Raw genomic sequence first — 72,089 nt, forward strand, 5'->3', positions numbered from 1 at the left:
TTGAAAGATCATACCAGCAAAACATATCTTTGATTGTGGTAGATAAATATGCTTTCAAAATGGCCTAAAAATGCATCTCTTTCTTTCTTTTTTTTTTTTTTTTTCTGTTCACCATTCTGGCTTTATTTTTTTTTTAATTTTTTTTATTATATTATGTTAGTCACCATACAGTACATCCCCGGTTTCCGATGTAAAGTTCGATGATTCATTAGTTGTGTATAACACCCAGTGCACCATGCAATACGTGCCCTCCTTACTACCCATCACCGGTCTATCCCATTCCCCCAACCCCCTCCCCTCTGAGGCCCTCAGTTTGTTTCTCAGAGTCCATAGTCTCTCATGTTTCATTCCCCCTTCTGATTACCCCCTCTTTCTTTATCCCTTTCTTCCCCTACCGATCTTCCTAGTTCTTATGTTCCATAGATGAGAGAAATCATATGATAATTATCTTTCTCTGCATCTCTTTCTAATACAAAATGTACTTTGACAATCACTGTTCTTGTCCAGCTATTGCTACACTTGGGTTACATTGCTCTATTGTTTTGGACAGTGCATTTTTTTTGCATTCGCATCAGTTAGGTTTGTGAAATTTATGAATTTCATATTTACTGAACTTTTTAAACTTCTCGTCATTTTTGAATAACTGGCTAGGCTAAAGTTGCTGCAGACTACAAAAGGATCTGTGCAGTACAATGCTGGCAGAGGTCTACTAAATGGACATGCCTGATAAATTTCATCACTGTATCCCATGATCTACCACAGGAGTCAGACTTGCTGGATTATAAATGGAGTAACATTTCTCATTTGCTTCTGTCTCTTCCCTCACTTAGATGAAGGATTTACAAATAAAAGCACCTTCTGGGCACCGTTTCCTGCACGAGCTCTACCCATTTTAATCGCAAGGGTTACCCAGTTTTTAGAATCAAGAGCTGGATTCTTATGGGTTCTTTTCACCCTAATGGGTTTTGGGTCTTAAAAGTTTCAGAGCTGACAGAGTCAGAATGTAAAAAGCACTAAGTCATTACTGGACATAATGTTATTCCTCAAGTATTTCTACACCCACTTGTACTCCAGGCAAGCTCCCGCCAAGTGCCTTTTTGACCCAGTAAGATAAAGAAGTGGGTACAGTACGTATTATTAATTTTGATCTTTGGATTATTGTATCATCCTCTTATAATTGCTTCTCTACTATTTCTGCACATCTATGTCGCATCACCTGGTGCACAGTTAGCTCAGATTAGTTTTTGTGAAAATAAAGAGCTGTTTAGTGAGGGTCTGTTGGCTTTTGCTTGTTTTATTACTGCCAGCAGCACAGCATTAAAAAGGACTATTTAACAAAGTAGCCAAGGTCTTTATTTTTTTTAATTAAATATTTTATTTATTTATGTGACAGAGCGACAACCAGCGAGAGAAGGAACACAGCAGGGGAGTGGGAGAGGAAGAAGCAGGCTCCCAGCAGAGGAGCCCGATGTGGGGCTCGATCCCAGAACGCCGGGATCACGCCCTGAGCCGAAGGCAGAAGCTTAACGACTGCGCCACCCAGGCGCTCCTAGCCAAGGTCTTTAAATGATTGCTCAACAACTATTCAAGTTGATCTAACAGAGCCTCACAGAGTAAACTATCTTTGCATGATCCCTTCTTTATTATTTGTTGGTCATTAAAAAAGGAACAGCTGCACAGACAAGCCCCCAATAGCAGCAGCTATAAAATGATAAAAGTGGAAAAATAGTAACTGTATAGGGGAGAAATCTGGCAGACACCTCTTTAATCAAGAGATCAAAGTAAATCCAATAATGGAACAAATCAACAGCCTGTGCCTCTTGATATGCTACACTGAGAACACAACACCATTTTTGAGGTATTGCTGCCCCATACGCACAACGTGAATTTCCTTGTGAGGAAACACCAAACAAACCCAAATTGAAGGACATCCTACAAAAACACCTGGCCCATTCTTCAAAAATGTCAAGATCATAAAAATCAAGCAAAGACTAAGGAACCAACTATTGTAGATTAAAGAAGACTACAAGGACAGACAACGGAATATAATACACGATCTGAAATTTTCTTTTGTCGTAAAGCACGACATTGGGACAATTTGCAAAATAGGAAAGTCTGTAGATTAGAATGGATGATAAAATGGCACCAGTGTTACCTTGTTAATTGTAATATTTGTCCTGAAGTTATATAAAAGAATGTCTTTGTTTTACCTTTCCTTATAGCTATAAGGAAAAATGGAAAATTCAGCATATATGCAAGTATAAATGGGCTGGTTAAGAATCAGGGTTCTACTCTGCAAGAAGAGGGAGAGAATAGGTACTAGAATAAAACTAGTGGTCTTAGTCATAAAGAACATGTTCTTGGGAAAGTTGCTTGTAAAAAAGACAAGGTCACAGAAAAGGACGACTTACTTTAAGACTATTACAGGTGATCTCACGGATGAGAATGAAACTATACCCTGGTGTGGCCTCATGTAGTGTGCAATGGAAGGATCAAGGGTTGAGCTTCCTCACTATCCTGCTCTCTCATGGGTCACACAATCTCCTTCACCTCCACTTTCACTTTCCTTTTCCCCCACCTACCTGCCTCACATATGATTCCAAATGGCATTCCCAATTCCCAAGTCTATATTACATGGCAGGTCCAGCTTTTACTACCAACTGTCGGTGCCCATTATACCCCATTCACATCTGATTGGTCCCACTCATACTTTTGTGAAAGGACAGAAGTTGGCCATAATGTGCATGAAGTGCTTTAGGACAGGTGTTCATCCCAATCTAATCATAGGTAGCTTAAGAGAAAAGAGATAATGTCACACGGTCTCCTGGACTCTCAGATAGGGTCACAGTCAGAGAGTCCCCGAGAAGAATAAATAGTCTGGGGGAGAAATGATTGTGACCTCTCTTATAGTACTTTAGATGGACAGGCCGCAAACTGGAATGTACTTCCGAATACTGCCCACCCAGAAAAAAAAAAAAAAAAAAAAAGGCCAAAATGGAGATGAAGTAGCCCATTTATTTCCAGAAGTAAAAAAACCTGCTAGGATCCATCTTGAGAACAGCAAATCAAGTAGCCAAAGTGGAAATGTACAGTAAACATGATGACAGAAAATTACTCTCAATAAAAACCGTTATTGGCCTTTTTCAAAGACCCTTCCCCAAGAGCATATGCCTAGATTGGACTGGGCACAGGAGGGGCACCAGGCAGTAAATCCAGGCAATCTGCAGTCAGATGAAAAGAGAACTGAAACCTAAGAGCACCCCCACCCACCCCCAGTAAGCTTTCTGCCTTTACTTGAATCTTTTTCCTAGGCCCAGAAGGTCTTGGCAAATCTGGCAGCTGTCACGAAATACCATCTGTCCTAAGAAAAGGGGTGCAGAGGTGGCTGTAACCCAGGGGATTTTCCAAGCGCTGTCAGCATGCATTTTTGCTGGTAGAGGAGTACAGTCAAGTCCCTGACAAGACAGTAAAAACCCTACAAAGCAAATCCCGGAAGTTGTGCTCACACAGGACTGGATGCAGGTTTGGGTATATGGGGTGGAGGCCACCCGCTCGTGGAAGAAGGGGGAAGTGAGGAGGAGTCCACTGAAGACTGCACACATTCAAGAGAGGCTGAGAGAGAAGGTGGGAATGGCATGGGGACTATATAAAGTGGGTAAAGGGCTGGCCCTCTGAGAATCCCTCAGTATCTGGTAAGTGCATGGATTCATCAGTATTTCCTGTAACTGCAGCCTACAGTGTAGAGCTGGCTCCTAACTGGAGGCCATGTTGACATTTCAATGCCGTAAGCTCATCAGCTGACAGATTCAAAACCGTCCCCATGAGCTCTCTTTAAGAAAATTAGCCACGCATTTGAAAGGGAACTCTTTGGGTCCTGCGCTGCCAACATTGATAAGAGGAGGTTTTCTCCAAGTCGCTGGGGAAACCACCTCCCTACATTTAGGACAACCCCCCGGGGTGCTGGTTCTTTCAGGTGGGGAGGCACGTATTTGGTTCTGGCACTGCGATTTTCCAGGAGGCTCAGAGCACTGCAATTGTTATCTATCTCCCAGTAAAGCTGTGGCTGTGGGTCCTGTTTGCTTTGCGACCACCCCCTAATGATTTTTAACTAAGTTCCTGGCCATTGTTCTGAGCCAGTGCTAAGAGGAGAGCAGACTCTCAGAGGAATACTTCAAAGCCTGCTATGCGTGCAGTGCAGGGGAGTTTCTCCAAACATGCAGCAATGGTCTGACTGGACCAGATGTTTGAGAGGAATCTGGGAGATGCCTCTGAAAACTAGAACTTCAGCTAGGCAAGAGCCAGATGCAGGCAGATGAGAAAAGCACAGAAATACGTGCAAAGGAAACACACACACACACACACACACACACACACACGCACGCACACTTTTCAATTCCACAGTAAACCCCAAGCAGCAGTTTGTCAATACTTCTTTCTCACTCATACGAGACAGCATGAAATACATTTCTGGAAAGATGTCTGAGCCATGGGTGGAGTATCGATTTCCCCATTAATGATGAAAGGATTTGCAGACTCCTTAAGTGTCAGGGTCTCAGGGCTTTCCTGCATGGAGGGTGCTGCTGTGACCTCTGGGGGTGGGAGCATGGCCCTTTACAGAAGTTGCAGAAGCTGTTCATTTGCCTGGAAAGAAAGACAAAGGCTAAGCCGCAGCCTGGTGTTTACTGTGAACGGTACACCTGAGACCCAGCAGGTATGTGCCAGCCTGCGAGGGAGGTTGGCCGTGCCCTGCCTGTGGCATAAGCTTACGTTCGACCATAGTTTGAGGCATTTAGGCTTCACGTCTAGGTAGGTGCTTTGCCCTTCTGGCAATTTTTCCTTACCTTTGTCTGTGTCTACAGTTAGAGGGGTTTCTTTTATAGGCGTTCCAAAAGCCAAAATGCATAGGAATACAGGAATCTCCCTTGTGACACTGGGTTCTGGGTCTCATTAAAACAATTTATAATATATATATACATACTGTATACTGTATATACATACATGTTTATATTGTTTATTTAACTAACACTTATACACCAGTTCCTACCTACACTTATATACCGGCTACCATGTTTAAAACACTCTTTCAAGACCTTCACAAATGAGAATTCATTTAATCTTCAAAACAACTCCAGCACTACAGCTCCTTTTCTTTTTTTTTTTTTTTTTTAAAGATTTTTATTTATTTATTTGACATAGAGACAGCCAGCGAGAGAGGGAACACAAGCAGGGGAGTGGGAGAGGAAGCAGCAGGCTCCCAGCGGAGGAGTCTGATGCGGGGCTCGAACCCATAACGCCGGGATCACGCCCTGAGCCGAAGGCAGACGCTTAACGACTGAGCCACCCAGGCACCCCTACAGCCCCTTTTCTTACCCCCACTGTATAGCTGGGGAAACTGAGGCATGAGTAGGTTAAGTTCCATGTCCAAGGTTGCACAACTTGCATGTGATGAATCCTGTGTTCAAAGAGACCCTCCGACCCCAGAATCTTGGCATTACTGTTATATTCCACCAACTTGTCCCGCACTAGCTCTGCATTCTCTCTGCTGGTCAAAGACCTGTGAGGGAGAGTTTGATAACACCTAGTTACTTGGGCAGTCTGGTGGTAATAGGATTTTTACATGGCTATTTTTTCCAGGCTACAAACTCTCTAGGATGATTTGGGGGTGTGTGTGCATCTACACTTCTGATCATTCAAATTCAGCTTTGCAAAGACTTAGACGTTGTATAAAGAGAGTTCTAGATGATGAATTTGTTCACACTGCAAACAATTGTTAATTGTGGTGCAATTCATAGTAAAGCATGTAAAACGAGGCAAAGTCGGCTTTAACAAAATATCAGTTAAACTATATGTTTATTTATCTCAGAAAAAAATAGGAATAGTCTAAATGCAGTTAAAATAAAACATGCTACGAAATGGTGCAAAGAACAAAATGGAACTATTATAAGCGAAAATGTCTGGCTATTTACCCATTGTAAAATCCTGGACCTTCATTTTATTAGTCCCATTAATTGGTTATTACTAATTGCCACTGGCTTTTTACACTGTTTATAATTGCTTTTATTTTATTCTCATTTTTAGTGAGTTTTACTCATACCTTCAGTTCTACATTGAAACTGTTTCTTAACATTTTTTGAATGTAATCATTGCTTGAACGTAGAAGGTAATCAGAGATATTCAAGCATTAAAGTATTTTTTCATAGCAATAACGGTTGCTTGGGGAGTGTCTTAAGGACATTCTGAGATAAGTAAGAATATGATTTTGAAACTGAAGACAGGAATTTAGACCCAGTGCTCCTATCACCTTCCCTCAGAGCAAAAATGCCAGTGTGAATCAGATGGCACACTGTGCTAAAGGCTTTTAAAGATTACAAACCCCCTCATCCATATAGTGCCTATCACAGACCCCAGAAAAGCCACTAGCCTAATAATGTCTACTATTTCCCTGAAAGATATCAGGAGAACAGACACCAATGTCCAAAGTAGCCCAGGGGCAGGCAGAGTCCAGAACCCCGTGGAGTAGTGTTGCCCAATTGGCAAATAAAAATATAGGAAGGCCAGTTTCTATGAATTCAAATTTTAGATAAACAACATATAAATTATTTATGGTAAGTGTATCTCAAATATGGCATGGGACATACTATACTAAAAAAAGTCATTCAAATTTAACTGGGCATCCTGTATTTTATCAGGTAACTCTACCAGGGGGGGCAGTGAGACCATAGATGCATCGAGACCATTTACCTCTATCAACAGATGATTGCAATAATCTTTGCATCTGCTTTGCCCAGATGAGTAGTATAAACTGTTTCTGGGCAATCAGGATATGAGTCTAGTTGGGGGAGTCTCTTCCCAGCCACGAATGAGAAGGAAATGTTAGCAGCAAGTGGATAACACCAGAAGTCAGAGGCACTGAACTCACACCCTTCCTCTGGCACTCTGTGTGTGCCCTCGGACAAGCCAGGGAATCTGTAGGGAAGAGAGAAGGAAGTAAGAAGTTTTTAAGTACAAACTATGGTTCAGCTTCATCTATCAATTGGGATGATATCTACTAACTGGTTATGGTTTGGGGGAGGCTTAAATAATATCACCAACCATAAAAGTGCTTTTTGGACACAAAAATTGTACAGCTAAATATTACACAAAGATGAGATATCATGAGCACATTTACCAACTTTACCTGTTTGGAGAAAAAGAAGGGAGGAGAAGGGGGAGGAGAAACCCTCTTCCTCCTCTAGTCTCTGTCTCCGTCATCTAGAGCCTCTGATGGGTCTTTCATATATTAAGGGTTGTAAAATCATATGACCACCCCAACTCCTAGAAAGTGATTCAATTCAAGCTGTCACCACGGCAATGACTCAGCAAAATTTGGTATTTGTTAAACTTCTTAGCTGAGAGCAGCCAGGCTATTTCACAACTAACCAAATACATGTCAAAAGAGTTAAGGCCTTCCATGCCACAGATCTAGCACAGGTTTCTTGACAAAATAAAGATGTAGGATCCATTGTCACGGAAGCAAAAGGCTGACATACAGAAATCGCTATCTGGTATGAAGCGTGGTTATCCTGGCGAACATTCTTGGGAGTCCAAAGATCTGGATTTGAGGACAAACTGCTTCATACTGTGTGATCTAGGGCCATTTAACCTCTCTGAGCCTCGATGTTGTTATTTATACCATAAAAATAGTAACTATGTCCTATAGTTACTGTGAGGATTAAGTGAGGCTTACATATGTATGTAACACTTTGGGAAGTGCATTATGTAATAAAATGCAAGTCATAATTCTTATCTATCTGTGTTGTGTTTGTGTTATCCTAACTGAAATAGAAGTAAAACCTTCTGAAAACACTGCAAAGTGTCAAAATCCTGGCATTATTTTTGTCATCTAGCTCCTCCATTGATTTTTTTGGACTATATACCTCTCTGAAATAAAATTGTCCTTGGTTTCTTTCAACTAAAATTTGAAGTATTTGGGAAACTTATACACAATTTAGTTCAGCAGTTTGGAAGGATGTTGAATATTTAAAATGTGTCTTCTTAATCTGAGGCTATGAGAACCTCAAGATCATTTTGGTGTCTGCAGATATGCCCTCTGACAACTCAAAGTCAGCTTTATAAAGCTCTCCACCTTTCATACCCAGACAAACTTGTTAACGGTGCCAACAAATGAGAATTACAGTGCAATTCAGACAAAGGGGTGTAATAAGTCAGAGGAAATCTGCTCTGGCAAGAATCATAGTGAATGCAGTGCAGATAGCTCTGAGCTGTAAATGTCACTCCCTACTATGTATAGGTCTCAGCTGAGCAGGTAGGGGTCCGCCTTACCTCGAACCACTGAGCAATTGGGAGCCTGACTAATAGTTATTATTCATAAGAAATGGAGCCAGTGCATTTCAGACATTTGCAAAACGTTGCAGCTGTTAATGAGGTGGGGGAAGCGATCTGTTCCCCAGTGGCCCCCAACTGTGTTTATTTGAATGTGTGATCATTAGATTGCACAAGTCTCTCTGGGGCTCAATGCCCAGAGTGCATTACACCCTGGAGAATGGGAAAATACTTTAATTAACAACAGGAGTGGGCAGGCCTGCTGGGCTCCTTCTGTTCCCATCCTCAGGACCTGAAAAGTCAGCACTCAGTCCTCACCTCCACCATTTTCATTACCAACATAAAACATTAAGCAACAATTTCATTTTGATTTGGAAAGACCACTAAAGATATTTCTCCTTCTTCCTTCCTCTGATTCGATGTTATTAGTAACCAACATACCAACACACCAACGCATATACACATCCACTAGCATTCTCATACACACACACACACACACACACACACACGCATGCATGCATGCACAAGGCATGAACTTGATATTCCTGGATATTCCATATGCTCTGCGAACCGTACGGTACCCCAGGGTGCATAGATGGATAACGTGCCAAATTGGCTTTGAGTACACATTCATTTGAACGTTCAAATTTGTGTTAGTCAATTACTCAGATAAATGATTTGGTTCATTAATTTAAATAAAAGCGTGGCAAATTCCTAACACATTATCTAGCTGAGAGATGATATGTGTTTGTTTGTTTGTTTGTTTGTTTGTTTGTTTTTTAAATGTTGAATCAGTGATTTCTCCAGGGTGCCTGGGTGGCTCAGTTGGTTAAGCATCTGCCTTCGGCTCAGGGCATGATCCCAGGGTCCTAGGATCAAACCCCACATTGGGTTCTCTGCTTAGTGGGGAGCCTGGTTCACCTTCTCCCTCTGCCTGCTGCTCCCCCTGCTTGTGCTGTCAAATAAATAAATAAAATCTTTAAGAAAAAAAAAAAAAGAATAGTGATTTCTGCCTGAACTGGTTATATCTAAAACCATGTTATACCAAACCAAAATTTGTAGGAAAGAAGCTGCCATGTTCACTGTTTAAAGACAAACTCTCATAATTGAATCTTGTGCTCTATGTCCCAGGCTGATTTCTCACCACATGTGATTATGAGTGTGAGCACAGCTACGCTGACCACTCATGTTGCCCACATGGCTCAGTCTGTGGGCTGACTTCCTGCAGAATAGTTATTTTATGGCAGGAACTCTAGGTTGACCAGAACTCAGAATTCACTTAATGAAGACTCACTCTATCTCAATTGATAAGTATTGATTGAGCAATCATTGGTGTGCCTCATTTATACAGGCCCAAAAAACAGTGGGTAATCCAGGTGGAGAGGCATCAGTGTCTGACACATATTTGGAGAATATTAAATGTTGGTGTATCCAGGTTGGGCTTTTAGCCTTCTGGAAAGCATGCTATTTTCCCCAGGCATGTTAAGGAAGTTTGATCGCTTTTTAGGGTAGTAAGCAGGAATGGAATGGACGGCAATCCAAGGAAACTTAAAAAAAAATAAGCTTACTATTTTAGAATAATTTTAAATATACAGAAAAATTGGGAAAGCAATGAAGAGAATTCCTATATATCTTACAATAGTTTTCCCTATTATTAACATTTTACATTGGCTTAGTACATGTGTTACAATTAATGAATCAATAATGATACATTATTATTAATTAAAGTTCATACTTTATTTCAATTTCTTTCCTTTTTGCCTTAGGTCCCCATTTCTCTTCAAGGCTCAAGAGACTATGTTTCACTACAAGATACTGCTTTCAGTCTTCATGTCTCCTGAGGCTTCTCTGGGATGTGACAGTTCCTCAGACTTTATTTTTGATGACCTTGCATGTTTGAGGAGATGATTTTGTAGAATTGGGATTTGTCTAAAGCTGTTCTCATGATTAGATAGAGGTTGTGTTTTTTTCGGGGGAGGGCCACAGAGATAAAGTGCCCCCTTCATCACATGATACCAAGAGTACATGCTATCAACGTGACTTCTTGCAGACGCCATTATCTCCTCCCCCAATAGACTAGTGCCTAAAAATATTTAAGACTCTTCTTGCAAAAGTGGCCCTACAAGGAATCTATCATATCCACAGGCTCCCTGGTCCACTTCCTGGATCATGACTGGCCTCTTATTTCACTTACATGGGTTATAGACCCTCATATTTATCATGCAGCATGTTCGTTCCCACCATCATCTTCAACATTGACATTAAATATTTAAGATGCACAGAGGCTGTTAACTCTTACATAGAAAATATTGTTTTAATTTCATTCTAGAAAATCAAGTAAATCTTGTATACTTATGCGTGAAAAATTGAGTGTTTGGCAATTGAGTGTTTGGCAATTGAATGTTTCAAGAAAAAGCTGAGCCTTTACATTTATTGACTTGTTGGTGATCTTTTTATTTTAAATGTTCCTATCACAGCCGAGTATTTTTGGTATAATTTTTCTTTAACAAAGCTTATGGAGTTAGGAACATGAGTATTTACTAATTATCTACTCTGCATAAGTATTTTACATATTGTACCTAATTTAATATCGCAATAGCCCTATAAGTCAGGTATAATCATGTTCATTTTACAAATGAAGAAGTGGCTCTGGGAGACCAGGTCACATGATTGAAAATTATGAGCCAGAATGTCTGAATGACCTAGGTTCTTTCTATGATACACAACATTCCTGCTGGAGCTGATAATGGTGTGTGTTGAGAGAGGACAAAGTGGCCTCTCTTACATACCTGAAATGTTCCCATTAGAGTTGTAAGACTTTCTGTCTTGGAGAATTTCCATACTGCGAGAAACTTCTGGGAAAGTGCAAGTTTTTATTCTTATAGACATTTTCACATCCTTTGCATGCTTGCTAAAAAATAGTCTTTATACTTCATTTATTCTATATTTAGGCAATCGTTCTTGTTCCTTTTTGATCTTAATGCAAAAATAAATGTGTTTATTATAACTTCTTATAAAAATTTGGAGGAGTTTCCCAGAAAGTCAAGCAAGGGTGACTTTAATAATAGAGAAGAACAGATAAATACTTCATTGTAACCAATAATTGATCACTATGAAAATAGTTGCAACAATGTAACAAAGCACACTTTCTATGATGTATAAGGAACCCAAATAACTTAATGAGCAAAAGAGCAAGCCAATGGAACTGTGAACAAAACTCATGAAGAGGCAGTTTTCAAACAGATGCAGATTTAAACAATATGTTTTTTCTTTTTTAAAGATTTTATTTATTTATTTGACAGAGATAGAGACAGCCAGCGAGAGAGGGAACACAAGCAGGGGGAGTGGGACAGGAAGAAGCAGGCTCATAGCGGAAGAGTCTGATGTGGGGCTCGATCCCAGAACGCCGGGATCACGCCCTGAGCCGACGTCAGACACTTAACCGCTGTGCCACCCAGGCGCCCCTAAACAATATGGTTTTGACACATCAAACTGGCAAAGATTAAAAATGCTAATACCTAAGAGTTGGCAAGAATGTTAAAAGGAATGATTTTTTTAACAATCATAGCGTTAATGTATGGTTCCTTTGAGCCAAAGATTATAATTATAGAAATTTATCCTATAGAAACATTTGTTCAACTATGCAAACATTCATTTCCCAGTACATTAACTGCATCATTGTTTGCAAATTACAAGAAAGAGGAAACAACTCAAATGTCAATTAATGGGAGAATGTTGAAATAAATTATAGCACATTGGAAAGCTATGCTGTCATTAAAAAGGATGAGATAGAGCTCTGTATATCCACTTTATGTTTGCAAGTGAAAAAAATCAGGTTGCTGAAGAGTTTGTATTTCTTACCCATTTATGTCAACATAGATGGCTTTACCATATATGTTACGTACATTTTCACACGTCTTTTGAATGTTGTAGTGACGGGGCTTTACAAAAAAAGAGAATCCAAAGCTCAGCATGCTCTTAGTCCTTGGAATGGGACTGTATCTGCGTCTGCCAACAAAACAGCAATTTAAGAAAACATCTGTAAGTAGAGTGAGGATGTTGTAAGCAGGAAGCTCATAAATTCATTGAAAACATGTTAGATTGAAGTCATTGTATATTATTAACAGAGTCTATGGTGACTAGGAAATAGCTAAATCATGGAAGTTATATAAAGTGACTCTTTAAACATGCAGATTGCATTAATTGAATGGTCACAAATTTAATTAACATTTTCTCTGATTTCCTTATCATGCTATTATAAAATGAAAAAATAAACATGAATATAACATAAAATATTCCTATATTCTTCAACTTTATGTATTTGCTATTCAACTCTAATTAACCCATTTAAGAAAAAAACAAAACAAAAAACATTAGTCTGAAATGTCTACTGCCTTTTTCCCCTCTGCTTAGGGAGAGTCCATTTAAGGAGAGGCTTATCATAGCAATACTCAAATATTTTGATCCCCTAAAATATTTTACTTACGTTACACCAGTGAAGGTAATGAGCTGAATGCAATAACAGCGCCCAGCCCAAGAGGTAAATACACCATCCAGAAAAACATTAATTGACAAAGAAGTAAGAATTCACCCTGCCATGTATAGGCAGACCCACTGGGGGCTTCTGAGGCTTTCAGTGGAAAATGAAGCTTCTTATGGCAAAGGTGGAAGCCACCTGCTTGATGTCTGCAAAACCTAGATAAACTTGCCATGTCTGATACATTTTGAACTGAACCTAGCACAGTGATACCCTCTGGATGTTCTTGTGTAGTTCTAAGGCTTTAAATACATATCATAGGGGGCGCCTGGGTGGCACAGCGGTTAAGCGTCTGCCTTCGGCTCAGGGCGTGATCCCAGCATTATGGGATCAAGCCCCACATCAGGCTCCTCCGCTATGAGCCTGTTTCTTCCTCTCCCACTCCCCCTGCTTGTGTTCCCTCTCTCGCTGGCTGTCTCTATCTCTGTCAAATAAATAAATAAAATCTTTAAAAAAATAAAAATAAATACATATCATATTTTATTGATACTCAGCCTGAGTTTGGCTCAGAAAGTGGTCTGTCCAGCCACTTCTAACATGAAATGGGGAAGACAATTACACAGATCTGGGAAGCTGTCAAAAGGATACCTGGTCATCATCACAAGTGGTATAGATTCAGGCACAAAAGTGCTCCAGTGTGAATGCACAGAAAGGCCACCTCAAACGACTGCCAATAAAGTAGAACAATAAATGAAACAGCTGAAGGAAATAAATCAAAGAAAGTATGGTGGACTGGTTGGACCCAAGGAGTGCTTTGAATAGCAGCAAGCTCTGTAAAGAATAGCAGAATTTAGGAAAAAAAGATGACAGAGGAGTAGGGGACCCCATTTTCAGCCGGTCCCCTGAGTCGAGTTGGATAGCTACCAGACCATCCTGAACACCCACGGAATCAGCCTGAGATGCAGGAAGATACATTTGGATCTCTACAAATGAATATCTCCAGCACTGAGTATTGAGGTGCGAAGCGGGGAGCCATGAAACCGTGCACAGATATCGGAAGATAAACAGAAGGGGGAGGGAGCCGCCGCGTTAAGGCGCTGGGAAGCGGTAGCCACCTGCACAGGGGAGCGGGCGGACTCATGGATGGCACCCGCGAGAGAACAGACTGAGACCGTGAGCCGGGAACGTGTGCCCCCAGACTCCTCACGGAGCTCCGGTGTGCTCACTGGAACCAGACTGAGACTGGGAGCTCCGGGAGCGTGGGGGCGGCTGGTGGTGTTAGAAACACAAAGGACAGAGACGCACCGGACCTGGAAGTGAGGGCTGGGACACCGGGTGTGGGGCGCACATCCCGGGTCGCTGCAGGGTTGAGCAGCACCAACAGAAACAGAGTTAAAGTGGCCAGAACATCAGTGGAGAACGGTCCGCGATCCCTCTGTTCTGAGACAGAGGCTGAGATTCGGCCACTGCTCCTCTGACTCTCAGTAGAGGCACAGCAAACCACCAGGGAAAGCCACCAGAGAACAAAAGCCTGGAAAGACCAGCTCACGGTGTGCCCAGCCCCATCCCCCCTCGCAGGGGACACAGAGACTCTACCCAAACAGGGTTGCCTGAGTATCGGCACAGCAGGCCCTTCCCCCAGAAGGCAGGCTGAAAAATCAAGAAGCCCACATCCCTAAGATCCCTATAAAACAAGGGTGCACGGCCTGGGTCCCGGTCAATAATTTGGGCTCTGGACAACCCCGTAACCTCTCCTCATCAGAATGATGAGAAGGAGAAACCTACCCCAGCAGAGAAAAGACAATGAGTCTGTGGCCTCTGCCACAGATCTAATGGATATGGATATAACCAAATTATCAGAAATGGAACTCAGAGTAACAATGGTCAAGATGATGTGTAGACTTAAAAAAGGTATTAACAAAAATGTTAATGAGAATATAGAATCTCTAAGGGTGGAAATGAGAGTGAATCTGGCAGAAATTAAAAATTCTATGAGCCAAATGCAGTCAAAACTAGAGGCTCTGATGGCCAGGGTGAATGAGGCAGAAGAACGTATCATCGAATTGGAGGATGGGTTAGTAGAAGGAAAAGCTAAAATAGAATCTGGACTTAAAAAAATCCACACTCAGGAATGTAGGCTACGGGAGATTACTGACTCAATGAAACGTTCCAATGTCAGAATCATTGGCATCCCCAAGGGGGTGGAGAAAAACAGAGGTCTAGAAGAGCTATTTGAACAAATTGTAGCTGAAAACTTCCCTAATCTAGTGAGGGAAACAAACATTCGTGTCCAAGAGGCAGAGAGGACCCCTCCCAAGCTCAACCACGACAAACCTACACCACGTCATGTTATAGTGCAATTTGCAAATATTAGATCCAAGGATACAGTATTGAAAGCGGCCAGGGCAAAGGAATTTCTCACATACCAAGGCAAAGGTATCAGAATTACATCAGACCTGTCTACACAGACCTGGAATGAGAGAAAGGGTTGGGGGGCATTTTAAAGCTCTTTCAGAGAAAAACATGCAGCCAAGGATCCTTTATCCAGCAAGGCTGTCATTCAGAATTGATGGAGAAATAAAGACCTTCCAGAATCACCAGTCATTGACCAATTTCGTAACCACGAAACCAGCCCTACAGGAGATATTAAGGGGGGTTCTATAAAAGTAAAAAGGCCCCAAGAGTGATACAGAACAGAAAGTCATAATCTATAGAAACAAAGACTTTACTGGCAACATGGCATCATTAAAATCATATCTCTCAATAATCAGTCTCAATGTAAATGGCCTAAATGCTCCCATAAAGTGCCACAGGGTTGCAGAGTGGATAAAAAGACATGACCCATCCATTTGCCGTCTACAAGAGACTCATTTTGAACCTAAAGATACATTCAGACTGAAAGTAAGGGGATGGAATACCATCTTTCATGTCAATGGACCTCAAAAGAAAGCTGGGATAGCAATTCTCATATCATACAGATTGGATTTTAAACTAAAGGCTATAGTTAGAGACACAGAAGGGCACTATATTATTCTTAAAGGATGTATCCAACAAGTGGATATGACAATTATAAATATCTATGCCCCCAACAGGGGAGCAGCAAGATACACAAACCAACTCTCAACTACAATAAAGACACATATAGATAAAAATACACTAATAGTAGGGGACCTCAACACTCCACTATCAGCAATAGACAGATCACCTAAGCAGAAAATCAACAAAGAAACAAGAGCTTTGAATGCCGTACTCAACGAGTTGGACCTCATAGATATATATAGAACACTACACCCCAGAACCAAAGAATACTCATTCTATTCTAATGCCCATGGAACATTCTCAAGAATAGACCATGTTCCGGGTCACAAAACAGGTCTCAACTGATACCAAAAGACTGAAATTATTCCCTGCATATTCTCAGACCACAACGCTCTGAAATTGGAACTCAACCACAAGGAAAAATTTGGAAGAAACTCAAACACTTGTAGACTAAGAACCATCCTGCTCAGGAATGATTCGATAAACCAGGAAATCAAAAATCAATTTAAACAATTTATGGAGACCAACGAGAATGAAAGCACCACGATCCAAAACCTATGGGATACTGCAAAGGCAGTCCTAAGGGGGAAATACATAGCCATCCAAGCCTCACTCAAAAGAATAGAAAAATCTAAAATGCAGTTTTTATATTCTCACCTCAAGAAGCTGGAACAGCAACAGAGGGACAGGCCTAATCCATGCACAAGGAAGCAGTTGACGAAGATTAGAGCAGAAATCAATGAATTAGAAACCAGGAGTACAGTAGAGCAGATCAACAGAACTAGAAGCTGGTTCTTTAAGAGAATCAATAAAATTGACAGACCACTGGCAAGACTTATCCAAAAGAATAGAGAAAGGACCCAAATTAATAAAATTATGAATGAAAACGGAGAGGTCACAACCAACACCTATGAAATTGGAAGGATTATTAGAAACTTTTATCAACAGCTATACGCCAATAAATTAAGCAATCTGGAAGAGATGGAGGCCTTCCTGGAAACCTATAACTACCAAGACTGAAACAGGAAGAAAATGATTTTTTAAACAGGCCAATTAATTATGAAGAGATTGAGTCAGTGATAAACAACCTTTCAAAAAACAAAACTCCAGGCCCGGATGGTTTTCCTGGGGAAATCTACCAAACACTCAAAGAAAAAATAATACCTATTCTCCTAAAGCTATTTCAAAAAATAGAAACAGAAGGAAAGCTACCAGACTCATTCTATGAGGCCAATATTATCTTGATCCCAAAACCAGGCAAAGACCCCATCAAAAAGGAGAATTACAGACAGATTTCCCTAATGAATATGGACACCAAAATCCTCAACAAGTTCCTGGCTGATAGAATCCAACAGTACATTAAAAGGATTATCCATCATGACCAAGTGGGATTCATCCCTGGGATGCAAGGGTGGTTCAACATTCGCAAATCAATCAGTGTCATAGAATTTATTCAGAAAAAAAAATTCAAAAATTATATGATTCTCTCAATAGATGCAGAAAAAGCATTTGACAAAATACAGCATCCTTTCCTGATTAAAACACTTCAGAGTGTAAGGATAGAGGGTACACTCCTCAATCTCATAAAAACCATCTATGAAAAGCCTACAGCAAATATCATTCTCAATGGGGAAAAGCTGGAAGCCTTTCCCTTAAGATCAGGAACACGACAAGGATGCCCACTCTCGCCATTATTATTCAACATAGTACTAGAAGTCCTTGCAACAGCAATCAGACAACAAAAGGTGATAAAAAGTATCCAAGTTGGCAAAGAAGTCAAACTGCCCTCTTCGCAGATGACATGATACTCTATTTGGAAAATCCAAAAGACTCCACCCCCAAATTACTAGAAGTTATAGAGCAATTCAGTAATGTGGTGGGATACAAAATCAATGCTCAGAAACCAGTTGCAATTCTATATACGAATAATAAGACTGAAGAAAGAGAAATTAGGGAATCCATCCCATTTACAACAGCACCAAAAATCATACGTTACCTTGGAATTAACTTAACCAGAGATGTAAAGGATCTATACTCTAGAAACTATAAATCACTCTTGAAAGACATTGAAGAAGACACAAAAAGATGGAAAAATATTCCATGCTCATGGATCAGAAGAATTAACATAGTTAAAATGTCCATGCTACCCAGAGCAATCTACACTTTCAATGCTATCCCGATCAAAATACCAAGGACATTTTTCAAAGAACTGGAACAAACAGTCCTTAAATTTGTATGGAATCAGAAAAGGCCCCAAATCGCCAAGGAACTGTTGAAAAGGAAAAACAAAGTTGGGGACATCACAATGCCAGATTTCGTGCTGTACTACAAAGCTGTGATCACAAAGACAGCATGGTACTGGCACAAAAACAGACACATAGACCAATGGAACAGAATAGAGAACCCAGAAATGGACCCTCAGCTCTTTGGGCAACTAATCTGACAAAGCCGGAAAAAACATCTGGTGGAAAAAAGAGTCTCTTGAATAAATGGTGCTGGGAAAATTGGACAGCTACATGCAAAAGAATGAAACTTGACCACTCTCTCACACCATACACAAAGATAAACTCCAAATGGATGAAAGACCTCTATGTGAGACAGGAATCCATCAAAATCATAGAGGAAAATATAGGCAGCAACCTCTACGACATCGGCCAAAGCAACTTTTTTCATGACACAACTCCAAAGGCAAGAGAAACAAAAGAAAAATGAATTTGTGGGACTTCATCAAGATAAAAAGCTTCTGCACAGCCAAGGAAACAGTCAAAAAAACTAAGGCAGCCCACAGAATGGAAGAATATATTTAAAAATGATACTACAGATAAAAGACTGGTATCCAAGATTTACAAAGAACTTCTCAAACTCAATACACGAGAAACAAATAAACAAATCATAAAATGGGCAGAAGATATGAACAGACACTTTTCCAATGAAGACATACAAATGGCTAAAAGACACATGAAAAAATGTTCAAAATCATTAGCCATCAGGGAAATTGAAATCAAAACCACACTAAGATACCACCTTACGCCAGTTAGAATGGCAAAAATTGACAAGGCAAGAAACAAAATTGCTGGAGAAGATGTGGAGAAAGGGGATCCCTCCTACATTGTTGGTGGGAATGCAAGTTGGTACAGCCACTCTGGAAAACCGTGTGGAGGTCCCTTAAAAAGTTAAAAATTGAGCTACCCTATGACCCAGCCATTGCACTACTGGATATTTACCCCAAAGATACAGACATAGTGAAGAGAAGGGCCATATGCACCCCAGTGTTCATAGCAGCATTGTCCACAATAGCTAAATCGTGGAAGGAACCGGGATGCCCTTCAACAGATGACTGGATTAAGAAGTTGTGGTCCATATATACAATGGAATATTACTCAGCTATCAGAAAGAATGAGCTCTCAACATTTGCTGCAACATGGACAGCACTGGAGGAGATAATGCTAAGTGAAATAAGTCAAGCAGAGAAAGACAATTATCATATGATTTCTCTCATCTATGGAACATAAGAACTAGGAAGATCGGCAGGGGAAGAAAGGGATAAAGAAAGGGGGGGTAATCAGAAGGGGGAATGAAGCATGAGAGACTATGGACTCTGAGAAACAAACTGAGGGCTTCAGAGGGGAGAGGGGTGGGGGAATGGGATAGGCTGGTGATGGGTAGTAAGGAGGGCACGTATTGCATGGTGCACTGGGTGTTATACGCAACTAATGAATCATCGAGCCTTACATCAAAAACCAGGGATGTACTGTATGGTGACTAACATAATATAATAAAAAAACATTAAAAAGAAAAGAATAGCTGAATTTAGCTCCATCATACATGCAGTCTGCTCTGCAGGCAGCTGCTCATTCACTGTGGGTTTTGTTTTGTTTTTTTTGTTTTATTTTATTTTTTTGTAACCACTCCTCACAAAGGTGGGGCTCAGTGGTAAAAGACGCTGTTATTACATCGCTCAATCTGGTCTTCATTTTCAAATTATGACACAATATTTATACAAATTAACACATACCAAGTTTTTAATGGTTACAGACAAGCTTCAAAGGCACCAAGACTTGGATAGGCTTTCAGAAGTCCAGCTCCTTGGTGAATGAATCATAATCCCTTTGATCTAACATCTGGATGGCATCCTCTTGAAGGATCTAATTCCCTACACATTCACTTATCTTCCTCATATCACAAGATCCAGCCTTAGGCATGCAGGCTAAAAGCAGGGAAATGTTTCAGAGTCTAAGCTAAAACAACAATTTGTATTTCTTCCAGCATCATGGTTCAGTCTTTTTTTTTTCTTACTTAAAAAAATTTAAAACAAATTAGGTATCTTTTATCCTTGTGGTCTCAATATATCACCCAGTGCTTAGCACAGTGTTGACAACAAATAGCTAAGGAATAAGAAAAAAGGAGGAGTTTATTTGAGAGAACTGGGACATAATTATGCAGTTATATCTTCAGTTTCCAGATTTCCTGTAGCATGAGTCAACTACTGGACCAGCAAACACTAGGCAACTTCACAGTATTTAAAGAAAGGAGGTGGGCCAGCACTATTTCTATGGCCAGCAAAACCCAGGGATGGCAAAAGCAGAGAAAGGAATAAAAGTTCCAAGGCTAAGAGTAACCAGTGAAATAAGCTAGAACCCCTAGCTTCAGGGTTGGGAAAGTAGCTCCACAAAGTTTGGCACCAGGTCTGAAATTCCACAGTGCATGGATTTACAAAGGGAGAAATTTTACATTGAAAGGACATTTTATACATATTTTCCTAGGGTACATGTATGACCCTAACCAAAGCAATCTGGACGTAAAAATATAACTTAAACAGTTGTATGCCCATATTGCTGGGTCTCCATCCCTGCATTCTTGTTGGAATTCTGGCCACCCTAGGACTCTTCATGAAGAGTCACTGATTAATTCAACAAATATCTATTGAGACACAAATATGTACCAGTCATGATATGGAGATACAACTGCAAGCAGGATAATCATGAACCTCACCCTAAGCAGCTGATGACCTTGTGAAAGGTTCTGGGTCTCCTAGGATTTGTCTAACTTGTTTTCTGAGTGTCAGTTATGTTGAATCCCACAACATCCACTGTTCTCCTTTCCCCATCTCATTTGCCTTGGAGATGACTGCTACCACTAGCTATACCCATCCAACTGTACTGTCAGTGCTCTGCAGAGGGCTCCTCTGATGGTGCCCATTCAATTGCTCTACAGCTGGTAGTGTCCCTGTTAAAGATGGGGGGGACCATGCCTAAGCTGCCATGGGCTGAGGATGCTGAAGCCACTGGTGCCATTTCCCACCATGTTAGAAATTGCTTGCATCCATGTTTCTGACATCTTAAAATCCATTAGGTGATGGTGACCATTGCAAAGAGGAAAACCAAAGTAAGGTAACCAGACAGAGAAATGGTAGGGATATCCTTTTATATAAAGTGATCAGCAAGGGCCACAATGACAAGGTGAGCTTTGAGCTGAGACAGAATAGAGTGAAGGAGGTAATCACATGGATATCTGGAGAAAGAATATCACAGGCAGAGGGACCAAAAAGTGCAAAGGTCCTGAGGAAATATTGCACCTGGTATTTTCAAGCAATCCCAAGGAAGAGTATGTGGTTGGAGCAGAGTGAATAAGGAGGAAATGAGGTCAGGGAGTAGGGGAGTCAGATCACATAGAGTCTTGTAGGCCTTGGGAAGGACTTTGGATTTTCTTCTGAGGTACACAAGAAGCCATTGTGAGGAGTTGCCAAGACAAGTGGCATGATGTGACTTGGGTTTGAGAATCATCACACTCTGTCTGGGGTGTGGCAAATAGACTGAAAGGAGCCAAAAGGGGAAGGAGGGAGATCATTTGGGGGCTTTGAAATAATACAAGTGAAAAATGATGGTAACTTGGATTGGGGTTGGAGAACATGGTGGACTCTACATTTACCATATATTGGCTGTGAGGTGGGAGGGAAAGAGGATTAGGATGATTCCAGGTTTCTTAGCCTCAGGAACTTGAGAACGATGTTAGTTGATTGGGATGGGAAGTCTAAGGGAGAAGCAGGCTGGTGGGGTAAGGTTCAAACATTAGTTATGGATATGTTGATTTCAAGATGCCTGTTAAATATCCAGGGGAGATTTTGATTAGGAAGCTGAATATACAAGATTAGAATATAGGAAGAGATCTGAATTTGTGATTTAAAATTGGGGGTCTTCATCATATAAATTAGTGGAACTAAGTGAGATCAAATACATACTAAGCATTAATAGATGAGAGATAAGGTCTAAGGACTAGTTCTGAAGGATTCTGGAGACCTGCAACATCCAGAAGTAAAGAAACAACAAGCAGACAGCAAAAACACTGGAGCAAGGGGCACCTGGGTGGCACAGCAGTTAAGCGTCTGCCTTCGGCTCAGGGCGTGATCCCGGCGTTATGGGATCGAGCCCCACATCAGGCTCTTCCGCTATGAGCCTGCTTCTTTCTCTCCCACTCCCCCTGCTTGTGTTCCCTCTCTCGCTGGCTATTTCTATCTCTGTCGAATAAATAAATAAAATCTTTAAAAAAAAAAAAACAACACTGGAGCAAGAGCTGCGGTGAGAGTGGTGCCCCAAAGACTCAGTCAAGAAAGCCTATCGGGGGGTGATAGGTATCAAATGTTGTTAACACAAGGAGCAAAACGAGTCTAAGGACTGACTGAGAAGATTAAGGTGTCAGTATAGAGGTCCTTTTTAGAGTGAATGAACATTTATTTCCCAAACTGAGACACGTTTGAGAATGAAAAATGATGTGTGTTACTAATCTACTACTGTGTAACAAGTTATCTCCAAAACTTAATGACTTAACAGCAAACATTTATTATCTTATATAGTTTATGTGGGTCTAGAATTTGAGAGTATCTTTGCTGTACAGTTCTATCTCAGAACCTCTCAAGAGATGGCACTCACCTATTGGCCAGATCTACAGTCATCTGAAGGCTTGAGTGGGGCTGTAAGATCTGCTTCCAAAATGGCTCACTCACATGGCAAGTTAGTGCCGGTTGTTGCCAGAAGCCCCAGTGTCCTAACAACATGGAATCTGATTTCCTTCAGAGCAAGTGGTCCAAGAAAGCAAGGCTGAAATGATTACACGGTCAGCCCTACTCAGTCTGGGAGGGGCCACAAAACAGTGGGAGTACTTGGAGGCTAGGAAGATTGGGGGTCATCTTAGAGGATGGCTACAACAGGGTGTTACTAATATTTAGGCCCAGATGGGTGCCTGGGTGGCTCAAGCAGTTAGGCATCTGCGTCTTGGTTTTCAGCTCCGGTCATGATCTCAGGGTCACGAGATCGAGCCCTTCATTGGCCTTCGCACTCAGTGCAGAGTCTGCTTGAGACTCTCTCACTCTCCCTCTGCCTCTCCCCTCACTTGCACACATGTGCTCTCTCTCTCTCTCTCTCAGATAAATATATAAATCTTTAAAAAATATATATTTTTTTAGTTGCCCAGGTAACAGATGTGAGTAGGGACCATCTCAGGCAAACTGAGATGTGTGGTCTCCGTAATCTGGTGATTTTGAGTAGAATGGTTCTGGGAGTGGAGTGATAGAGGTGAGAACCACACTAATGAAATTCAGTCTCAAAACTTTTGCTCTATTACTGGATGAAAAATGAGTTCTTTTTCCATCTCTTTCCATTAGGCTTGAACTAGAGTTGTAAATATGACTGATAGCCAATTTGCCATTAACTTGGTGTCAAAGAATAAAGCCAACAGAAAACCTTCTGTCAAGAGACGGAAATTCTCTGGGCCCCTGGGTGGCTTAGTCAGTCAATCGTCTGCCTTCAGCTCAGGTCATGATCCCAGAGTCTTGGGATTGAGCCCCAAATGGGGCTCCCTGCTCAGTGGGGAGCCTGTTTCTCCCTCTCCCTCTGCTGCTTCCCTGCTTGTGCACTCTCTCTCTCTCTCTCTGTCAAATAAGTAAATAAATAAAATCTTTTAAAAAAGAGTGATGGAAATTCTCAGCAACATTGTCTGAGGACCTGGATCAAGTCAAGCCTAAAGCTCACAGTAGCTGGAACAGTCATCACACTTTCCCCCATCCACTTTTAAAAAAAACAAATTTCTCAAATTTATAACCAAACGAATCCAAATGAATGCCTCTCTTATTTAAGCAAATTCTTGTGGGCCACAATCTACAAGTGTCCCAAACACATCCAGGCATGTCTGAGTGCAGGTAAACATAGCTTAAACTCAGTCTGGTCTCCCTGCCACTCCAAGAAGGTTGTTCAGATCATCTCCTTTAAGGACTTTTACTCATATCAGCATCTTAATTGGCTGCTGGGATTGTATAATGGATTTTATATGTAGGAGTATACATTGACATTGATTTCATATTGGTACTTAAACAACCCATAAAAGTCCATCCTCAAAGACAGGCAATGCCACAAGTCCTTCTTTACAGACAATGTTACTCTATGAAACACTGAGGACTCTTCCTTAAATCTATCCAATAACAAAAGTCTTGCCTAGGAAAATGCTTCCAGCAGAATGGCTGGACCGTCCATCCAAAACCAAACTGAAGTCCATCTCTATATAGGAAAAGAAAATATCTGGGTTTAGATTATACGCTAGTTACTTTCTCTTCTCTTTCTTTCTAACTAACCTCCCTTCAAGATCTTGATTCTTTCAGTCATCCAGCAACAACAAAATTGGATTTTTATATAGCCTATCAGAAATTATTTTGAATTTGAAAAAACAAACAAACAAAAAACCTCTATAGGTAAAAGGACATAGAAGAGAGGTTAGAGGTGAACAGAAAACGATGGCCGTGGCTGAAATCAGCCTGCAGGCTCTCCCTTGCAGAAGAGCTGTCCTGGAGCTGCGGAGTAAGGACTTGCAGCCACCTGGAGGTTCCCTAGACCACTGCCTCTTTGGAATGCACTTTGAGAGACAAGAACAGAACAGAGCCGTGCATGCAGAAAATTGAATGTGTCCATTGATCCAGCAAGTCTAAACAAATCCTCATTCTTGTTAGCACAGCAATTAGTCCTCATGGTCACTAGAGCATTGAAACACGGCAGTTTGGGTGCCACTCGTCTTACTCCCTTGTTTTACCCAAACATGGAACACATTCAGATTGAGACAGAACAAACCTCCTTAACTTTCAATCACCATCTGCTTCAATTTAGGCCATGGTTTGAGGAGAGGGAGTGGTATGGAGGTGACATTTAATTTCAAGAGCTCCCCATTGCTGCCACTCAGCATCAACTTGCTCCTTTCAGAGAACACAAACATTTCCTGAGCATCTGCTTTACGTGAGATACTTCCTTACACACCGTCTCATTTCATCTCACAAGTAGGATTTACAGCAGCCTCTCTTGGGAGTCACAGCCTACATGGAACACTGCATGTAGAAACACTGGTCATGAACAATATGTGCTAATGGGTTGAACCTGGAACCAAGAACCCACAGAGCCAATTCATGATCCCAGATCCACTATTGCCCTTGAGATATGACCTCAACGATACTATCTATACCTCAGTTTCCCTTAAAATGTGATATACAACAGAGGAGTGTTATTGCCATATTGAAAGTAGCACCCTGAACTTCTTTAAAAGTGTTCAAAATGCACGGCATGATAACTCTTGGGTAAATAGGCATTTCACACTTAGACTTACCCAGTGGGGGTGTGGAGGATGATGTGAATTGATCCCACTGCTTTCTCCATGTAGTTCAATGTTTCCAGATGGTGCATTCAATTAGAGTTTATTTCAGCATCTTAAATGAAGTCTATTGAGAAATGATAATTCACTTTAGAAGGGTACACTGTATCAGGGGGGGAAAGTATATCAACACATTGTCCCTAACACTATTTACTCCTCCACAGCTCATGGCATGGAACCTGCTGTAACTTTCCCCAGCCAGACTTAATAGAGAAAAAGCCAATGCCATTTCCTTTGTTGAGTATCAAATTTTTCCTCTTGAACAAGGTTTCGCAACTTTGGTACTACGGACATTTGAAGTTGGATAATTCCCTTTTTCTTTTTTTTTTGAAGTAGGCTCCATGCCCAGCATGGAGCCCAATGCAGGGCTTAAATTCACATTCCTGAGATCAAGATCTGAGCTGAGATCAAGAGTTGGACACTCATCTGACTGAGCCACCCAGGTGCCCCTGGAGTTGGATACTTCTTTATTGTGGGGACTGCCCTGTGCACTGAACGCTGTTTATTAGCATGCTTGGCCTCCACCCATAGATTTCCATAGCAACCCTCCCCACATTGTAACAACCAAAAATATTTCCAGACATTGCCAGCTGTCTCCTGGGGGGTAAAATCACCCCTGTTTGAGAACCAGGTCTTCTGACTACTTCCTGGCCACCATATCTAGTCCTTGGGAATAGCCAAGGAGTTACGTTCTTATTCACCTGATCATAGTAAGAAAGAGAAAATGAATTTCCTCTGAATGAAGTCCATTAAATCTACTAGAGCGATTCTTTCCAGAACTACAGTTATACCTAAATTATTACAGGGCTAATCCAATTTCCTCTGAGGTCTACTGATTTAGGCAAAACAGCCCTTCATCGATTTCTCTCCCACACTCTCTCTTCTGTTCTCTCCTGTGCCGGGAGAGTTTGCACTATTCCCAGAACATACAGCCATAGAGTATCTTGCAAGGTTGGATACCTTTGGATCTTCTAACACACACACACACACACACACACACACACACACACACACACACCCCTAGACAACACAACACATGGCTATATGGTAATGAATAAAGTCAGTTTCCACCACCACGGTTTCCTTACTCAGCTCACCTGACTTTCCTTTCTCTGGCCGTGGAATGTCCCATCCCCTTCCACTCACCAAGCTCTTACCCACCTTCAGCCAAATCCCCCTAAAGTAATCTTTCTGTCAGGAGATCCATGCCCTCTAAGATTCAAAAATTACAACAACAACATACACACACACACACACACACACACACACACTACATATGTACATACAACAAATGTAATATGTTATAAACATATGTATGTAATGTGTACACATGTAATATGTTTGACATATATGTACAATTTATGTATATATTGACCATCTGAAATCTATGCAGTATTACAATAATTGTATAATTTATTGCAGTTACTTATGTAATTATAGTAATACTTATGTATTATGTATCTACAATGATTGTAATACTGCATAGATGTACTGCATAGATGTCAAATGGTCAGTTCTCGTAAATAAATAGAAAATGTTTTTTCCCTTCTGACTCAGCTAAATCTATAGCTGGTATCTATGTTGATGACTTCCCATATACTATCTAGAAATGCTCACCACAGCTGGCATTGCATGCAGGTGCTCACACACAATAAAAAAAATAGATACGCAGGGGCACCTGGGTGTCACAGCGGTTAAGCGTCTGCCTTCGGCTCAGGGCGTGATCCTGACGTTATGGGATCAAGCCCCACATCAGGCTCCTCCGCTATGAGCCTGCTTCTTCCTCTCCCACTCCCCCTGCTTGTGTTCCCTCTCTCGCTGGCTGTCTCTATCTCTGTTGGATAAATAAATAAAATCTTAAAAAAAAAATAGATAACGCAGATTTCCCCTGCCTCCTTCCATGTCCACCCTGCTCAGGAGAGAGTTTCCTGTGCCTCCCCACTGTACACCCACCGCTTCTCTACAGCCACGCTCTCGCACTTCCATGCTGAGAGGGCTGAGCAGCTGCTGCTGGAGGGCTGAACTCTGGGGAAACTCTCAAAGAGCGTGAGGGGAGCAAGGACCAAAGGCAGGTAAGCAAGTAATAATATAGGGCAATGTGGGCAGAACTTACAGGGCAGGCTGGCAATCCCATCTTGGGAACTGGGCTCCAAGAAACCTTCCTAAACAAAATGGCATCTAATTTAATTTTTTTCACTGAAACATATATTTTTATTTGTAACAAACAAGTATTAAGCTATCAAGTATTTTTGTACAAATTTAATACTTTCTTAGCATGGTATTTATCATCTATGAATTGTTTTGGGAAATTCAGAATTGTTGCAAATATTTGTATGGAAAAAACAACCCTGTAACAAACAGTGATTTTAAAAAGCCAAAAAATTATGACATACAGTTTTTTTGGTGCTTTGAATGTATTTCAGTGTTTTAGACTGAGCCCTATACAGTGCTTGTTGTTACAGAATTTTCTAAAGGGGAAAGGTTTTACCGTAAACTTGAAAAACAGCATGGAAGAATGGGAAGAATTTGGGTTTTAAAATCAGATCTGGGTCTGAATTTCAGCTCTGGTACTCACTGATAGTATAAAATTTAGTTACTGTGACTCAGTTTCCCTACTGATACTGAAAGTCTTCTCTACACTCCAGGACTGTTGTAAGGACAAAATCCTCCAGACTAATCAGACATTTATTTTAGGTGACAAAGATTTTAAGTCAAGGACCATGACATCTGCCCTCAGAGAACATGGCATATTTCACTGAGTGATGCAGGCCAAGAAAGGCTTGGGAGAGTGTTCTGTGTAGCAGTCTAAGTAATGAAAGATGTCAAGAAAACTCAGAGAGGGCAACTAGTCCTCCTCTGACTCAACACTTTCTATATATCAACAACAGGTTAAAATGGGTTTGCCCTTAGATAAACCTTCAGGACAACATGATTTCAGGACGAAGAGAAAGTCCCCTGAACTCCCAAAATATCTCCCTATCTGTTGAGTAGTGCCTGAAATTAACTGGAAGGAGTATTGTTTCATTCTATAATTAGAAATGAAATGCCCTAGAAGAGGAAACTTCCTAATGTTTATAAACTTTTGGCCAAAGAATACAAATAATGGTGTCAGACCTTTTATAGGCAAGGCTCTAAGGGCAATGGTTCTTACACATTAAAGGGAGTTAAGAATTACCTGGGCTGTCCATCTAAAAAGCAGGGTCGGGGGTGCACGAGTGACACAACTGGTTGAGTGTTTGATTCTCAATTTCATCTCAGGTTGTGATCTCGGAGTCATGGGATAGAGCCCCATTTCAAATGACATGCCCAGCATGGAGTCTGCTTGAGACTGTCTCTCCCTCTACCCCTCCACACCTCTGCTCTCTCTCTGTCTGAAATAAATTTTTAAAAAGAATAAATAAATAAAAAGCAGGTTCAGGTATTTGTATACTCATATACATGGCAGCGTTCAGCACCACAGCCAGAATGTGGAAGCAGCCCAAGTGTCCATTCTCAGACAAACGGATGAACCAAAGGTGGCGAACACGTACAATTGAGTACTGTGCGGTCTCAGAAAGGAACTTCTGACATATTCCTCAACACGAGTGAACCCTGAGGACCTTATGGTAAATATTGTACAGTTCCACTTCTATGACGTCTCCAATGTAGTCAAATTCACGGAGACAGAAAGTAGAAGGGTAGTTGCCAGGGGCTGAGGGTGGGAGAATGGGAAGTTAGGGTTTAATGGGTGCGGAGTTTCCATCCGGGAAGATGACAAGCTCTAGAGGTGGATGGCGGTGAGGGTACAATAATGTGCATGTACTTAATGTCACTGACCTGTACGCTTAACAATAGTTACAACGGTAAATGCCATGTTGTGCATATTGTACCACAATCTAAAATAATAATAACAACACGAAGGGGAAAAAGCAGGTTCCTGGGTCCTGCTGTCAGTAAGTCTAATTTAGTAGGCGTATTTGTTAGGGTCTCATCCATAGACAGAATTCGTCCCAGATGTCTCAGTTGAGGGGACTAAGATGAGGATGTGAACTGGGTCAAGAAGGCCACAGGAGTGTTTAGACACCCAGAGACCAGTGACAGCAGAATGGCGTCACCGCTCCCGGGACTGACTAAGCAATGGTGGAGAGGACAGAGATGACGTTACCCAAGCCCGGTGAGAGCTGGAGCCACGGCGTGGCCTGGCCAGGATGAGGGGCTGTCCAGCAGGAGCAGCCATGAGGAGGCGTGTGCTACAGAGATGTAAAGACGAAGTAGGACGGGGCCTGGAAGAAGTACGCTGAGCCCCGCCCCTCCTCTTTGCTCATCTCCAGCTGGCGCCGTCCAGTCACCAAACCCAACTCAAAGCCAGACAGCAGACTAGGAGCCAGGAACCCAGTTAGCAAGGCACAGCTCGGCAGGGTGCAGAGCAAGCAGAGAAATGTGGAGAATAAGTCTGGAGGAGGCAAACAGAATAAGCCACGTAATAGGTCTGAGCGGTGCTCTGGATTCTGTTTTTATTTTTTTTTTTAATTTTTTATTTAACTTCAATTTAGTTAACATATACTATATTATTAGCTTCAGGGGTAGAATTTAGTGATTCATCAGTTGCTTATAACACCCAGGGCTCATTCCATTAAGTGCCCTCCTTAATGCCCATCACCCAGCTACCCCTTCCTCCCACTCACCTCCCCTCCAGCAACCCTCAGTTTGTTTCCTAGAGTTCAGCATCTCTTACGGTTTGCCTCCCTCTCTGTTTTCATCTTATTTTATTTTTCCTTCCTTTCCGCTGTGTGCATTCTGTGTTTTTAAAAAACACCTTAGGAAATCCTTTTGTAGGGGCTCTCAACACATCCTTAGGAGAAAGGACCGGAAGGAAAGAAAGCACTGAGTGGCCGAAGTGTTGATAAAGGTAGACATCGGGTAGACCAAGTCGATAGAAGGGGCGCAAGACACAATGCCATGACTGTGACCCACAGACCAGTACTATTGTTCCCCTTCAGTTCCCAAACTGAACCTGCATTGGAGGACACCATCCGTACTACGCCACCTCAGCGGGCTCTGTACCATAACGAACATAGCTATGGTTTCTGTGGACAAGCAGGCACCTGACATAGACTTGCCTGTCTGAGAGAGTGGGCAAGTTTTCGGCAGACTCGAATGTGATATAGAGCCTGCTAAAGCCACAAGCATCACTATTGTAAAGACCGCATCTCCTTTCAAGTAAACTTTCAGATTAAGTAATAAATCTGCATAATTCTAAGAAAGTCGGATGCAGCCCAAAACACTTTGCAACAAGTGTCAATACAAATAGGTCGCTAACTATGGGCAAAGAAACAGTAGCTATTTCAAGAGATCGTAAGTTATGTAAAAGTTAAGCGTAACACTTCTAATATACAATAAGCATCAGTTATACAATTGCAGGATTCATTCTTATTTTTTTAACTTTCCCTGAATCCCTGGGGTGCAGGCGTGAATCTGAATGCGTGGAACACAACAGATGAGACCTGGTTTCTTGAGCGACTGAAGTAGCTGAAGATGTGGCAACGACTTCTACCACACCACAGATTTTGGGAGGTTAGCAAGACTGAATTACTCCTCACAGGACTTGAGTGAATGTGCTGATGTTTTCCTAAGAGCAGGTGGTAGAGTAAAATTCTAGGCTGTGTCCTATAAATTCTGTCCACCAAACTTGGCACTACAGTTTATTCATTCTCTCTCTCTCCCTTTCTCTTCCTTCCTCCTCTCCCTCCTTCCTTCCCTCCTCCCCTCTCTCCCTCCCTCCCTCTCTCTCCTCCCCCTCCCTCCCTTCCTTCCTTCCTCCCTCCCTCCCTCCCTCCCTCCCTTCCTTCCTTCCTTCCTTCCTTCCTTCCTTCCTTCCTTCCTTCCTTCCTTCCTTCCCTCCTCCCCTCTCTCCCTCCCTCCCTCCCATCCTCCCTCCCATCCTTCCTTCCTTCCTTTGCTTTTCCCCAATCATACCTAAACTGTTATACTAGTTATGCTTTAAAAATTATTACTCCAATATTCAGTCCCAGCCAAATAATTCTGGAACACAACCTTTACCTCCTCCACCACCAAATTCAAGGGGCTTTTAAATGCAAGTCAGAGAACACCCAGAATCGTTCAGTAAATACCCTATTTTGTGTTCCTACAAGCGAAACCAGAGAAAATACTCCTCCTAAGAAACTATCACATCGTTACTCGGTTGTATTTTATTGATCGCTGATGCCCAGCTCTAGCCAGGGTGACCAACTCATTCCGGTTTCAGCGGTAGAGGCTCTTTGTCCCAGGAATGTGCTCAGTCCCGGGGAAGCTGAAATAGTTGGTCATCCTTCCTCTAACACAGTAATGCCTAGCAGATTCTCAATACACGTCTTCTGTAAGAATGAATGAAGAAGCAACCTCATTAAAAAATTTGCAAAACCCACTCTCACACTCCACCAACTCAGTTCTCTCTGAGACATTTTTATGTAAAACCAGAAAAACGTGACTTTCATACAAAAGGCTATTTCCACTTATAATCCTTAAAAATCGGATGTTTTAAGTTTGAACCTTAAAATATTAAAATCCACATAAAAACTCTGTCGATATATTTATTTTAGGATTCTAGGAGAAAAATGTCATGGTCCTTATTCTAGTTAAACGCTCTAACTTTCATTCATTCAGATATAAGTGGGCCAAGCAAATGCATTTAGGAAAATAGATTTTGAAACTCTGATCTTTAAAAAACACCCTGATGGCTTTGGGGCAGTCATAAACCTGAGATTATGGCTTACTTCAAGGCAGAAGCAATGAGGCGTGCAGAAATGTGGTTCTCACCTCTCCTTCCCCTAAATGGCCAAAAGAGCCACGTTACATATGTAACGTCACCTTCGGAGGAGCTGCAGAACCCAAACAAGCTGCATTTGTGTTTCATCATTGACGGCAACCCCTGTCTCCTGACCTCACGCTTCGCGAGCCCTCATCCGTAGGGTGACATTTCATTGTGCACAGACACTTCCCAGGCCGGCTCATCAGGAGAGGGCTTGCTGCGGGCTCAGTCTCTCCCACTGCAAAGCTTTATTAGCCATTATCCTTTGTGACTTCAAGGTGAGATCTCAGCATGCAGTAAGAACTGCTCATTTTCCACTGTTTCTCACGTAACAGGCAAATTTATTTCCCCTATAAAACAGAAATTGCAGGTGTAAATGCCACCTACACAGCTATTTCACTGCAGGGGCCACTCCCCCCAAAAAAAGAGTATCTTATCCATGGGATGTGCTTTTCTGTAGTTTAAACCAAGTTAAATAAGAAAGAGCCACAAATTTATTTGACCCTTTATTCTTTCTTCCCTCATTTCTCTTTCTTTCTTTCTCTTTCTTTCTTTCTTTCTTTCTTTCTTTCTTTCTTTCTTTCTTTCTTTCTTCTTTCTTTCTTTCCTTCCTTCCTTCCTTCCTTCCTTCCTTCCCTCCCTCCCCCTTCCTTCCTTCCTCCCTCTGTCTCTTTCTTTCTTTCTTTTTCTTTCTTTCTTCCTTCCTTCCTTCCTTTCTTTCCTTCATTTTCATTTGTTAAATGGTTTTTATATTTAAGTTGTCTGTTATGGAGCCTAATTTTTTATTGAGTTATAATCAACAAATAAAATTGTAACATATTTAAAGTGTTTAATGTGATGACTTGATATACGTATATGCGGACGTTGGGCCAGGGTTCACAGCATCAGGTTGTGATTAACACATCCATCACCTCACATGTTTACCTTTTTTTAGAGAACACGTATGTTTTACTATCTCAGCGAATTTCAGTTGTATCGTACAGTGTTATCAACTACAGCCACCATGTTATACGCTAGATCTCCAGACCTTATTCATCTTATGACTGAAAATCTGTACCCTTTGACCAACATCTCCCTATTTATCTCCCTCTCCCTAGTCCTTATCAACCACCATCTATTCTACTCTCTGGTTCTATGGATTTGACTTTTCTTTCTTTTTTTTTTTTTTTTTTTTAAGATTCTATACATAAGTGATACTATATGTATTGGTCTTTCTTTCTCTGGCTTGTCTCACTTAGCATAATGCCGGTCAGCTGCATTCATGTTCCCACAAATAACAGGATTTCCTTTTTTAAAAGGCCTATATTCCATTGTACGTATGTAGACCACATTTCCTTTAGCCATTCACCTGTTGTCAGACGCTTAGACTGGTTCCATACCTTGGCTGCTGTGAATAATGCTGCAATGAACATGGGGATATGAATATCTCCTGAAATAGTGATTTCATTTCCTCTGCATCTGTACCCAGAAGTGGACCTGCTGGATCATATGGTGGTTCTATTTTTAATTTCTTGAGGAATCACCATACTCTTTTTCATAGTGGCTGCACCAGTTTACAGGGATTCCCTCTTCTCCGTATCTTGGCCAACACTTGTTCTCTCTTTTTGATAATAACATCCTGGCAAATGTGGGGTAGTATCTCATTGTGGTTTCAATTTGCATTTCTCGGATGACTGGTGATGTTGAGCATCTTTTCATGTGCTCCTTGGTCATTTGTATGTCTTCTTTGGAAAAATGTTTATTCAAGTTCTTAGCCCATTTTTAATTTTTTTATTGAATTGTATAAATTGTATGAATTCCTTGTATACTTTGGATATACCCCTCATAGCGAATATGTGGTTTGCAAATATTTTCTTCCATTCCACAGGTTGCTTTTTCTTTTTGCTGATGATTTCCTTTGTTGTGAAGAAGTTGTTAGTTTGGTGTAGTCCCGCCCATTTATTTTTCTTTTGTTGCCTTTGCTTTTAGTGTCAAATTCAAAAAATTATTGGTAAGACCAAAGTCAAGGAGCTCATCCTTTATGTTTTCTTCTAGGAATTTTACAGTGTCGAGTCTTACGCTCAAGTACTTAATCCACTTTGAGTTACCTTTCATGTATGGTATAAGATAGGGGTCTAGTTTCATTCTTTTGCATGTTGGTATCCAATTCTCCCAACACTATTTATTAAAGAGACTGCTTTTTCCCTATTGTATATTCTTGGCTCTTTTGTTGAAAGTTAATTGACCATACATGCATGGGTTTAATTTTGGGCTCTATATTCTATATTGATCTGTCTATCTGTTTTTATGCCATCTTTCCTCCTTCTTTCTTTTCTTTTCTTCCTTTCTTCCTTTTTTCTTCTCTATTTCTCTCTCCTCTCCCTGCAATTTCCTAAATTCATTTGACTGTTGAAACTTTATATCATAAAAAGGCAATCAATAGTGTGAAAGACTAAATGTCCTTTAGAGAACAGTTTAGGAAACACTATCTCAAACTCTGAGTGGACATTGATAATCTCCTGTGTCCTCATTTCCATGGAATATCCCAGACCTATCTTATGAACTAAATGTTCTCACTCTTACATCTGGAGTAGAATGTTGTATAGTGGAAATGCACTGGTCCCAGGCCCAGCTTGGGCCCTAAATCATGTCTGCAATGGGAGTTTGGAATGGGGTATTTTTTAATATCCCTTCAGTTTTAATCATTGTCCATATTAATTGGTACACACACATCCACACAAAGTACCCCTCATTATGAAGGCTGTTAAGGGCTGAATTGTGTGACCCCCAAAAGTCAGTACCTTAGAAGCCCTAACCCTTAGTACCCCATAATGTAACCATATTTGGAGATAAAATCTTTAAAGTGGTGATTAAGTTCAAATGAGGCTGTTTGGTTGGGACCTGATCCAATATGTTTGGTGTCCTTATAAGAAGGGGAAGACACATCAGCACAGCATGTGCATAGAGACAGGACCAGGTGAGGACGCAGCGAGTCAAGGAGAGAGGCTTATCCAGGAGAAAGCAACTGTGCTGACATCTTGCCTCACGTCCAGCCTCCAGAGTGGTGTGTTTCCTTTGTTTTGTGCTGGCTGCCCATTTTAGGGGTTTTCTCCTTGGATCCCACCTAACAACCTCCACTAATACCGCAGTGGCCAGAAATGTACCATACAAGCCCCTGTTGAAAGAGAAGGTAAGAAATGATTTTTTTTTTTTTTTAAACCAGGGCACCTCGCCAACAAACTTGAGAAGGAGAAAAGAAGGGGAGCATGGATTTGGGGTAGGCAGTACAAGGGTAAGGCAAAGAGAAATGCTTTCATCTAGAATGTTCTACTCAATTTTTTAGAGGATATGGGATGTGGGCTAGATTCAGAGGCAAACCTGGGGGAAAGGAGAATCTATGCAGAGGCATCATCACAGCAACGACAGAGGGTCAGAGACCGTAAATCAGGTAAGAGCTAGTGAAGCTAGGGCTTAGGGCAAATAAGCCGGTGAGGAAAGGTACTAGGAGATCAGTCAGAGCACGCAGGTCCGAGGCTAGCTGGGGAGTACATTGGTTTTCTAGGGCTGTCATAGCACATACCGAGTGGCTTAACCAGCAGCAATATATTTCCTCACATTTCTGGATGTTGGAACTTGAAGATCAAGGTGTCAGCAGGGTTGGTTTCTCCTTGGCCTTTCTCCTTGCCTGTAGATGGCTGTTTTCTCCCTGTATCTTCACATGGTCTCTCTGTGTGTCTGCATCTTAGTCTCACGTTTTTATAAGGACACCAATCCTATTGGATTAGGCCCACCCCTAAAGACCCCCCCTAATCACCTCTTTAAAGGTTCTCTCTAAAGACAGTCACAGGCTGAGGTACGGGGCGGGGGGGGGGGTTAGGTCTTCAACATACAAACTTGGTGGGGGGGGGCACAATTCAGCTCATAACCAAGAAGACCTTAAAATCTTAGTTTAAGAGTTCCTTCCGTCTGTAATAGGGAGACAGTGAGGTTTTTTAGCTGGGAAAAATATTATCCAACTTGTTGTTTTTCAGCAAGCTAGCCTTCTTTTGGTATCATGTAGGATGTATTGGCAGGAGGGAGACTAGAGGGTGACTATTGCTTCATTGTAGGCAAGAGGTAGTAGTGATCTGATTTAGGACAATAGAAATAGAAAAGCAAATAGGAGGAAATGGGGCAGGGGGTAAATTCAAGAGAATAACCAGGATCTGGTGATGAACTTAATGTAGGGGTGAGGATAAGGGAGAGGTCAAAGGCCATCTCGAGGTTTCTGAGGCCGGATGATGGAGTGGGTGAGGGCTGCGCTCACTGAGATGGGAATAGAAAAGGAGAAGCAGATGGGGCGATGAGGAGGAGGGCAAGTGCAGTTTTGGGGCCTGATGGTGATTTCGAGATGCATATATGAGACCAGAGTAGAGCTGTTGCAGAAGCAGCTGATGTATCAGTCCAGACTATGGGCCTCACCAAGAGTCATATTTTCAACAGCAGGCTGGCCTGAGGCAAACTTTTGAGAAGGAAGATTTGTCACTGAGGTCTTTCTACCTCCCATCCTATCATCTCCCCTAATCCCTGGGTCCCAGGCCCACATGCTCCCAAATTGCCTTTCTTCCTCCCAAATGCGGATGCCCCTACACTCAGATTCTGTGGATTCTGAGTCATATAGAAAGAGGACAGAATCATGATGCCCCAAAGGAGCGCTCATTGGTCCTAAGATACCCACAGCTGGTGGCATTTCAGGCAGTGTCAAGGAAAGGAGGGGGATTTTAGCCCATGCCTGGGAAGTACATTGACTATAAAGACGCCTTCCCAGTGCTCCTGGAATCACAGTGTTCCCTCGGCCTTCTCAAAGGACTCTGAATCTAGAAATCGTACTTTGACTACCTACTGGTGGCCTCTTCTGACAAATCACCTTCAGCTCTAAAATTTGTATTTGAAAATCAAGAATCACATGCATGGATTTGCATGTAAAATGGGTTTGCATCATACTTGCAAACTTGACTTTCCTGAAGTAGTAGACAGACAGATGGGCCCCTCGTTCTGGGAAAGGGTCATCGATTCCACCATTCCACTAGCTTCATTTAATGGATAAATTACCTCTCTGTTTGCTGCTGAAGAGTTCTCCAGAATGTTCTTCTTAGGATTAGCTGTGGGCCAGTATCTGTCCAATTTTAGGTTCACGACACCACCCCGAGGAAGTGGTTACCTGTCTATTTCAAGCTTGCCAAGCCCTGTACTTTGATGAAGAAATGTATGCCTTCTACCCAAAGATGAATTCTTTCTTTTCTCTAGGCCTCTATTCTTTTGGGTAGTGTCACATGGATCAGCCCCTGGGCTGCCCACTCCACTCTTGGTTCTGTCATTGCTGCAGTAATGCCATGCCTTCAACTAACTGAAGGTCTCTCACTGCAGCACTTTGCCCAGTGACTATGCTTGCTGACACACGGGGAACATAGTCATCTCTGCTCTCTTCCGGGTACCCCCTGAGAGATGAGCTTGCTTGAGATCAGTCATCTCTGTCCAGCACATAGCTTGGATTTGGGCCAGAAACATTTTTATTGCTTCAACCGAGAAGGAAGGGAATGAAGAAAGAGCAGGGAACAGAGCTAGAACCAGAGGAACGGGTGCACAGGGCAACCCAGGTACAACAGTGAAGGGCTAGGATGCTTAGTAGGAGGAAGACCCCCTCTTTCTCTCTAGGGCCTCTTTCTTCTTCTCTCCCAAACTGCATTTCTGACATTCTTCATTCACTTCAAACCCGTCGGAGAGACCACTCCTTCTATCATTCTAAAGTCTGACCTGCTGTCTAAGATCTGAATTTTATAAGTTCATCTCTTTTCAGCAATGGATCATCTGCAGTGAAATGATGCCAACTGCCCAGTGATTTCCAGCTGGCGATCACTGACTGGGCCCCGGGACCCACACCCTGGCAAGCAGGTCAATGTCTTAATTCCCTTTTTCTTGTTTCAGATAACATTTGAGTAACCTGGAACTATTATTTTCCCCCTTTTCATTCAGAATTGGGCATTTTAGTGTAAACAGCTCTACTCCTTTCAGCCAGAATGAGAAAAATCCTATGGCTCTGAAGCTCAGATTTGGTGCTAAATTAATATGCCAAGGTGTTTTGTTTTGTTTTGTTTTGTTTTGTTTTGTTTTGTTTTGTTTATAATGGACAACATGATTCTGGGAAAAGATCATGGTATTCTCAGTCTCTGCGCTGTCCAGTACAGTAGCAGTTAGCCTCCTGTTTTAATTTAAATTTAAATTAATTAAAATTAAAAAAATTAAAATCCAGTTCCTCAGTCACTCTAGCCACATATCAAGTACTCAGTGGCCACAGGTGGCTAGCAGCTCCCTTGTTGAACAAGCAACATTGAATATTTCCAACTTTGCAGAAAGTTCTACTGGATTGGTTCTAAATAACCACTGTTTCAATTATTCCCTTGCTGGCCTTTGCTTGTGAAATGTAACTGTTTCTTTGCCCTATGGCCCTTGCCACACACTTGGATTTGGTCTAAGAAGATCAGTGGTTATAGGAAATGTTTCATTTGTATTACTGTCTTAATTGCTATTATTAGGTTGATTCACAGTAATATACCTGCCAGGTTTGTGACTGATTCACTTATTTATTATTTCACAGGCATAATTTGCTTGTCTGATTAATGGAATTTATTTCTAACCTGTATTCTGCTTCACCGTTCTTGATATTCATTAATTTATTCTTCATTCATTCACTGGATACTTGCAGAGGGTGTGTCCTCCATGCTTAAAGAGTGTGGTGTATCAAGTACAGACAATATAACATTACAGTTAAGATCTGGGGCTCTCGTGTCCATCCACTGTCTAATGCCATCCCTCATTTTCCCATAAAGATAATAAACATGTGGACCTTATGGAGTTAAGAAAACGAAATAGTCAAAAACATGTACTGTTATTAACACAGAGACTATCATACAGTAAATGGTCAAAAATGTTATTTTAATAATCGACCTATTTATTTTTTTTCATGGTTATTTTCTTTTTCTTTGTCATTTCTTTTTTTTTTTAATTTTTATTATGTTATGTTATTTACTTTCATTATTGTTATTAAGAGGTGACATTTAAGGTTCAAAAATATGAAAGAATCCCAGTCTGACCTTATTCTCAGTGTTGTCTTGTCTTTTCTGAACAATCATTCTGCAAAGGAAATGAAGAGGCAGGACTGGGATTGTGGTTAGTGTGAATGTGTTGTGCAGTATGGTGAAATTTCCTGTTCTTTGTTCCACGGCTTTCCCTCCATAAATAAAAACTATGAATAAGCTGAATAGTAGCAAGCAAATAAGAAATTAGATTCTGAAAATGCTTGCTCTTCTTTTATAAAAGAATGGAGCCCATGCTAGAACAACATCCCAAGATGAAGATAATTGAGTGTGCCTTGCTCTGTCAGTCTCATTCCTTACTTTTTAAAAAAAGAATTTATTTATTTACTTATTGAGAGAGAGAGCATGAGAGCAGAGAGAGGGGCAGAGGTAGAGGGAGAGAAAGAATCTCAAGCCGACTCCATGCTGAGCACAGAGCCCTATGTGGGGCTCGATCCCAGGACCCTGAGATCATGATCTGAGGAGAAATCAAGCACTGGAAACTTAAGTGGATGAGCCACTCAGGCTCCCCTCATTCCCTACTTTTTAAAGTGATTTCGTTGTAACAAGAATAAAATTTATGATGAAAAATAACACCACCTTTATTAATTGGGAGTACTTGAATTTAGGAGAAATTCTTTCAAAGAATTCAAAGCACTTAGAGAACTAGCTTCTGTCTGAAGCCTATAGATATATGTGGCAGGAAGTCAGTTAATAGGGTGGGTTCACATTTAAGGAACTCTTGGGTGCACCAAGATTACCTTCCCTTCATCTCTACCTGTTCTTGCCCCTACCCCCTGCAGTGTGAGCCATCTGAGCCACCCATATTCATGAAATTACTCTTTGGACCTTCCCACGCACCTCACAGGTTAACCTTCCTGCTTCCTTTGGCACTGCTAACCACCTCACTCCTTAAAATGTATCCCCAGTATTCACAGCTTTGTTTCTGAGCCTGGCCCTCAGAAGTCTCTAAATTGGAGTATATAGGAATGTAGTCTTTTTAAATTTAATAGTATTTCTGACAAGGACCTTGCTAATATGCTGTTCACATTTTTTGGATGTTGCGAAGTTGAGAAAGTTAGCTAAAGTGATGGATTACACAATGAGGACAACAAGAAATCAACAGATTGGAACAATGAACCAATTGCAAAATCTTCATCTTTGGTGCCTCCAAAACAAAGTCCAGATTGAGGACAGAGAAAAAAAGAAGTGGGTTAAGAGCAATGTAAGATGGTTGTAAGTTTATTAAGGAAAATTACATTAAGTGAAGTTGGGGGTATATTAAGAGAAGTTTGAGATATCGATAGAACAAGAGAATCTAGCTCTTTTCATTGATGATTGAGAAAATGATTAAATTAACAGTCATGAACCATCTAGGGGAGTGTGTGTCTGGCACACACTGTGCTCAATGTCAGACAATTTTCTTCTTTTCCTTCCTGGTTAGGCTAGAGCTAGAGCTTTGTGGACTCTTCTGGGGTGTATGTGTACTTTACAACGGGCATTGACATGAAGAGCTCTCAGAGGGAGGAGGGTGGAGTTAGAAATTCATATGATGTGATGTATGGAGGCACCATGTCTGTCCTCAAATGTGTGAGAACTGTCAAAGGACCATCTGATTTAGTGCCTTCTCAGAATGGGAAGGACTGCTGTTCATCTTGGAAGGGCCAGCTTACAGCTGTGCTACCACTGAGCTGTAATATTAGCGTTAAAATGAGTGGCCTTTGGGCTGTCTTCCACCCCTGGCATGTCCTGATCTTTTCAGTAAGTGTAGACCTCAATTTCCATGAGAAGTGGAGGTTATAACTTTCTTTTGCACCCTGAATCCCACATTTAACACAGCACTTGGCACATAGTTCACACTCAAAGAGTGGCATGTTGAGATGAAGACTATTTCTCTCCATAAATGTGCGTGTTCCCTATGGTTAAGCCCTGGCCCATCTCTCACTGCTCTTTCCCTCTGATATTTCTTTTTTTTTTTTCTTTTTTTCTTTTTTAAGGTGTATTTATTTATTTGAGAGGGAGATAGAGGGAAAGAAAGCACACACGTGGGTGGGCAAGGGGAGGGGCAAAGGGAGAGGGAGGGAGAGTCTCAAGGAGACTCCCCACTGAGTGCAGATCCCAATGTGGGGCTCGATCCCAGGACCCTGAGATCATGACCTGAGCTAAACTTAAGAGTCAGACACTTAAGCCACCCAGGTGCCCCTCCCTCTGATATTTAATTCATTCGTGGTCTCAACCTTCACTTCTCTATGGAGAAAGTGCCTAAAGGTCTGATACTCCTTGCCAGACCCATATTTCTAATTCCCTGCTGGATATTTCCAATTGGAAATCTCACTGTGTCTTCAATCGCTAAATTACTAAGTTCAAGCTCCTCATCTTACCCTCCAGACAAGCCTTCCCTCTGATTTCCCCGTTTCAGTGCTGATTCAACCATTTATTCAATCACCCAGCTTCTCAATAATGATGCAGAAGCACTTGGGATTGTAAATGAGAGATACATAGTGTAGCTTGTTATCAGCCGAAATGGGGCCAGTCAAAGCTAGTCAGTGAGACTTGTGTAGACCCAAGGCATAGGCCTAGTGTATGAGCCAACTGTTGGGGCAGTTGACATGACCTGACCTGACCTGACATGACATGGAGAAGACATGAACACCAGTTGACCTGTGAGTTGGATGCCAGCAATTAAGGCTCCTCACCCTCTCTCCTGTCCTTGAAATGTGCATTTTGCTTGCCTTTTCCATTCCCAGAAACTACCCCAAGGACATAACCTTGAGATAGTGATGTAGTGTTGAGACCATCTAGATGCTATATATACATGACTGAACCCAGTTAAGACCTCTATGCAAACGTTTCACATTTGGCGGGCTGGTGCAGAGATCTACTCATCTTGCAGCCACCCAAGACAAGCCTCATACATAAGTTCCCTTGCTTATTAAGCCTTCCACCTACCAACCTGGAATGGCCAGCCTCTTTCTTTGGTCTCCCCCTGTCCTCCCCGCACTGAACATTTTTTCAGATTTCACCTTAGGAAGCTCCTAAGGAGGTTGTGAACTAACACCATCACAGGCAAAGGAGAAGCTCATTTTGGTCAAATATGAATTTTCTATGTCAACTTAATGAATAAATTCATGATTATCACCTTCTCCTCATTAATAATAAAGAAATGAGATAAAGAAATATAAGCTAGTTCCATCAGTGAACTGGAGACCTAGGAGAGCTAATGGTCAGCTACAGTCCGAATCCAAATGGCTGAGGACCAGGAAAGCCGATGGCAGATGTTCCAATCTTCAGGCAAAAGACAGATGTTGCAGCTTAAAGGCAGTTAGGTAGGAGGAATTCCCTCCTACTCAGGGGAGACCAGTCCTTTTGTTCTATCAGGCCTTCAACAGATTGGATAAGGCCCACTCACACTGCAGAGGGCAATCTGTTTTACTTAGTCTCCAAATTCAAATGTTAATCTCATCCAGAAACACCCTCACTGGCATACCCAAAATAATGCTTGACCAAATACCTGGGCAACCTGTGACCCAGTCAAGTAGACACATAAAAGTGACCATCACACCTTCTCTGAGTGACATGTAACCCCTGTTCATATTTCAGCAATGAAGAAGGGTTCTTTGTTCCATGGGGTACCCATTCCATTGTAGGGTAGCACCCTATTTAAAAGGATATTTAGCTTTTCTATCATATCTATCCTAGGGAAATGACCTCACCTCCGTAGCTTCATTGGTCCAATGAGGCAATTGGATGATACCGAAGCTCTGTCTTTGCCTATCCATCCAGGAATCCTCTCTTTCTGCCCTGCTCCCCCTTCCACATGGCAACCCTCCAAATCCCTGCAGGCAGCACTCAGATCTCCCCTTAGTTCCTTTACCAGCTTTTCAACAGCTCCTTGGTATCTCTGAGAGTCTTGTAAAGCATTCCCTTCACAGCACCATCATAAAATATCTAGCTGGGGCTGACTTGAGGGGGAGGCAGCTCATTAGGCTCCAAGGGAGGGCAGAGGCTGCGCCCTACCTTCGGATGTCTTTGTACCACCTCTTGCCTCCCGGGAGGCAGGGCAAGGGAGTCCCCAGCAGGGCTGCTCCCACTTCACTGCAGAGAGAATGCACAGCCAGTCAAAGAAAAAAAAGATGAACTGGTGGCTTCAAAGAGGAGAAAATAAGTATCTTGTTACAAAACAGACAACCAGGCCTGGGATGTATTGCTGAGCCCAGAACAAAGAAACCAGAGAAGCACCAACATTTTCCTTGGAGAGGACTCTCTGTCAGCCTTACCACCCTCTCCCTATAGAGTGAGGTCCCATTAAAGCCTTGCTCTTGACTGCTTATGCTCTTCTGCCTGAGTTTTCCAAATAAGGATGTGCAATAACTCTCCATCCTAGAATCATGATCTCTGAAGACTCCAGTAAGAGATTGGCTTTAATTTTGGTCATCACGAACCTCTGGATTAGTAAACTGTTAGCTGGACAGCCCCTTTGGAAGAATGACTTAGAGGATATTTGACTTAGAGGACTATAGAGGATATTTCCCATCTAAAATTCTCAAATATACAGCCTATAATTACATTTCATTGTTTGGTTCTTAAAGATTTTTTTTTTTTCAGTTTTCTAAGGGACCTTTTGAAAAATATCTCTTAAAGGGATCAGACTGTAAGCCATTGTCAGTGAACTCCTTAATTATCAGTGTGTGTCTTTCCTAGGGGTTAGCTGGTACTCAGCTTGGTGGTATTACATTTGTGTTGGGCTGCACATACAGAAGACAATTACCTACTCTTGGTGTGTGTTGTTTCCCTGAAAGACAGCATTTCCTGATTTTCCAATCACTTAAGGACAATTGGAACTCCCAAAGGTCAGTTGTTTGCAAACCTGTTCAATTGGTATAGACAGGACCCATATTGGATGCTCTGTAGAAGTTAGGGACCATACGTCTACTCTCCTGAGTCTTCAACCCCAAGAATTTGTTGGTACACATTTATTAAATTAAGCAGAATCAGTATATGAACCTGGATTTCTCTGTTCCTATCTTAGCCAGGGGTACGATTCAGCATGACCTATGTTCCTTTCAGTAGCTCATTTAGTATTTACTTGCCTGCAACATACAGGTACTGGACTTGGAGAATTTAAGGAGTCAAAACAAGTAAGAGGTAATCAGGACACTGAGTGAGAAGAGCTGTGTTAGGGGAGGTGTGGGCAAGGCTGACTCCTAGCACCTTGTCAAGGTCAAAGCCAGTATGGTTGTTTACAGGTAAGGTTTATTCTGATTGGTCAGCAGAGGAGAATGCAAACTGGCTAGTGGGGAGGGGCAGCTGATAAGATCTGGAGGAGCCATTAGCACCTGTGGGCCAAGAGGAGTAATGAACCCAAACTTTTAGCATTTGATTTAAAGCTATGCAACCCTGCCACTAGCACCTTTTGGCTGACTCTCTGACATCTTACACACTGGGCCCATCCCCACCTTCTTGTTCCTGCCACTGCTGGCCTCCTCTCCAGGCTCTCCAAGCTTGTCCTCCCCACCCCCAATCTGTCCCAGCTCTTCCTGCCCAGCAGCCATCCATAACCATTCATATCTGGTATAGCATCCTTTGTCCTCAGAGCAAATTTCAGAAGCCTGCAGCTTCTTGGCAAACTTACACTCCAGTTGGAGGGAGGTACAGAGAAAGGTCCCTGGAGTGGGGTAGGGGAGTGGGGGGGAGAGATTTTGAATTGTAACCCCATCTGTCAGAACTGTGCAAACTTGGGGAAATCATACAACATCTTTGTCTGTAAAACGAGGATAATAATGTCTGTCTTAAAAAGGGTTGAATAAGATGATGGTGTAAGTTTGTAAGTAATAAAAATCTTACTGAAATGTAAGGGTCTCACCTCGGCCCTTAGGAGGACTGTGTGGCCTGAAGCTCCACCCCTGTGCACTGGTCCTATTTCAGTTCTGTTCCTCATCAAATGACTGAAAGGTTTTGAAATGGCCAAACTCTGCCTATTGGCTGTTTGCCCAGGGATGATCCCAGCTACCCTTTGAATCATCCTGGCTTACTCCTACTTATTGCCCAAGACTTAACAGGAGCACTAACTTCTCTTGCAAGCACTTCCTGGTATTTCCCTCTCCCTTTGCCTAATTCAAGACCTAATCCCATGCTCCTCCTGGGCATACTGATGGCACCCAGAGTGTGCCTCTATTAAAGCACACGTGTAGCACTGATTTTCTGAGCTGTTCCCCTCTATGAATTCTGTGATGGTGGAGGCCACATCTTTCACTTCTAGATCTTCAGTACACAGTAGGTCTTCAATAAATATTTCTGGAGCAAATAAATGAATGGAATTCCGGTTCATCTCTAATGCGTGCATTTCCTGCTTCCTTTGAAGACACTGTCAACATAAAATGATCGCAGGGGGGCGCCTGGGTGGCACAGCGGTTAAGCATCTGCCTTCGGCTCAGGGCGTGATCCCGGCGTTCTGGGATCGAGTCCCACATCAGGCTCCTCCGCTATGAGCCTGCTTCTTCCTCTCCCACTCCCCCTGCTTGTGTTCCCTCTCTCGCTGGCTGTCTCTATCTCTGTCGGATAAATAAATAAAATCTTTAAAAAAAATAAAATAAAATAAAATAAAATAAAATAATCGCAGGAATTCCATTCCCCAAGGTAGAACTACATATCTTTATGGTAGACGCTGGCCTGGTGATGGCTCCTGTACAATAAGATGCAGGGAAGGAAGCCCAGGCATGGGTGGTTTCCCTTACACACTCCTTTATTACAATATTGCTCTATTGAGTGCTTGGGTTCTGTGGCGATGCGGACAAATGTCATAACCAAAACTCATAAAAAATCGGTGCTATGTTACCTTAAAGGATTCACTTTGGAATGGTTGGCCAGTAGAGATCTCACAGGATGTGTATATGACGTAATATTTGAATGCCTTGTCTTTGGAGTCCAACAGACACGAACTCAAACCTTAGCTGTTTCTCATCAACTACATGGTCTTAGGCAACTTTCTCAAACTTGCCGGGCCTCATTTTCTTCATCTTTATAGGCTCTGTATGCCTCACACATTTGTGCTGAGGGTTCAAAGAGGTAATCCACATCAGCAATTAGCACAGTCTCTGGCTACCTAGGAAGTGCCCAGTATCTGCCACTTCTTGCTTTGGTGTCATTATTTTCAACATCGGGAAGTCACCCCTTTCATTCTCTTGTCAGCTGTCCCTGAACATCTCTCCAGTTCTATGAATGTCAAGGGCAGCATACTCCATAAGACTTTTAGTGTCTCTGATAGCATTTGTAGATTTGTGTTTGTCTGTGGATAGAGTTATTTTCAAAAAAAAAAAATTGAGATTCTTTGCCCCTCATCAAACCAATAATGTTTCTACAAGTATTCAATCACATCTCAGTGTCTCATGAACAAAACAATTTCAAACATTTATTCTTTTCCTCTCTTCAGGGTCCAGCCACCTAACTGATGCCTCTTTCCCTCCATAGCAACATGTACTCTGCAGGAGAACCATGCTCTACTGTCTAGGTAGTTGCTATGCATATCTCTTGCCTTTCTGATCAGGTCTGTTTCCATGGAAACAGAAAAATTTACTCCCTTTTCCTGATTTCCTACTATTGCAGGACATGTGGGTCAGGGGAAGGAATTCCTATTTCATTTTTTCTTGATATGATTAGATAGCCAGGCTATGGTGCATTACCAAAGTTAAGTGGCTCTCCTGCATCTATCTCCAAAACAAACCCGTTCACAGATGTGGACCTCATCTTGCTCTCTCAACATCAGCCATAAAACCAACTATATACCCTACAGGTGCTCAGAAATGTACAGGTGAGTTAATGAATGAGTGAATGAATATACGATTAAGAAAGCCAGTTATGTGAGTTGTACTAACCATGAGTTGCGCTAGTGCTGGACATCAGGCGAAAAACCCTGAAGCTTCTCTGGAAAAATCTCTTTTTCATTCTATGTCATACCATGGAGAAGAAGAGAACGAGAAAGAAGGACTTAGGTAATTAAACAGTTTATATAATTCCATTTAGATGTGTGTTTTGCTTTACAGTTTTTGAGGTATCTTTACGTTCATTTAACACTCTATATTTTTATTAAACAACTACATAGAGTTTGTAGCAGTGTGGCTACAAACTGAATAGGACACAGTTCCCGCCCTAGTTCACAGTAATCCTGAACAATATAAAGGGCCTATATTTGGATTATGCTCTGTGTAACGATGAGCAGACTGAAAGTTGCTCAGAATGGAAGACTACTTGTCCAAGAGCACAGAGCTGGTCAGTATGGGCACTGGGACTGGAATCCAAGCTTGCATTCCTACCTATACCAAGCTAACCTCCTTTATGCCTCAGTCAGATCAGGCAATGTTCAAGCTACTTGTGAACTGTAATAAATGTCACAAGATATGTATATGGGGCAAGAAGACTTTGTGTATATTCAGCAACTCAAATACTGTGAACTTTGTTTTTCTAATACGGTTTACTGCCCAGACTCTAGAAAGGGAGCATTAGATGACATTTCTAATCCGTATCTACACAATCAAGAATGAACAGCATTCCTCCCAGGATGCAAATAAACATTACACCAAGCTTCTTGTACATGGTTACTAACTATTTGGCTATCACATAATTATGCAAACCAATTTCAATACTAATATTTAGACTTGAACTATGAACCCTACTCAAATTAAAAAGCAACACTTCGCTGCATCCTGAACCGATAGCAAATACTGATTACTACACCAGAATGAGAAGTTAAATTCCACCGAACCGCCAGTGAGTCATTTTAAACAGGAGTTAAATTGGAAAATACTGGACTTGAAAATCAAAATAGTGTTCAGAACGAAATATCAGACAATCCAACATTATACTCAGGTACTGACCCTGTAACTGAAGAAGCAGTCAACAGAAGGAGGACGGGCGCCTGCTCACGTGCCAGTAAGTACTGGTCAACCCTGCAGCCAAGTTCAGCAAAGCCAACAAACTTGATGTTGTTATTTGGAAACTAATATGGGTTGAAAATTTTTAAATAAAAAGCAGGACACTCATTATTCAATGGGAGCCATTTTGTAAAGAACAGCTGCAAAAGCAAATTTCACGTCTCCCTCTGTTGCAATCCCAAGTAACTGAGAGTACTGCTCTGCCACTTCTATTTTTGTAATGTCACACGCCCACAGAGAGTTCACAGGCACGCTAGCTGCAGGAAAGATTGGTTCTCCCTTTTGTACCACTACCCTCGAGAGGCAGGCAGGGAATTGCTGCTAAGGAAAGCTAATAAACGTACTAACCAGAAAAAAGAACCAGAGGCAATCAATAGATCGATCAGTCAGGTTACTGCATTCATTTCACTTGTGTCTGAACTCGAACTGTTTGTTGAGGACATAGTGGGGAGACTTAGGAATTGGAACAGGAAACAAGTGGAATTTGAGATGGAGGTAGGACTGAGTGGGGTTAAGGGAGTGACCTGCTGTATTAGTTGGCAAAATCCTTCCGGTTGTTTCCTTTCTTTCATTTCCAACAGGCTTGCTACCGATCCAGTGAAACTGCTTTTTCCAGGATCCCAACTTGAAAAGTGAAATTTCCCAATTAGAAATTGGTTGAGCCTACAGCGTGTGTATATATTTGATTCTTCACTCAGGCGTACAGTGTGGCCCCTCTATACTTGTGCCCAGACTAGTTCTAAGCAGTGGGAAAATGACTAAGCATTTAAATAAGATAGACACAACCCCTCCTCTTGTAGGCCTTACATCACAGAAAGCCAATAGAAGCTAAAGCTTGTAACAACCACTTAGGTCTAAGCTCAGAACTGGAACGCTTCTGATGCATTCCACAGGGTAAAACGACTCACAAAATCGGCCCAGATTCAAAGAGTAGGGAAATAGTGCTTCTGTCTTGATGAGAGAAGCTGCAAAGTCATGTTGCAAAGGAGATACGGTGAAGAAAAAATTGCAGCCATTTTTGCCATGAATCTACCAGAGTCAGACACCCCCCCTCCCCCACAAACAGAAGCAGATCATGAGATAAGGAATTGACTGCAAGCAGTTGATTCAAGAGGTGATTCTAAGGAGCATCAGGAAAGGAGTAGAGAAGTAAGACAGAGTAGGGAGGAGAGTCTCTGAAGGGTTTGCTCATAAGAAGTTTCTCACTGCAGAAAACTGAGCTCAAACCCACTGGAAGCCTGGGAACCTGTACAGAACCTGTGTCAGAGTCACTTCATCAGAGGGGAGGGAAGATAGGGCATGTATGCACCAGCTCTCATATCATTGGCCTGAGGGCTGTTCCTGGAGATATTGACACCTTGGAACTTCTAGCCTACCTCTAGCTAGCCAAGCTTGCTTCTTTGAGAGAGAATCCTGTGTGGTTACAGTAAAGGACCTCTGTGTACAAGTGAATGGTGAGTACCAGGGGACAGAAGCCAAGCACCGATGGGGAAGTGTGAATGGAGAAATGACCATAGGATTTGGCCATCTGATGGTTGGTGGGATCTGGACATGAGCAGTTTCATGGGAGTGGTGGAAACAGATGCTTGTTTGAATTGGGATCAAGAGAGAAGAGGGGTAGAAAGAAAGGGTGAGAATCTATTTAGCAGACTTTCACTGACATATAGTAGGACAATGAATGGGGTACAAACTGCAGGGGGCAGTAAGACCAAGGGAGGGTTTATTTTTTTATTGAGGGATTTATTGTAGGCCAATTGTATGCATATGGAACGATTCAGTAGAGAAAAATAATGAGATAATACTTGACAGAGATTGGTTATCTGTGAGATTCTGCTTGCTTTCTTGGGATCCCACCTCTGCTAATGTTAAAAATCCCAGATTAGCCTGGGAGTACATAAGGAGAAGGTCAGACCAGGGCATTGATGGAAAGGAGGTCTCCTTGAAGAAAGACCCTGCAACATGACAGTAAGAATCAGTGGCTGTTATTTTAATCCTTCCCTAAAGGACTGATGCTGTTTAGCAGAATAAATATAAAATGGGGAAAGGTGAAAGCCCAGATCTTCTGACAACTTCAGATTAAGATCTGAGCTGACATGGGTGCCATGAAACCACAAACACCACTATGATACCCTGTTATAGTTGGGATTCATGGATGCCAGGAGATTAACGGAGTCCTGGTTAAAGTCCATCTCACAGTGAGTTCAGTGGGTCTATGGATCCACCTATGGTCATTTCTTTGGTTCCTAATTGCATAATAGGGATGGGTATACATAGCATCTGGCAGAACCCTCATATTGGTTTCCTGACCTGTAGAGTAAGAGTCATAATAATAGCCAAGGCCAAACAGAAGACCCTTAAATTGCTTCCTCTTCCTCAACCAAGATAATAAGTCAGAAGTGATACTGCATCCTAAAGAGAATGTCTGATATTAGTGCCACTCTCAAAGATTTAAAAGAACGCAGAAGTGGTGGTTCTCATAATATCCCCATTTAATTCAACCATATGGCCCCTGCAAAAACCAGATGGATCATGGAGCTGATGGGGTGATATCATAAACTTAACCAAGTGATAGCCCCAAATACAATTGTTCTGGATGTGATATTTCTACTAGATTTAGAACTAGATCAGCATAGCCTCTTGTACTTTGTGTGTGGATACTAACTTGGCAAAAATCATTCTTTTCTATGTCTATCAAAAAAAATGGATCAAAGGCAGTTCCCAATAACCCTTGTAACAGATAATTTCATTCATTTACCATCTTTATTTCTTCTGAGCTGTGTACAATATAGTCCAACTAATTTTTGATGATCTGGACATTTCACAGAAAATTATGTTGGTCCGCTATATTGTTAGCATCATGTTAGTCAGACCTGGTAGCAGGAAATGGCAAGTGTTCCCTATGCTCGTGTAAGATGGTGCATTACTGGAAGATGGGGGAAATCCCACAAAGATTTAGTAAAGTTTGTAGGAGTTTTAAGGTCTGGAGATGCCAGGACATTCCTTTAAGTTAAAGGACAAGCTATTGCACTTTGCATTTCTTACCACTAAGAAAAAGGAACAGTGTTTGGTAAGCATCTTTGAAATTTGGAGATATCATATCATATGCTTAGAAATCCTGCTCTATCCTATTTATTGGGTGACTCAGACAGCTGCAAGTTTTGGGTGGATCTGGAGCAAGAAAGAGCTCTACAGCAGGTTTAGGCTGCAGTATGAGCATCCCTGGTACTTGGTTCATATGATCCATGGGCCTGATAGAGACAGAAATACCTATAGTAGAAGAGGACAGTGTGTGGAATCTCATGCAAACCTCAGTGGTAGAGACCCAGTGCAGAACCCAAGGGTTCTAGAGCAAGGTAATGCCATCTGTATTGAAGAACAATTCACTATCCAAAAAGCAGCTCTTGGCCTACTGGTGAGTCCAGATAGAGTTTGAATGCCTGACTATGGAGCAGCAAGATATTATCACATGACTGGAGCTACCCATCATGAATAGGACTTTACCAGAGCCAAGAAATTATAGGATTGGTGAGGCTCTGCAGTAATCTATCATTCAATGAAAATTGTACATTTGGGATTGAGCCTAAACAGGTCTGAAAAGCACAGGCAAGTTACATGAACACATCTAGACACTATTGCTACATATCTCCATTGCACAAATGCCTTTCCCTCACTTCACAACTATGTGAGCTAAAACATAGATTACTTACAAACTATAGCTCTGCTGAGGAGCTGTCTTGGTGTAGAGTGGAGAAGAGAAATACTTTCAGTGGACAGAGCACCATAAACACACTTGGACCTCACATTTGTGTAGAAAGCGAAGTAGGACTAGGTAAGGCTCCACATAGCTCCTTGGACTTTGATTAATGGCCTGGCAGGGACAGAGGTCAAGATGTACAAGTTTGAAAGGTAAGAGGCAAGGAGTTGTGGAAAAGAACATATTAGAAGGACCTGTGGGAATGAACACAATGAGTCTTGGGGTCAATATCAGCAGCTCAGCCACTGCATCACCCCCAGGTAGCAAAGAAAGCATGAAAATGGACACATGAATGTAGGATATATCATTCCTACACCATGTCACATCACCTAGAAACTGCCAGGCATAAGCCTGGCACAGCTGAGACACTTCATAGGATTGGAATGAAGCATGGTCATTTGGGATACAATATATGCTTTGAACCATTATATGGCCATTGTAGGATACATTATCCATGATAGCTAGACTACATGAGCCTAGGAACCAACAGTAGGAAAGAATGAGTTCTCATATAATCACTCCTGGTAGCACACTTGGGGAAATGTGTGCTTCCTAACCCTATACTTTCAGACTCATTTTGATTAGAGGTTCTGGTTTCCATGGAAGGGAACCCAGAGTTTACAGCAAGACTTCCATTAAGCCCTTTAAATACAAAGCTATCATTTTGGACTCCTACTGCCCATGTAAAAGCAGGAAAAGAAAGGAATTATATTGGTGGATTAACCAACATTGATTGTCATCAAGACTTCTGGTTGCTTCTAGATAAAGAGGGTGGAGGGGGTATATCAAAAATTCAAGGATGACTTTTTTGTGCTTCTGTGCCTAGTGATAACCACAAATGGGCAGTTGTAGCAACCATGGCATGACTAAGGCACAATAATCAGTGGTTCAAACCTCTCAAGGGTAAATGTCTGGATTACCCATTGCATAAGCAAACTAAGCTAGCGGAAGTGTTGAATGAGGGTGAAGGAAATCTAAAGTGTACAGTAGAAGAGGGAAAGGAATATCTCTTATGTCCCTTAGGACAAGCTATAGCAGCAGAGACTTTGGCTTGTTCTACTAATCCTCCTGCTGAAACTTGTTTTGCTGTAGTTTAAAGGAAATATACCTTGAAGTATTAGTTCTACCTTGAAGATTTAGTTACCAGAATAAACTTAAATGGGCCAGAAGCTGATCACAGCAGTGCAAGGGTTGATGCTTCATCTAAGTACTGCTATTGACATTCACTGTTCCCTTACATACTGGAGACTTTGTGCTGAAGCACCTGCAGCCCTCTTCCTGAGCCCTCATTCTCTAGTCACAGAAGTTTGTCTGGTCTATGTTCAGGACCAGCCCGAAGTGTGAAAAAGTTAGTTTCCTCAAAAGGAGACCTCAGCTAATGTCAGTTGTGTGTTGGTTAAATAAATAACCAATTTAGCCCACCCTCAGATGGGACAAACTGAAGCAGATTTTATATAGTCTTCTGGAGGCCCTTCACTGGAGGCAAGTCCAAGGTGCTCACAGGCAAGCCTGCTCATTAATGTCACCCATATAGGCTTTCTTCCCTTCCTCAGTCCCAGTGTTTCCTTCTATTGTTACAGAAGTCCTAACATCTAAAGAGTTGGGCGTCTTGAGCAGACTGGGACAAAGCTTGTTTCCTTGACAATGAAAAAAAAAGCATTATTATAAATTTTAAAATATTATTCCCCCAAACAGGCTTTTAATTGAGAAAATGATGACATTAAGGTTTATGTTTTTAAAGTAAAATAATGACTTCTCCATGGAAAATAATCAAAGGAGGATCAATTGTAAACTACTGTAGTAGCCCAGGATGGTAACCTGGTCCAGGGTTTTAGCAGTAGGGATACATTTGCTTATCAGTTTCAGAAATGGGTCTGGGCTCTATTTGTCCTCTTGTAAACAGAAGCCTGAAATTTTATTCTGATAAGATTGTCTCAGTGCTACAAGCTTGTGCTAAGGGAATTGGTTAAAACCAATTTGCCCAACCAGGGATGGATTTTAGAACACCGACCTCTTTAGAGCTACATTTCAACTAGTTGGATTAACATTTTATAGTACAGTAATACAAATATAAGATTATGTAAAGCCCGTGTTATCCAAACTGTTTCTTAAGTCTTTGAAATGTCATTGCCATCATTACTATGATGGCGAGAGTAGAACATGATGGTTCAGAGAGGTAGAGACCTCTGCAGGTTCCTGAGGGCCCTGTTTCTGCACACCTCACCTGGTTCTGCCCACCTGGGCCACAGCCCCCACCCACCTGGAGTAACATGTTCTGGGGTAGCAGTTCTCAACCCTGGCTGTCCACTGAAAATCACCCAGGGAGCTTTTACAATTACTGAGTGCCCCGAAGAGTTTTAGTTTAGGTGAAGTTTATCTGTCAACATTTACCATATTAGAAGTTGAAACAGAGAAATGTATTAATATATATTTTAATTCATTTAAAAATAATAAATGCATTATGTGTTACAATAAAAAAAATGTCAAGAAAGTGGAGCCTGGCTACATGGATTCAAGTCTACAATCCATCCCTTAAACAGACAACTTAAACTCTCTGTGCCTGGGTACCTGGGTGGCTCAGTCGGTTATGCATCTGCCTTTGGCTCAGGTCATGATCCCAGGGTCCTGGGATTGATTCCCAAATCAGACTCCTTGCTCCACAGGGAGTCTGCTTCTCCCTCTACCTGCCACTCCCCCTGCTTGTGCATCCTCTCTCTCTCCATCATATGAATAAATAAAATCTTCTAAAAAAATAAAATAAAAAACTAAACTCTCTATGCCTGAGTTCCCTCATTTATAGAGTGGAGATAATAGGATCTACCTCATAGATTTATTGAGAAGATTGAGATTATCAATATCAACAATGAACAAACTAATATCATAAGATATCCTACAGATATTTAACAAAGGAGAATATTACCATCTTCAAGTCGATGTATTTAAAAATTTAGATGACAGGGCACCTGGGTGGCTCAGTCCTTAAGTGTCTGCCTTCGGCTCAGGGCAGGGTCCCAGCGTCCTGGGATCAAGCCCCACATCGGGCTCCCTGCTCCACTGGGAGCCTGCTCCTTCCTCTCCCACTTCCCCTGCTTGTGTTCCCTCTTTCACTGGCTGTCTCTCTCTCTATCAAATAAATAAATAAAATCTTTAAAAAAAATAAATAATAAAAATAAAAATTTAGATGAAATAGAGAAAGTCCTCAAAAAATATCTCTCATCAAAATTGATTCAAGAAGACATAAAAGGAATAAATAGTACTATAAGCATTAATAATCTTGAGTAAACTGAACTCTTCCCAGAAAGATAATTCAAGGCCACTTAGTTTCACCAGATGGTTCTACAAAACATTCAGGATAAAGAATTTACAATTTTCCCTACTCTCTAGATAAGAGAAAGAGCATATTCCCCAATTCATTTTATGATTTGAGCAAAACTTTGAAACCAAAACTCAATAAAGATAGTGAAATAAGAGAAAAAAATCACACGTTGATCTATAAACTTAATGCAAAAAGTGTAAACAAAACATTAGCAAATGTAATCTAGCAATTTTTTTAAAAAGAAGGAGAAATCATGGCCAAATGGGATTTACCCCAGGTATTCAAGATTGTTTCAACATAAGAAAATCTATTGTTGTGATTAACCATATTCACAGATTAAAGGAAAATTCCATATAAATAATGTCAATAGATGCAGAAAAGTGTTTGACTAGATTTTCTAGTCTTCCTTTCTTTAAAATTGCTTTCTACATGATTGCTACAATACACTCCCTGTGCTTGTAAAGTATGTTGATATCTTGCTTTATGGCAAACATACATGAACAAATTCTGTAACTGTTCTATGTGTGCTCAAAAAAATGTGTATTCTATTTTTTTATATTAGCTACGCCACTTTTTTTTTTTTTAAGATTTTATTTATTTATGTGACAGAGAGACAGCCAGGGAGAGAGGGAACACAGCAGGGGGAGTGGGAGAGGAAGAAGCAGGCTCCCAGTGGAGGATCCCGATGTGGGGCTCCATCCCAGAACGTCGGGATCACGCCCTGAGCCGAAGGCAGCCGCCCAATGACTGCGCTACCCAGGCGCCCCAGCTACACTACTTTTAAAAGTTTCATCTGAATACTTATATATTTTAAGTTCCTCTTTTTGCTTTTTCAAATTTACTAAGCATCGTTGTTTTATGATCTGTGTCTGATAATTATAATATCTGAAATCATTGTGGACTCTTCCTCCTTTCTGTTGTTCGCCAGCAATTGATCATGGTGTCTTATCTCCTTGTGTACCTGCCTCTCTTTGACCACAGTATTTTAAAAAAAAAAGAAAAAAAGAAATTTGTGCATATAATTTGAGGCCTGGGTTGGTTGTGCCTTCCCTCGGACTGAAGGTTTATTCTCCTCCAGCTGTGTGTGGGGCCCCCAGTGTTAGACCACCTGAATACCAGTTTAAGTCTTGAGGTTCCCCAGACCAGCCAGAGGAAGAGAACATGGGCTGTGAGTCAATGTGAATGCTGGCTTGTTTCTGGTCTGCTCTGACCCTACGGCTGAAGATCTCTGGCATTCTAGCTTTAAATATCAAACTTCTCTCCTTGGGTAGGCTCCAGACTTTGACTTTTGTTCCTCTTGCCCTGGAATTCTGATTTTCAGTTGTTCTCTCTGGATCAACAAATGCCCTCCCAGCACAAGTTTTAAAGATTTTTTTTTCCTATTTGATCTGGCTTTTTCACTTGTTCTCAGTGGGAAGGTTTGTTCAGATTGCCTTACCATTACTGGAAACAGAAGATACCAATTGGAAAAAATAATTTATGTTCCAAATTTCAGTACTTATCACATCAGTAAAAAGGCAATAATAATGATAACAAGAATAATAATAATGTGAACCCACTCTTTTCTTATAAATATTAAGCAAGATGAAGATTGTAAAAAACATATTATTGTCATTTTTTTCACTCTACTAGCATTTAAGCTCTTTTTCAGAAACAGACTCTCAATTGAAATCACTATAAATTCTCTAACAAAAACCACAAATAATATGCTCAAGCTCTCCTTTTCTGTTTACTTTAAGGATTTGCTCTGTTTCAGGCTTCTCGAATAGTGAGAGATGTTTTCTTAACAAAAGAACTCAATTTTACTGCCATAAATAAATGAACAGAGTAGAAAGGATTTCCAAGTGATAACTGAAATATGCACTTCCCACATGAAGGGAGTAATTCTTCATTCTGTTTATGAGAGTGGCTCAAACTACATGATTTAATTTTACCTTTCTTAAAAATAAAAACAAGTCCAGTGGAATCCCAAAGTAGCAGAAATATCCTAAGTTAAAAATTCTTAAATTACTCCAAAGCTAGTGGGTCCATGAAAATAAGCTGAACTCAAAAAACTCTGAAAATGGTTCAGTTTATTCCCAAAACCTGCCTGGGAAAGAAGTGAGAACTGGATCTGTTTAATTTCAAGTCTAAAAACATACCCCCATTTTATTGAGTTTATTATACCATTAGGTTGCAGATTAGGGAGGCTAAATAACAAAATTACAAATATGCTCTGCACCTAAACCAAAGCACATGAAATTTCTCCAGATTTATCAGGTATTCCATAAGGGATATTAATCTGAGACCCACCAAGACTCTCTCCATACTAAAATATTACGGTGATTTTGTTTAGACACATAATCACAAAACTGTGATTTCCAAGAAATATATAACATGGTCCCAAGCCTGACAACTTTCAACTTTATCAAAGCTCTTATTTTTATATGCCTTGAATGCATTCAGGTTGCTGGCTTTGGATTCATTCTGATTGTTCATGACATTGTTTTTAGTCTTTTGCTAAAATGTTGTGTCATCATTTCTTGTGAACAGTCAGAGACCAAGAGACATTCAGGCAAAACTTTCTTTCCAAACCTAGATCGGCTGCTAAGAGATCTTAATTCACCTACAATGTCAAAAACAGAACAACAAAACCAAAGTTCTCTATCACTTTAAAGTGAAGAATTATGTTAAAGAAAATTTTATTGACCGGATAAAGTGTTTCATGTGTATTCCCAACACTCTTTACCATCTTCCAGACCTGTATTTTCCACCTATCTCCTGCAGCAAATCCCAAGCTTTTGGCAGCACTAAAGGAATGATTGTGTCCGGCAAGCTTGCGTTGCAATGGGAAGGTTTCACATGTAAACTGCACGTGAATATATGTGCAATAAATAACAGTTGACACTCAAGCAAGCTTGCCTAATAATACTAATCTTTTTATAATACTTTTTCTTTTGAAGAGTAAGATAAACACTCATTATGTGTAGGATATAGAAAGGGAGAGGAACACAACATCAATCAGATATCCCCCCCCCCATGTGATCTTTGGTGGTCTTTGGCCAGTCTAGAAAATCTATAAAGCAGGAGTAGTTTTGGTCATCTTCTGATTTTCCCTTGGGAGTCTTCCCATAGTCAGTGCTGCCCCCACTTCCTACTTTCCCTAACCAGGTATCTGGTATCATTTCCAATGTTGCATTTCACTTCACAGAAAGCACTTTCTGCTTTTTCATAACTGAAAGACTTTCTGATTCATAATGTAAATACAAGGAGTTCTCACTTTGCACGGTTCTAATATGTATGAATTTCAGTTCCTGCTGTGTTAAATGTGACTAATTGCCTCAAGTTTAGACTTTGCTATTTGCTCTTCAGTCCAAAGATCACCACATAAAAGATGTGCATCGCGATCAGTGACCAACCATGTCACTCCCTCCAGAGGCTCCCAGTGACTGGTCACTGCATCTGTTATCAGGTCAAGCACAGACAGCACAGTGTGTGGTTGTGTGGCCTCCTTGTCTCTCCGGGATAAACCCACATGACATTTTATAGAAATGAAGAATCAAAAGAGAGAATAAGCCAACAAAGATGAAAGTATAGCTAATAATAATTGAAAAAAAGTGGAAATGCTGGAAGTGAAATTCAAATTGTAAGTAAGCGGAGTAATAGAAGAAATAGCTGACTGTGGGAAATGTGGATGCTGCCCGTACTGGAGAGACTCTAGACATGCAGCCAGATAAGCTTCAGGAAAGTGAACCTACACACAAAAATTAGGAAAGTGGCTATGATGGAAGGGATAACGATGTTCCAAGGAAGTGACACCACCACCACCGACAACAGAAATTTGTATTAAAGGAACTCTCAGAGATTTTTCATGACATTGAATGTTCAAAGGATAGGATGTTGGAGGCTGATCCAAACTTAGGAAGGAATATGTCAATCAGCCAAGGCACAGCAAAGATGCTGGCTCCACGGAGTAAGCTCAATGGCCAAGGACAGACGCTGTTCAGATCCCTCATAATCAGTTTTTTATAAAAAATCAAATTCTTTAATTTCAATGTTTCTAATATTTATTTATTTATTTATTTTATTACGTTCAGTTAGCCAACATATCATTATTAAATCATTAGTTTTTGATGTAGTGTTCAATGATTCATTTGTTGCATTGTCTATGGCCATACCACCCTGAACATGCCCAATTTTGTCTAATGTTTTGAATTACAGTGTACTAAATAGATACTACTTTTGCTATTTTTTGTCATTTTCCTGTATATTTATAACCAATAGTAAGAGAGTTCTTAATATTTGGATAAGTTAGTATATTATCCCTTCTACGATGGAATAGTCAGTTGCATGTTAAAAGTCCATAGTTAGGCAATGCCTGAGTGGCTCAGTCACTAAACATCTGACTCTTGATTTCAGTTCAGGTCATGATCTCACAGTCATGGGATCGAGCCCTGAGTCAGGCTCTGTGCTTAGCAGGGAGTCTGCTTGAGGATTCTCCTGCTCCCCCTTTCTCTGCCCCTCCCCCAACTCACAAACTCTCTCTCAAATAAATAAATAATTTTTTTTTAAAAAAGGGCCATGGTTAGCACCATTACATGAGTAATAGTTTAGGCCGCCCCAAAGCAAAGACAACACAAATTACAGCTTCAGGATTGTGCAACCTGAACTAGACCACAAAACCAACCATCATACTGTTTTAATTCAGTTAAGCTGACTTATCTACACTCTTACTGATATCTTTTCTAACCCTCCAGCTTCATCTCTCTGCCATTATCTTTTGTTCTCTCTTTCCACTCAGGTTCACTGGTCTTTCTTTAAAGGAATTAATAGTTGGGCCACCTGGTGGCTTTCGGTTGAGTGTCTGACTGGTGACTTCGGCTCAGGTTATGATCTCAGGGTTGTGGGATCGGGACCCACATGGGGCTCTGCACTCAGCAAGAAGTCTGCTTGAGATTCTCTTTCCCTCTCTTTCTGTCCCTCTCCCCACCCATGCTCTCTCTCTCTCTCAAATAAATAAATAAATCTTTTTAAAAAAACTAATAGTAGATGTATAAAAGTATAAGGAGTGTTATAATGAACTCCATGGACTCACTGCCCAACTTGAAACAAAAAGCAAAATTATAACACAGCTGAAACCCTTAGAGTTCTGCTCCTAGACTGCATCTCTCTCTATCCTTCCTGGCACACCAACCACAACCATGATCACATATTCTATGTTCATTGTTTCTATTAATTTTATTATTCTCATTCTTTAGCAGCTAGCCTTTTCTTTGATTCTTGAACATGTTCTGCTCCCTACCACTTTAACACAATTTCTTTAACACAAATTCTCTTCTCTGCTTAGGTGCTCCCTACCCCAGTTACCACCTGCATTTTATTTACGTTTCAACTATATCATCAATTTCTCTGGGAAGCATCCTTTGTCCTCTCACTAGGTCAGGTCTTGCGTTGCAAGTTCTCAGGGCACCTCGCATCTCCCCTCTATGCCAGGTAACTCAAATGTGATTTCACTTTTATTTATGTGGTTTTCTACTAATAGATGTCTCTACTACGATCCTGATGGCAGGACTCATGCCTGTTTTCATGCAGCACTCTCTCTCCGGCACCAAGTTCAGTGGCCAGCACATAAAAGACACTCAGTCCTGATTGAATAAATGTGGGCAAGACTTTCCTTAATGTTAGGTACTTTACGAATCTCTCATAAGTATTTGGAAGATCAAAACCCTCTGGCCACAAATTGCAGACCCCCTCCCCCAGCAAAAAAAAAAAAAGCTTTGTAAAACCACGTACCAGTAATGACCAACAAAAACCCTGCATACAGATCCCAGAGGTAATGGAATTTGTCCCACAGCACTGAAGAAAACTGGCAAAATTCAAGCAGCTTCTAAAGCTAATTTTCGTTCTTCTGAAGCCCAATTTATAGATTAGGAAGTTTGTTTCTATAAAAAGATGACACAGGCACCCCCACATGACCCAGGGGTGATGATGATTTCAGCAGAACTTAAAAGAAATGGAAAGGGTGCCTGGTAGAGAAAAGGAAAGTGACCTAATACACTCATCAGAGGCCTGCTGGATTAGGAAATCTTTTAGGAGATAGCAAAAATGAGGCCATGTAAAGGTTTCTTGCTCAACAGCATGCATTTTTAATGAGACTGCTTTGTACTTTCTAACCCTTCTCACCCAAGGACCTCAACTCCATACATCTCACAACTTTCTCTCCCTGCCCCTGTCATGTCTACATACATTTGCTCATTAATCAGCACTAACCCTTGCGGAAAAAGTGGCTCCAAAATATTGTTACTCCGGTTCATGTTAATTACTGGGATAGTCCCACAGAATCCTGAGGGAAGTCAGAGTCCTCTGTGCACGAAAGTGCCTCTACAGAGACTAATATTAGGATTTTAAAATACCACTTTTTGAGATCTAACATGCTTGGTCTGAACAAATCCTATAAAGGATGTTTCCACATAGAGGGCAATGCATTTCTTATACAAAATTCTTTTGGGTTCCATTGGCTTAGATTTAGGGCCTTTTAGGTAGAGAGACAATTTTCCGTAGGGTTAAAGTAGGTGTTGTAAATTTCAGGTTTATGAATGAACTAGGATGGGGGAGTGAGGGAGGCAGACCTCCATGAAACTGTAGGTGTCTTTTTGCTAGTAGCATGGTAGCTAGTGCCTTTTTTTCTGTAGCAAGAATGACAACATTTATCAGACCCTTAAAGAAGTTCATAGCGTCAAAAAGAACCTTATTATTGGGCTGATGACTTAACTGCTAAGCTAATCCCTAAACTTGATTGGCCAATCACCTTAGATAGTGCCACATGCTGACAATAAAACAGCTGTCTCATGACAGAGGGGCAAGATTGGAAGTTTGAGGGAGACGAGCCACATCCCTGCCTTTATATTCCTCATCGGTACTGTAACAGGTTTCCCGAGATGGCCATAGATGTCTTACACTTGGAAATAGAGCGTAATCTTTACAGAAATGCCAAAGAAACCTGAACCTTAGAATCAACACAGACAGTGATGTTAATGGGACAAGAAGCCTCTGAGATAAATTTTGCCAAAGTGGTCCCCTATCCAGGATGCCCTCTCCATTAGAAGGCAAGGAAAGCAGGCAAATTGGAACTAGCGGGGTGTTGGACTCTGCTCCCACAAGCTCAGGGGGATCAGCCACACACCTCTTCTCAGCAACGTGTTCCGTGACGTCACCTTGACAACCTGACACCGCCCATGGTGGGAGTATGCACACCGTGGAAAATAGCAAACACTACAAATCAGGGCCCTTGTTCTCAGAGATCTAGTCATTAAACATTTACCAACGCACCACTGATTGCACCCATTCGTGAGGGTGGACAGAGACTGTTTGTTTTGCCTACCTGTGCACTCGATGGAGGCCTTGAGAGACCCTGAGTATAGAAAAACGTAAGGTTCCTTTCCGTACATAATTACAAAATAAAAGTCATACCAAATGATAAAACAAAAAAAATGCACATAAACCAAATTTAAAGGCTTTTTAATTATTTTGAATGCAAAATTATGAATATGTTTATGAAAATGGAAGTCTGCACCATTATCTGGTAACCCCATGTTGATGGTTCTCTAAGCTCATGCTTCATCTGTGTGTTAAGTATCCAGCACAGCTGTGAACGCAGATGGAATTTTATTTTGCTTTCTCAAACAAGAAGCACATTCTTTACTGCGCCAATGACCACAGGCCTACATTTTTCAAGGTTTCCCAAACAAGGTGGCGTTTTTTTTTGTTTGTTTTTGTTTTTGGTTTGGTTTTTTGCTACTGTCAGAAGCTCCTGACTGGTTAGATTGCCAAACAGTAACAAAATGGCTTGGCTAATATAACCTGGATGGGCCTAAATAAGACACCTTGGCCGAATTCCTAGAGTCGGGCTCCCAAGTCTAGAGGCAGCTATGTGCTAATGTCTCCTCCTGTGATTACAACTGCCCTAGAAAATACAGGGAAAAACCGAGGGAGAATAAACCAGATTTCACTTTTCCCTGACTTCACCAGCTCACCCAGTGCTCCGAGCCACGAGGGCAGCCCAGAGGCTAGCAGATGTCTGGAGGACTGAAATACATGGATCTCCAAATTCACTTGGGTGAATTTGTAGCCAAACATCTCAGTTATTCGGTATGTTAGTTTGTGTTTGCTAAGAAGCGAATGCCAGGATAGGATTAGAAGTCTAAGAGATTTATTGGGGGAGGCATCCAGGGAAGTTAGGAACCATCTTCAGCCCCCACTGCAGGTCTGGCAAATGTGGGAGAAGAGAGGAAGGGAGGAGACTTGAGCAAGGGGAGGTTTGGACTACAACACAATCCCATGTCAGGTTCAGCCCAGTGATGGTGAGGCCTCCATCCATAGGAATCATCCACAGGAGTCCTGTGTTTCACCAGAATGGACGTGCCTTAGGGCCATTGTTCTGCTCGGTCCAGCTGAGAGCAGCCCACAGCGGGCATGGCCTCGAATGAGCATGACCTCAAGCGAGCATGATGGTGGATTTGGAAGTCAGTGGCTGTGCTGTTGGCCACTTACATTCCTGCAGCAGTTCTCAGTGGTGCGTTGTTATGGCCACCACTCTCGTCATTGCCATCCTTGCATGGATGGCTTGTCAATGATTTAGCTTATTTTTTTAGTAGAGGGAACTGTGATAGAGACGAGGCTCCTGTCTATAGAAGTATGAGAAGTATGAGGTCATTCATTCATCATGAATATCATCCTAGACCTGCCAATCAGCCAAGAAAAGGTCTGCACCTAAGGCTAGAACTAAGAACTGGCTAGAAGTTCTTCTAAGGCTATCTCTTTGTCGATTTTGGCTTGGGTTCATAATGTACAAAGTATCTAAGATACAATCTACAGGGACAGGAAACTGAGGACATGTGAGGAGTTGGGAAGCCCAGAGCTTGGACAAAATGTGGATCCATCCTTGGGATTAAGAATGTATAACTCTCTGCTCACATTGGAGGAGAATGGGTAGGAATGATTATGGCTTTGCCCATCAGAAACCAGTGCTCTGTATTTTACATTTCCCTTATCCAACTCCCTCTTGACCCTCTATAACGTTAAGAAAGTCTTCTAGAAAATTCTAGTTCTTAAAATTCAAGAATTCAGAAAAGTGGTCTTCATTTACTCCTGGGACAGAGTTTTAGAAAGAAAGCCAATGTAATGGTGGCCACAGTAATTAAAGAAAGAAAGCCCATGGGATAGATGAAATTTAAGAATAGAGGTAGAAGCAGTTGGCCCAAATACCTTGTCTTACTTTGGCAGTCTCCTACAAAGACTAAAACTTTGGAGAGTCTGCATTTTGCTTTAATAAAGGAGTTCAATTCCCTTAGACAGATTATAAAAACATACGCATATTAGTGAACCAAAGGCTCATTACACACCACTTTCCACACAGTGTTCCACAGCCACCATCATAGATTTAGGAACTTAACCAACCATTAACTCTTCCGACCAACCTTGTGGAGGCTTTCTCTGACATTTCCAGCAGCCCAGCCGCATTGTCCCTCAAAGGCAGCAACTACAGTTTGATATTAGAGGTCTGAGGCACTTCAGAAACTGACTGTGACCTCGTCATTTCTTAGGCACATGTGTTATCCTACCTTGCTCTGCAATAGGAATTGAAAAGGAGATTCTCTCAGTTCAATTCACAGAAGAATCAGAAGGTCAGAAAAAGCTGACTCTCTCTCTGTCTCTCTCTCTCTCTCTCTCATGAGTCCACTAGAAAATAAAGATTGAATGAATGAACAAATGGATGATGCAATCAGGAGGTGAGAATTTAGACCAATTTCAATTTACCTTCTAATATCCTATATACCCAACTGAACAAAGAACTGGATTTATACCTGGGCAATGGACAGTACAGCAGAGATCTCCCCAGATCTCTTCCCAAGCCTGTTCCTGGTAGTAGGAGACATAAGGAGAGCACTTGATTTCCTCCATGCATTTGGGACCCTGATCCTTCTAACAGATGAAAGATAATTCCTTACGTTTGCTTAGTGTTTCATAGTTTTGAAAGTAACTTTATGTGTTATCTTATCTAAGATTTACAACAGACTTACTTGTAAAATCGGAACTACTCAAATTTCCATTATATCCAAAGAGGAAATTGAGGCTCAGAGAAGTGAATCAACTTGTTAAGTCAAGCAGGCAGAGAGCATTTTAGCTGGCATAACGGTAAAGCAACAACAACAGCAACTACCTATTGAGTGCTTATTTTGTACTAAATCCCAAGTACTTTACATAAATTACCTCTAATTATCAAAAGAATCCTGTAAGGCAGGTATTCATGTGTTCATTTTACATCCTTCAGAGGAAACAGCAAAGTGCTTTTCACATCTAGATCCTCAAGGACCATTAGCTGATTGACTTACTGAAGAGAGGTAATGCATAATATGTTGGCTGAGTCCAAATCCATTAAACTTTTAGGAAGTGATTCAGAATTTTACAGAACTGTAGTTGAGCAGCAAACAGAAAAGGGAGGGAATATTAACCTAATTCAGGAACATTAGTTTTCTAGCTGTTGGAGCTGTTGTTCTCAAGTATAAATTTTTGGCCTTTATTTTTATTTTGATTAAATCCCTCTCTGTCAAAGTTGGACTAATCTTTAGGTGGAGTCATATATGCCACAATTTTCTGCAGGATCCCCAAAGCCTTAAAAATCCTTCCCAACCAATCATCTTTAATTGATATTCCACAACTTTGCCTAGCCACCATGTTTATAGTCTGAGTGCATTCAAATTAAAATAGAAGAGAATTTACAAGTGGTTCTCTTTTGACCTGCCATGTATCATTTACATCTTCGTGTGAATAAATATTTTGAGCACAGGTTTTGATTAGAGAGGCAGGCAGGAAAATAAAGTAATATGAGATGGAATGGAAGAAAGAAGGACATAGATGGCAAAAGAAGGTGGGGCTCATAGAAAATGTAATGCACACTTTTGACAGAGCCTATTGTATTTACTAGGTGTATATCAGTGCACAGTCACACACAATCATTTCACTCATCTTTCCACGTCTACTTCACCAATTTCTCATACCTCTTCCACCAACATTCCCTCACTTTGCACACTCACACTCACACAGATAAAAGAAAAGACATTCTCCCAACTTACCCCCAGGATGTGATTCAGACACTAGGAAGTCTGTCCCCAGCATGGGTCCTTCTACAGTTTAATAAAAGAAAAATAGCAAGTATGATAATAACAATAAAGCAAAACCACTAACATCACAGGAAAAAAAAAATAAGAGAAAAACATACTGACTGCAAAAATGTTTTATTGCTAATATGGTTTACTAAAGTCCCTACTGTTGTTCCTTTCCTTGGAAGGCTTAATAGTGCTGTCGACTAAACATGGGCGGTCTAAAGACAGATATAATTATTGGGAGAAAGGTCAGGGTCATAGATCACTGGAAGTGCTCTTATGTCTCCAAAACCAGAATGATTTTAAGTTGTAGAGAAAGTAAGCCAGGCATGTGAGTATATTTGTATTCATGGATTGATGGTGTGGCTCTGTGCTTTAGAACATGACCCCCAGGAGTCCTTTTCCATTCTTCCTCAAATTTCATTCTTCAAAACATAGCTCACTTTCATGTTTTCCAGATGCATTCCTGGGTCTCTGAAACCTAATATCCTTCCTTCTCAGAAATCTTAGAGCCCATTTGACTCATAGACTGTAATAGAGCAGTGGCAGTAAGACCTAGCTACTATTCAGTGAGCACTTGGTGATATGGTTTTGTTTTCCAGAGCCCAGTAAACAAGACTGGATAGGCTTAGCTACATTTTGGCAATCTCTTGGCCCTATCAGCACAGGATCTGAGCCAGGTGTTTGGAGCAGCCTCCTCTGAAGCCTTACATTTGGCAGAACTGAGTGTGACCCATTGGTTCAACACAAAAAGAAACATTCAGGAAGGACACCTGGGTGGCTCAGCTGCTTAAGTGTCTGCCTTTGATTCAGGTCATGATCCCAGGGTCCTGGGATCCAGACCCATGTCTGGTTCCTGGCTCAGCAGGGAGTCTGCTTCTCCCTCTCCCTCTGCCCCTCCCCCTGTTCATGCACTCTCTCTCTCTCTCTCTCTCTCAAATAAACAAACTAATTAATTAATTAATAAAATCTTAAAAAAAAAAAAAGAAGCATTCAGGAAATGTAGCTTCATTGATAAAGAGGCAGGAGACCTGGGAGCTCTTTTAATATGATTTGGGTCCCAGTTCATTTGTCTGTCTCTTCCAACAACCAAAAAGGGTTCAGTCATCCTGAATCCTTCATAGGATTCAGCTTCCAAGGCTGGGGTGCAGCTATGGGGACCCCACCTAAGTGCAGGTTCATAAGCCACAGATGGCGTGACCAGTCATCTCAGATTGCCTAAGACTGAAGTAGTTCCTGGGATATAGGGCTTTCAGTTTGAGACAGTCTTGGTCAAACAAGGTAAGTCAGTCGCCCTAGCCATGGAAGACCAGGGCGGAGTAGGGCCCCATAGGATTTAAGACTGATTCTTGGTCAAAAGGCACACAAAAGCCAATCAGCACAGTGTCAGGGTTGGGGTGAAAGGGAGGAGAGACACTTGGGTTGTAAAAGTGTCCTCCAAAAGAATGAGGTTCCTGAACAAGATATTTCCACCAGCTGGTTCAGAATGATTCTGTAGCATCAGTTCATGACCATGGAAGATTTTCTGCATACAATTCCAAAAAACGAAAGGGATGAGAATCTAATAAGAAGAGGCTCTCAGTCCCTGAGTAAGAGAAATCTAGAAACAAGCATTGGTGACTCAGCAAAAACCCATGCAATCCATACCCCTGGGGGCTCCCAACCAGCTAATAGTGCCTCTGCTTGAGCCCAAGAATGCCTCCAGTGCAGGCTGAAGAGTGTAAGGAAGGCCTCTGCCACAGACTGAATGTCCATGTCTCCCACCACCAAGAATTCATATACTGAAATCCTAACTCCCAGTGTAATCATATCTGGAGGTGGAGCTTTTGGGGTAATCCTTAGTCATTAGAGTGAAGCCCAGATAATTAGACACCAGGGAGCTCCCTGGCCCCTTTCTTTATGTTAGGACAGAGCAAGAAGACCATATCTGTGAACCAAGAAGTGGACTCCCACCAGAACCTGACCATACTGGTGCCTGATCTTGGACTTCCCAGCCTCCAGAACTGTGAAATAACTCTGGCATTTATAAGCCAACCAGTCTAAAGTATTTTTGTTATAGCAGCCCAAGCTGACTAAGACAGTCCCTAAAGACTCCCATCCTGGGAGACAGGGACATTAATGAGCACACACTGGGAAACCTAATGATCATATCTGTGGCTGGGTTTTCTCCTTCTCCTCCTTCTTCTCCTCCTCCTCCTCCTCCTCCTCCTCCTCCTCCTCCTCCTCCTCCTCCTTCTTCTTCTTCTTCTTCTTCTTCTTCTTCTTCCTCTTCTTCTTCTTCTTCAAGATTATTTATTTATTTATTTATTTGAGAGAGGGAGAGAGAGATTATGAGCAGGGGAGGGGATTAGAGGGAGAGGAAGAAGCAGACATTCCACTGAGAGAGGATCCCGATGTGGGAGGGCTCTATCCAAGGACCCTGAGATCATGACCTGAGCTGAAGGCAGACACTTAACCAACTGAGCCAGCCAGGCACCCCATGGATTTTCTTCTTAATAAGACTTCATTTTAGCATGTAGGATCATCATTTCTGTCAGTAGGGAAGTGGGATATCCTAAGAGGAGATATTCTGGGACTTTATCCCATCCGAAGTGAGACAGCTGTAAGAGGCAGCAAAAGCCCCTTGTGCCTATGAACAGCTGCAATACAGGCTTTCCACTCCAAATTTGGAATTGCCAAAGCCCAAGGTAACAAAGTCTCCTAGGCCTAATATTTAGCAATTTTGTCACCTTGCTTTTCACGAAAAGAGGAAAAAAACCTGGTCACAGAATACCTGTAGATTTTCAACGTGTAGGAGACTCTCCGGGGGTGAGAGGAACAACTCTGACCCCCACTGGCAGCGCTCGCTCACCGCTGGCTCTTGGGGGCCCCCAAACTGAATGTGAGCGCCACAGCTTTCAAATGTTCTTTTCCAATTTGTTCTAAATCTTCCACATGCTGGGAAACCTGACCACTTGCCAGAGGCAGGGCCCGGCCACCTCTATCTTCAGTAGCCAACAGGACAAGACCAATTGTCAGAATCTCCACATTCTGGTGTCCAGCTGATGCTATCCTGCAAGCAGCCTGCTTTTTAAAGATTCTGGATTTTCACACACACACGCACACACACACACACACACACTCTGAAGAAAAGAATCCTTTTGGATTTTTGCTCCAAGCCGGTGACGTCTTTGATGGTGCTGGGTAATTGGAAAAGGGATTTAAATAGGTCTGGAGGCTTTCCAGCACTGTCGAATTTGCAAACACTGTACGGAATCCATAAGCAAACAGAACCTACAAAGAAACTCTCCCCTCTGGAATTATTCAAGGATCCAATTTGAAGAGATTTTAGTTTATTCTGAGGTAATGCCAGGAGGCCATGAAAATAAGAACAAAGCAGAATAGGGTGGGGGTGGAGAGAAAGTCACTTTCTGGTAGAGAAAAAAAACAAAAAAAAAGACTAGTGCAGTCGCCCATGTGTGATGGTAAGCGCGCACAGCGTGAGAAAGCCCTCTGGCGAAGCAGTTTAAAGAAGAGCTCTAGGGACGCAGGGGTGTGTCTTGGCCCTCCTGGGCACCTCTTTCCAGGACTTCAGGACTCATCTGTAAAAAACTGCCTCCAGGAGAGCAGGAAGTCTGAGTGGCAGGTCTTCCCCTAAGTCATTTCTAATAAAGAGAGAGAGAGAGTATGTGTGTGTGTGTGTGTGTGTGTATGTGTGTGCACGCGCGTGCACACATATACATTACACAGATTCTCATTGACTTTCTTAGGCAAGGCAAATATCCTGGCTTGAATGCAACTGCTCATTTTCCTGCATTGCAGCTATCACTGGCTACACAGAGTCCAGCACACCTGAGTACACACATGTGTAGGGGCCCTTGCCTGCCACTGCAGGTGCACATTCCTAAACGCGGTAAGCAAAGACAACATTCATTCTCAACCCCTTTCTTTCACAGCCACTTAAAGTGCTTAAAAATGCCTAGAGGAGCTCCTCCCCACCACCTCTACCTGCCACAGGACACTGCAACTTACTTGGGACTTTTTACGAAGACTCGGGTATTTTTTTTTTTTTAAGATTTTATTTATTTATTCGACAGAGATAGAGACAGCCAGTGAGAGAGGGAACACAAGCAGGGGGAGTGGGAGAGGAAGAAGCAGGCTCATAGCGGAAGAGCCTGATGTGGGGCTCGATACCATAACGCCGGGATCACGCCCTGAGCCGAAGGCAGACGCTTAACGACTGCGCCACCCAGGCGCCCCTCCGGGTATTTTTTTAATAAAGTATTTTTTTTTTAGGATAGTGTTAGATTTACAAAAAATTTGCGAAGGTAGTATAAAGAGTTCCCATATCTCCTCCCACAGCTTTCCCCTATTACGAATATCTTACATTATTATGATATATTTGTCACAATTACTGACCAATACTGATAGATCATTATTAACTAACATCCATACTAGTTTCATATTTGCTCAGTTTTTACCCAATTTTTTTTTCTTTTCCAGGGGACCATCTAGGATATCACATGACCTTCAGTCTCTTTTGACTTCTCTTAGTTGTGGCTGTTTCTCAGATTGTCCTTGCTTTTAATGACATTGACAGTTTTGAGGAGTACTGCCCAGTTTTTTTGTTTTTTTTTTTATATCATGTCCCTCAACTGAGGCTCAACTGATATTTATCTCATGGTTAGACAACAGTTACAGGTTTGGGGAGGAAGATCACAGAGGCTGTTGCCTTTGTAAACACATTTTATCAAGGGGACACACTATAAATAGGGCTTACTGGTGTTGATGTTAACCTTGATAACCAGGCTGAAGTAGTGTCTGTCAGGTTTCTCCTCTGTAAAGTGACTCTATTTCTCCTACCCATACTGTTCTCTTTGGAAGGAAGTTGCTACGCGCAGCCCACGCTTAAAGAGTGGGGAGTTCTGCTCCACCTCCTTGAGACCAGAAAATCTGCTTAAATTACCTGGAATTATTCTGCATGGGAGATATATCTATTCTCCTCCATTCATTTAGTTATTCAATCATTTATTTATACCAGTATGGACTTATGGATTTTTTTTATACTTTTGGTTTTAATCCAATATTACTTCATTTAGTTGTTCAAATGGATCGAGCTTTGGCCATTGGGAGTGCATTCGATTGGCTCCTGTGTCCCTTGACATGCTCCCCCACCCCAATATTATGGCTTAACAAAACAAAACCTCCTTACATTCTGAAATATCAAATGCCTTAAATTCATCTTCATAGTTCCTGCCCCAATCTTAGAATCAACTATTTCTCTCAGGAGCCCTCATTTCTTTTATTGGAGACTGGTGTTAGAAATCAAGATCTGGGGGATGCCTGGTTGGCTCAGTTGGCTAAGTGGCCAACTCTTGATTTCAGTTCAGGTCATGATCACCGGGGTGTCTGCGTGAGATTCTCTTCTTCCTCTGCACCTCTCCCAGCTGTGCTCTCTCTCTCTTTCTCTCTCTGTCTAAAATAAATAAATAAATCTTAAAAAGAAAAAAAAAAAAGAAATCAAGATCAGGGCACTTGTGTAGGCTCATTGCTGCCTGGATATCTTTGTTTCAAG

At 41.5% G+C, this 72,089-nt stretch overlaps 1 long non-coding RNA gene across 3 annotated transcripts; it reads right to left on the bottom strand.

The window, feature by feature from the left end:
* Positions 1-5,195: 5,195 nt before the first annotated feature.
* Positions 5,196-48,483, bottom strand: LOC123801595 (uncharacterized). Of its 3 annotated transcripts, XR_015722549.1 has the most exons (7): positions 48,268-48,483; positions 47,269-47,339; positions 27,633-27,681; positions 25,475-25,586; positions 12,228-12,330; positions 6,742-6,966; positions 5,196-5,554 (listed from the first exon to the last, which is right to left on the bottom strand). It is a non-coding gene; the product is annotated as an uncharacterized LOC123801595 (long non-coding RNA). The 3 variants fall into 3 exon arrangements; XR_006782267.2 differs by lacking the exon at positions 27,633-27,681; XR_015722550.1 differs by lacking the exons at positions 27,633-27,681; positions 47,269-47,339.
* Between the last annotated feature and the right edge of the window lie 23,606 nt (positions 48,484-72,089).

Source organism: Ursus americanus, chromosome 32 (genome assembly GCF_024610735.1).
Source record: "Ursus americanus isolate L20-20 chromosome 32, mUrsAme1.1.p, whole genome shotgun sequence".
Taxonomy (NCBI): Eukaryota; Metazoa; Chordata; class Mammalia; order Carnivora; family Ursidae; genus Ursus; species Ursus americanus.